This window comes from Sitophilus oryzae, unplaced genomic scaffold, assembly GCF_002938485.1.
Source record: "Sitophilus oryzae breed Bouriz unplaced genomic scaffold, Soryzae_2.0 scaffold_811_pilon_pilon, whole genome shotgun sequence".
NCBI classification, from domain to species: domain Eukaryota; kingdom Metazoa; phylum Arthropoda; class Insecta; order Coleoptera; family Curculionidae; genus Sitophilus; species Sitophilus oryzae.
This window is the reverse complement of record NW_022147430.1, coordinates 13,639-70,504: the sequence shown is the minus strand read 5'-3', so window position 1 is coordinate 70,504 and position 56,866 is coordinate 13,639. Positions and strand designations below refer to the sequence as shown.

The 56,866-nt window shown below is 32.0% G+C and overlaps 1 protein-coding gene across 2 annotated transcripts; it reads left to right on the top strand.

Moving 5' to 3' along the window:
• Positions 1 to 25,617: 25,617 nt before the first annotated feature.
• Positions 25,618 to 55,809, top strand: LOC115889223 (ubiquitin-conjugating enzyme E2Q-like protein 1). Of its 2 annotated transcripts, XM_030909170.1 has the most exons (5): positions 25,618 to 25,866; positions 40,740 to 40,957; positions 51,548 to 51,692; positions 52,809 to 53,044; positions 54,795 to 55,806. In XM_030909170.1, exons 2-5 carry the CDS (start codon positions 40,825 to 40,827, stop codon positions 55,025 to 55,027), a joined length of 747 nt encoding a protein of 248 aa, XP_030765030.1. In that variant the 5' UTR covers positions 25,618 to 25,866; positions 40,740 to 40,824; the 3' UTR covers positions 55,028 to 55,806. The 2 variants fall into 2 exon arrangements, with proteins under 2 accessions (XP_030765030.1, XP_030765031.1); XM_030909171.1 differs by lacking the exons at positions 25,618 to 25,866; positions 40,740 to 40,957 and adding an exon at positions 47,070 to 47,241 and having other exon boundaries at positions 54,795 to 55,809.
• The last annotated feature ends 1,057 nt before the right edge of the window (positions 55,810 to 56,866 follow it).

Sequence of the window (56,866 nt, the reverse complement as noted above, 5' to 3'; positions counted from 1 at the left end):
TTTCTTGATCGGTTAAAAGATACCCAGCACCAGAATTTTGATCCACAATAAGTTGACGGTGGTAGCCTAGCTTAAATATTTCTTTGGCGAACAAAAAATTGGAAATTAAAACATGAAACTTCAACCGACCCTGTATCTTTCGAAACTAAGCATTTTATACATACATTATTTTATACGGATTTTTTACTTATTTGTGTATTACTGCCGAAAACTTTTTCAGCAGATACAAGTTTGGACCCCTGGTTATTAATCTCACTTAAGCTGCCTAGAGATAGGGCATCATTTTAGAAGGGAATACAACATACTTGTTTAACTATCTTTTTTTAATATTGTTTTTTTAAATATTCTATTTTAGTGCAGATATACTTATCAAATCTCGTTTCTTTACCTGAAAAAAAAAAAAAACGGCGTCCAGTTGGCTGGGATATGGACTTATCGATGATTTTCCCATATAAAATTTACCTAGCATATAAAATGGCCTATCCAGTTCTTTCGGATTCATAGCCAGTCGCTGGACGCCCGTTTTTTTTTTATCATACGGTATATTAATGATATCAACTATTAGGAGTTGACTTGATTATTATGTTGTATAAATTACTTTATTTTACAAATTGGCTCAATTTTTTTTGATGGCTTACTTTACTTGATCTTTCCGCGCAGCTGATACAAGTGATATATGAGATTAGCTTCTCTCTCGCGCAAAAGCCTCGCCTCTTCAAGCCGTATCTGTGGTTATGTATGGCCGTGCAGCGCTTCTCGTCCTCGCGGTATCCATCGTATCTCTTTACTGCTTTTTCGATAACTCCCAGAAAAATTGATACTAACATATTAATTTTTTAGTTTTTTGTGTTTTTTTTTTTTTTTTTTTTTTTTTTTTTTTTTTTTATTTTTGTGTTTTGTTAGTTGTTCTTCACATAATTTATACAGGGTGGTCCTAAAGTACATTTATAGTTTTTACTGGTCTACGATTTTCTTGACCGCATAAATTTTTAAATTTACAGAAAACAAATAATTTATAGCATTTGTTTATTAATTATCTCCTTTGCTGTTATTAAACTTATTATTTTTTTTTATTCAAAGCAGTGAAATTAAAAAATATTACATGGGTGGCCCTATCATTAGTGCGAAGGAACGGTCAATAATCGTTTCCTCGTCTGCCAATATAAAAAAAAACTCTTTTCTAAATTTGAACAATTTCGGAAAACCCGATTTTAAGTAATTTAAAAAAATATTCTTTGCTTGAATACAGGTGTCATCACGAACAGTTTATTGATAGAAGTCTTTAATTTTATTAAATGCTCCCCATTTTTCCTGTTACAGGGTGGTCCACTAAGAATAGCTCTCGGCCTTATCTCGAGAAGTATTTAGCCGGTAGCCGTTACGGAAAAATACTAAATGGGTCTATGAGAAATAATACTTTCAAGTGTGTTTAGAAACAGCCGCTAGGTGGCGTAACTGCTATGTGCAAAATAGAATAAATAGAATTTTGTACAGAATTTGGCCTGGATAGTGGGTACTATAAATAATAGCTTCATAATCTTTAATAAATTCTGGATTTTCTTTGTTAGAACCATTTTTCCCTATCTGCTAAAATAAAGTGGTGGGGGAAGGTTAGATCTATCTTTATTTAAATGTTAATAACTCCGGACTGGATGATCAGAATCCAACAAAATTTTATGATCAGAATCCAACATATTTTTCCTTTATTATTTGAAGTAGGTGAAGTTGTTGGCATTTTGAAAAAGCAATCAAAAGATAAAAAACGCTGCTAAGACTATCAAAATGTTGATCTAATAACAATTTGACGTTTATACTATTACGTCAAAAGCAACTTTTTTTCAAAGCCTACCACGACTTCACTGAATCATCGTTTCTTGTTCACTGTTATTAATATCTTAATTATTAGATATCACAACATTTAACATCACAATATCTAAAGTGTGCATAAGGTGTTGCATTTAAAAAAAATGAGATATAGTATATCTCAATTTTTTTAAATGCAACACCGTCTATATTATTTTTCAGGATATAATTGGGATGTAAGTAATGTAATTTAAAACTTCAAAATTGTCTTGACATATTTATTTAAGGACCACCCTGTATTTCAAAAATGGTGACGTTATTAAAACTCGTTTTTCGTTTAGTTTTAAGGCTTGTTATTACATTACTTTAAGAAAAAAATTATACCTTGAAGTATATACAGTATGTTGCAATTAAGTTGACACCACTTTGAATTTTTTGTTATCTTTTAAAGAATAAAGGTTTACATCTTTATATATTTATGCAGGTTGGTATATACATTTTTGTCATGATGTGTGTAATCACTTTTTAAATAAGTTATTTTTATAATTCTTTTATTTTTACTAATTTTTTAAATTAAACTTGTGGGGATATTAAAATCATAGGTGGATGTCTTCATATTAAGTTCAACACACTGTAGATAAATCTGTATAAAAACTAGTTGGAGTTTGGGGATGATTGATTGAATGAGGACATCATTTTTTTTGCAGTCTCATTGAATATACACAAAGATTTTTTTTTTCTTACAAAGAGCGAAAAATTCGATATTTGCTTGATCATCATAGTTTTTAATATTGATTGGTATTCTTGATAGATCTATTCTGGTAGCACTGTGGTTTCTATCATATGATCAGAAGAAATATCTTTGAGTGACATATGTCTAAAGAGAGTTTATGCCATAAGAAAAAAACGTCATTTTAGGACCTCTGACATACATGGTTGACAACTATATCCCAGAGACCACACTAATTAATACATTCTACATTTAACCCATCTAGCGGACAGTAACTGTTCTATGAAGTCTGACCCACTGATATGTTTTAAAATGCTACATATTATTTTGTAAATTTAAATAAAAAAAAGTGGCGGTATTTCGTTTTTTTATATTGTCAGTATTTTCAAATGAGAAGATTCAACGAAACTATTTTTGGTATCCGATCGGTTGTTTTATTTTCTAATTTAGAATTTCTAATTAAAAAAAAGGTAATAAAGAGATGAAATTAGAAGACTTAGAAAGACCTAAGAATCATTAATTATAAAAACATAATGCGACGTGTTCAATGTTTAAGGAACTTAAGAGACTATTTTAGAGGATATATGGATATAATCAAGCTTATTAATAGTCACTCAGGTATAAAAAGGATTCAAAGTAATAACTAAGAAGAATAAGCCTTACAGCGCTTTCAAATGGAGCGGAGCGTCCGCGACGGAGCGTCCGCAACTTCGAGCAAGTACCAAGAGTTTAGGGCCCTGTTCTCAAAAGAATCCCTGACTAGTCAGCGCGTTTCTTATTGGTTGAAATGTGTAGAAACCAGAGTAACAATCTCGGTTTCTATGCATTTTAACCAATGAGAAACGTGCTGACTAGTCAGGGATTCTTCTGAGAACAGACCTTATATGAACAATTTCACATGGGCGCGTATGCTCCGTCCGACGGAGTTCGTCCGACGGCTATCTTGAAAAAACACGACGGACGGTCCGTCGCATGTGAAAGCGCTGTTAAGGCTGCAGTGCTGTGCTATTAAAATCATATTGATTGACTTTTTTTGTTGGAATGTGATCATAGAGGGATATGCATGTGTTTTTTTCTCATTACGTCGTATACCCATCGTTTAACTTTATGTTGTAGATTTCGAAGCGAAAAACTTCTGGAATTGGTCGGATTTTCATTCGTACCTGGATTGTATGCTTGTGTTCACGATACTCGCTTCGCTGCTGATGTACATATTTATAGAGTATAAGATTTTCGTCGAGCTGCTGGTCGGATTCATGGCCGTGTTCACGGAGGCGCTGCTCGGCGTGCCCCAACTTATCAAGAATTACAGGAGCAAGTCCACAGAGGGCATGAGGTATGTTTGTACCGTATAAGTAATACTCTGTTAATAAGTCTCTCCAAAAAATCCTATATGGGTATTTTGCCACTGCAACAAAAAAATCTACAAAATAAAATAGTTATTTTTTGTAAACACTTCTGCGTTAAACCCAAACGGAAACTACTTGTCAGAAGTTAGGTTTGCAGTTATACAAATTTGCCTAACAAAGAAAAAAATGCTTAACGTTTCGGAAAGTTTATCTCTTTCCGTCGTCGGAAGCAAAAAAATACAAAGAACAAAGAAAAAACTATTTAAAATATTTAAATTCAACTATTCGAGAACACTTTACTTTTTTAAAACAGATACGTCTACAAATATAATAAAAATAAATGTATTGCTCATGCATCTGTAGATGTTAGTAATGTATGGCAATCGCTTCTTTGATTTTAAAGAACATAACATACGTAAAATTTAAAAATAATCATACAGAAAGTTTGGGGCTTTTTGGTTTTGCCTTATTAGTGACGATTTCGACTGGGCTGCACCGGTTCTATTCGAATGCTCTCAGGGCGAGCAACTGCTCAAAGAGTTGCACTTGCACAGTGCTGGAGCGAACTAGACAGAACCGACCATGTATTACGGTTCCAAAATTATTGCACTGAGTGCTAGTTTACGAAACTGCTCTGATGCAGCCGAACGAAAAAACAATCCGCACCGGGTCAGTGCGACGCGAGTTGAACACAATTTTACATTGCTCTTGCTTTGCTCTTACCAGTCGAAATTGTAATTCTGTTCGAGTTCGCATTGAGTGCGGCTTAGTGCAGCCAGTCGAAATCGCCATAAGTAATTGCTATCAGATAGTAATTGTTAATTTTGAAGTTTAACTTGATATAATGTCATTTTAACAGAACGTCAACGTTTTTTGTAGAAGTATCTGTTTTAAAAAACTTGTGTGTTGTCGAATAGTTGAATTTAAATATTTTAAATAGTTTTTTTCTTTATTCTGTATCTCTGAAACTAAGCATTTTAGGACATACATTTATACGAACTTTTTTACTTATTTTTATATACAGAACATACTGCTAAAGTGTCCTGAATACAGTTCGGACCATCCTGTATATCTAATCTAATTTTGTAAGAAATTTTTTACCATCTCACACTTTTCCAATTGACTCTTAATTTGACATTTGGACATTGCAGTTGTTAAGATCTTAATTTAGTGTTTCTTCTCATAAAGACAAAATAGCGGATTCAAAAAAGTTGAAAAGACGAATTAGTCATTATTTATTTGATTTGGTTGAAAAACTACATTTCGGAATATTTTGAGGTTCTCAATTTACAAAAAAAACACTTTTTACCCCATTTATATGTGTGAAAGACCTAAGAGGTATAAAGAAATAGCCATAATTTTTTGCTTAAACAAAATCGCTCTCAAATTTGCAACACTTAGTTTAAAAGTGATGGGTATATTTTACTATTTTTTAATTGTTTTCTTTTAGGGGGTCGGGGAAGGTTAGTGCAACATATTATAGTCATGTGTGTAATACTTGTGGTTGATTTTGGCAAATAATCAAAAATGTCTAGTTCATCAATTATAATACGTTAAGTACACTAAAACTAAAAATAATATAGTCCACTAAAACTTTTCTATTACATGAAAAGTCCACTTAATGCACGGAAAACAATATAAAAATATTTGTAATCAAGCTGTAAACGAAAGTACCACCCACAAGTATTACTCGATGACGCGCAATATGGCGGCTAATGTCAAGTTACGAGGCAACCTGTTTAATTTAATAACATTTACTAACTCCCATACAATCCGTGACCACTTCGTCCCACTTTATTGAGTCATAACCAACAGTCCCTTTAAAAGCTTACTTAGTATTTTTCGTTACCTACTACTTTTTTCCCTTTCCAGCTTGACCATGGTCGTGCTGTGGACCTCTGGTGATATCTTCAAGACTTTATACTTCCTGCTCCGATCCGCCCCTCTCCAGTTCTGGGTGTGCGGTTCGATGCAGGTCGCCATCGACCTGCTCATCCTCCTCCAAGTCTACATCTACAAGCGGGCAACCCGACACCGCTCGACTCGGGCCGCACAGGATAGACTGAGTGATTATCATGTGGACTCACGACGAATCCAAGCAGCACAAACCAAGCCAACCGGAAATCACCGTCGTCAACGAGCTGGTCTCCGAGAATAACAGCATCAGCGGCAGCTGTGATAACTTAGAGTTCGCTTTGGGTAACGGTAAGTGCCGAAACGAACAGGAAGACTTCTGAAAAGTACCAGCGGTACCGGTTCGGAGAATAGTAATAACATAGTAGTTAGTGCGGAGGTGCATAACGAGAGTTGTGTTAATTTCGAGACAGGTGACAATACTAACGACTGTGTAGTAAGAGAACACGTATAGAAATGTTAGCGGTGACTGTCATGCGGGTGGTGATAAGAAAGTACGGACTAGCAACGTTACTTATAAGAAGAGCGCAAACGTTAGCATGCTTATACAGGCATACATTATGACGAAAGATTCTAGTTGATTCCTTTTAGTGCTTCCGTTTCTGGACGTTTTCAAGCCGTACAGCTTGCCATGGGTATATGATAGACTAAGGTTCTAGATTAAAGGCAGTAGTGGTCATTGATACGTAGGCCAAAACAACAAAACATATTTTTCTTGGTGAATAAGTGAAAATAGATTTGTTACAACACTAGATCATATATACTTTTGTGGGTAAAGCTAAGTTAATCCCTCTTATTATTTAACGATATTTTTCCTGCCTAGAGAAGCAATGCTATTTAACGTTCGGGTATTTCCCAACTGTTATTTAAAAAAAAGTTTGCAACAGGTGTTACTTCATAAAAATAATAATAATATAAGAAAATAACAGTCCACCTGCAGATACCGCTGGCTAGAGTTATTACTTCTAAAAAATTACAGATTATAAATAAATGTTTATTGTCATCAACGGCTCGCGATGTAAAATTGGATTTGTCAAACCACCAAATTTTAGTAACTTTTTCTCAATATAACAGGTATGAAAATAACAGTACAGACAAGCTATGACTGGCTCGCAACAGTTATTATTTCTAAAAAATAAATTTTGCCAACATCAAAGGCTCGCGATGTTGTAATTCCAAAAAATATCAGGTAAGAAAATAACAGTGGACATACAGATACCGCTCGCTGCAGTTATTACTTCTAAAAAATAACAGTTATATAAATAAAAGTTTACTGACATCAACGGTTCGCGATGTGTAGCCGGTATCTTATTCTCACGTAAAAGTAACAGAAATGAAAGTAACAATGCGAATAGAACGATGGCAGGCTCGCAACAGTTGTTACTTAGAAAAACTAACATATATAATAGCACGCTGAAATCTATAGCTTCGCCAATGTAAAATTGATTTGTCAAACAACCAAATTTTAGCAAAGCTCGCTGCTAACTGTTGTTTTTCCCGATTTAACAGTTATGAAAATAACAGTGCGGACAAGCTATGACTGGCTTCCAAAAAAATAACAATTTGCCGACATCGAAGGCTCGCGATGTTGTAATTCCAAGCCAAGAAATAACAGTGCGGATAGAGTGATTGCAGACTCGGAACAGCTGTTATTTTCAAAAAATAACAGGTATGAGAATAACAGTACGCCGATATTGATGGCCCATGATGGGAAGACGGGATCTCTTCGCTACGAAGTTCTTCCAAGCTCTCACATCGCCACGGGGATTTTTCTCAGGGTCGCAACAATACCGCAATTGCTAGTTCCAAACAATTACATGAAAATAACAGTTCATTGTCATCTGTGGCTCAATGAAGCTGGATCCCTGAGCGACTAAATTTTACCAAGCTTACAGTTTAATTTCGATAGCGGGTAAATAACAATCTCACTTTTTTTGTAGGGTTGTAAGTGTTGTGAGGTTGCAAAGGTACTGGTTTTATCATATATTAGTACTTTTTGCTCCTTATTGCTGTTTGTTAGAAAAAAACATTTTTAAATAAATAGAAAATAACAGACACTGGGATGTTCCTATGGTCATAATAAGAAATGTGTATTAAAATGTACTCATTTATTTTTTATATATTGACTGTTTAACTTATTAATAAAATCGATAAATATAACAGAAACCTGTTGTTTTACGCTGTTATTTCTAAATAAAAATGTAACAGTTAACTGTTAGTTTCAAGTTTCAACTGTTACATAGATATAACAGTTTTTTAGCGCACTTCCATATTGAAACTATAACAATCCTAATAGAAATTATAGTTATTTTACAAACTTTAGGGTGTCACGACATCCACGGTTATATATATGATTTGGTGTTGCAACCAACTGGGCGTCAGTAGTAAGCTCCAAATATTCCATCCGCTGAAAATAGGCTTGAAATTTGGTATAATTTTTTAAATATAATTCCAACTTAAGTATTTATTACTTTATAATATTGTATAATACGAAAATAAACGACGTCAAGGTTGGCATAGAAATAAAACTCTAAAAAAATATCCTTTAATGTAGGAAAAAGTATATTGAGTAAGAATGGCATGGTTGAAACTGGCAGATCTTTTCAAAGGCCACCACGATGCCGATTTTTTTTTGACTGCATGATATAATTGACCACTATTGTAAATTTGTTTAAATATGTTTTAACAAATTTATTTTTATTAGGTATCATGAATTAAGTGTACAAATAGGTATGCTACAGTATATGAACTATTTTGTGATTCTAAAACCAAAGTGGAGTTTTAACCTAAAAATTCGTTCTTTAAAAACAATTTTTTTTATATTTACATTACATGCTGTAGGTATTTAGTGAAAGAAAAACTACAGAATAGTAATCATAAACCATAACATTTTTAGGTGGTTTACATTTCAAAGGGTTAACAAAATATTTTTTTTTTTGTATAAGGCTGTGGTTTTTGTAAGGCTAAAACTTCCTTAAAATATACATCATAATAAAATGTTTTTATGATTACTCTAATTATTACACTTTTTTTCAAGATGCCTATTTTATCTTTAGCATAAATAACAATAAATTATCTGCAAAGCAGCTGAATTACAAAGAGGGTACCACATTAAATGATACATAAGACATAGAAAAGTATACAGAGAAATATAATAGCTAGAGAAACAAAGATTTCTGAAGAAAAAAATATTTATAAATTTATTTTCAATGGTGATTCTTGAAATAACCTGACTATTTTAATAATAACTATATTATTTAGTTAGGAATATTATTCTAGGTTCTGTATACGAACATATATTTAATTTGTTGTAACAATTACTTCCTTATATTTGTCTTTTGCAAAAAATACTTCCAAAGATATTTGTCATGAATTGTGAAATAAGAGGACCCATTCATTTCATTTATTTTATTCACCATAAAATATCTATGACTGTTAAAAACCTGTAATAAAACAGTTAAGTTTTATTAGCCATATATAATTAACTCAAACATGTCTTATTATTTTAATAACTTTATATTGTTTTATTTGTAAAAAACAAACTGGCTAAATTACTGCCAGCGGTATAGACAATTGACAAAAGAAAAACCGCTGTTAGACGGTTTTAAATATTTATTGGCATTGAATGCCGCCAAACAACGAGGTAAGTTGGGCCGTTGTCGTTAAATACGTAAAGAATACCGCCGGTATACTTTTTTCAATACAGATATACCGCCGGTATACTTTTTTGTAAATACAGATATATCGCCGTTGAATACCGCCTAACAACGAGGTAACTTGGGCCGTTGTCGTTAAATACGTAAAGAATACCGCCGGTATACTTTTTAAATACAGATATACCGCCGGTATACTTTGTATACATATATACCGCCGGTATGCTTCTTTAAATACAGATATACCGCCGGTATACTTTTTTGTATACATATATACCGCCGGTATATTTTTTAAATACAGATGTACCGCCGGTATACTTTTTTAAATACAGCTATACCGCCGGTATACATATTTTTTGAACAGAAATACCGCCCTTATTTTACTAAATTCTATGTGGTATTGTTTTTATCAACATAAGATGCGCGATTAGGTACTGTCGTCAAATAAAACTACAATGCATTAGTACAAAAATAGCCGTTTTCATAGAGGACATGTTAGATACAAAATATGATAGCAACAAACACTAAACTTTTTTTGATCATCTGATTGAAATGCAAAAATAAAGATTATGTTGTGACCGCTACCTTTTTTCAATTTTAATACGAATTTGATTGCTTTGAATGTCTTGATTTTAAAATTGAACTTCTCACATCAGATTTTCAGTCAGCTGCTGTATAGATCCTCTTGGATTGTAAATTCTGGATAGTAAGTTAAAGTCAGCGGTTAGAATTTAGCATATTTCGACGGTATAAGATATTTAAAATATGCTATGCCGCCGTTGGATGGCCTTTATCTACCAGGTTGAGTGCATACCGCCGTCAACAACAAATTAATTTCATTTGCCATCGGTATTCACAGATATAGAAATCTATACCGCCGGATGGCGAGTATCTTTCTATTATACCGCCGGTATAACAATACCGCCGGCTGTTATTTAGCCAGTGTGTTAAGTAAAGATGATTAGTTTACTAGTCAAAAATCCTGAATATTTTATTTAAAAAATATGAATAAGTGGGTCCAATTATTTTTTTATTTCTGGTTCTAGCAATGTAGCTATTATCAGATTGCAAACCCACCGATCTATCTGCTAGCGTTTTAGTAACTCACTAATAGAAGCAGATTATTAAAAGCCATATTAACCAAAGCTATAATAAAAGTATTTTTAACCAGATAATAGATACCGAAAATTGGTATCTAATTATTAGATTTTAGTTTATTTATAAGCAATAAAACTTGTAGTGCTCATTTAATTATAATAACTGAATTATTGGTGATAATATTCTTTTTTTGTAAGTCTATGTAGTGTATTAATCATAGTAAAATACATTTAAATGCTATTATTTCAATGAAATCTTAGAAAGACTTGTTTTTTCAAAGATGTGATTCTCTATTACTTATGTAAAAAACACATTTAATAGGTATATTGAACATTGATATTTTAAATTTTTCATTATTATTATGGGACAAAAGTTATATTTTCTGAAAGCCCCTATGTATGAGAATTGGTACATAGACGTAAAATTGAATTCTAAACAACTTTTTAACTGATCTAATCCTACTTATACATCTTTAAATTATTTTTGGGCATACGATCTAAAAAACGGCCTCAGATCTTGCAAATGAAGATCACTGTCGTTTGTACAAAAATTATACAGGGTGTCCCAGAAATAAGTGCAAGTATTTTAACTGGTAGTAGTTCAACTCCAGAAACACACATATATGAGGTTTTTTCGCGAAATTTTTTTGAAAATTCAGATTTTTTGGAATTTTTTAGTTTTTAGTTAAAAAACATAATTTCTAATAATATGGCAACAAGGTATTAGATTAAATTTACAAGAAAGAAAATCCAAAAAGATCAAGTGGTTCTCAGAATTTTAGCAAAAAATCATTTTTTGGAAATTTTCAAAGTAAAATAACTCCGTTATTTTGGACTTATTTGAAAAACGATTAAGAGAAAATGTTTCTTTTTTCGAGATCTACCACCCCTTAAAATACATGCACTTATTTCTGGGACACCCTGTATGGAGGATGTCATTGATCGTCATTTTCAAGCCATTTGGACGCCGTTTTTCGACCATACGGTATATTTTAACCATCTGTTCAAACTTTTTTAAATGTATGAATTATATTTACTATGATTAATAAGTTACTGTATTCGTACATTCCAGAATTTATGTGACAAAATGAATTATGTAATTTTGAAAATGTACTGGGCGATTCACAGTTAATTTTAAATCTTTTATATGGGGTTTATTAAAAAAACGGCATTACAAACTATAGTATTCTTTACTAAAAAGGCCCACTACTTTATTAAGAGTAAATGAACTGTGAATTGCCCTTGTGAGAGCTATATGAGAAATGATTATTTTTACTGTTAATTGTAATTAATAAATTACCTCGATATAGGTCACGCCTCTATACTCTGGCTCGACTATATGTTCCAATTTCTTGGTTCCAGACAAAATAATTTCGATCCAGTGTGTTATTGATATATTTATTATCATATTGATAAATTATGTTTGTTTACCACTTTTAACATGTTGCTTCATTTGGATCAGTTTAAAATAGATTTTCGATTATAAGTAATAATTTTTCCTCCTTATCAAAAAAATCAAAATGAAACATTTCTAAAATAATTCTTAATCAATGCAAAATATACGTAATTCATTAAGGCTAGCCTATACGATACGATAAGTTATACCTTATACCGTGCTGGCAACTCTTACTTTTGGGTCGGTATTCACATGTGTGGAAGTAAATCGTATAGGGATCTTATTAAGTTGGAATGAGAGAAATGCAACGGTGTGCTGTTGCGGCGTTGCCACATTTCTCCGGTACGTCTTTCCATATCAAGTAAGGTAAAATCACGATAGCAAATCGCTTATTTTTAAAAGACTTTTTTTCGATAAGATAACTAGATAAAATTATTAGATATGTTTCTGAGCATCTGAAATGGAATTATAAAAATATCGTTAGGGTGTCAATTTTTTATAACGAGAAAACGTCAGCAATCGCGATAATTTAAGAACTCAACTTTTTAACACATAACACGCGATAACTCAAGAATCCCTTTAGTAATTGATTTTTTTTATTTTGAAGTTCGGATCTTTTACAAGATGTTTAAATGAGAAAAATTGGATAGACTGACTTTTTTTTTTTTCATTGAAAAATTTAAAAAACCGTCCATTTAGTTTTAGTGCATAGCAATTTTCAACAATCATGTAACTTTTTATTTGTAAAGATTTTCATATACTGTCTGCGAAGAGAATATATCAGAAATATTAAGAAAGTATTTGAAAAAACTACAATCAAATGTTTCTAATGGATTTCGAGATATCGATAGCGCGACCACTGTCGAACACCAACTCAATTCCACTTATTTTTACCAAAAGTGCAAGTGTTTCTAACATACAGTTAAAACATTTACAAGCTATAGGGAAAATTACAACGATTCGTTAATAAATAAACAAATAAAGTATCACGGGACGTAATTAAATCGTGAAGGTGAACGCATGGTGTACACACTATCCTAGAATTTTAAGTACGACCGCGACGAATCTGTTATATCCCCTTCCACGTCTCTTAGCAATGTGCACAGTTTCTTGGTTTATTTCGTACGTTTGGCAACGTTTTTACTGTTCTCTCTCTGTTCAGTATAGGGGTCGTCATTTTCTTGACAACTTCTTGATCTTGTCTTGATTTCAAGACAAGACAAGAAATTATTTTTAGTTTTCAAGACAAGACAAGAAATTACTTCTCAAGATCAAGATTTCTTGACAAGAAATCAAGAAAATCTTGAAATTTCTTGAAAATATAAAATAAAAAAGAAATACTCATTTACTTAGGTATTTGTATATTATATGAATATCCATTAACTGATGGATAAAAAATTATTAAGCAAAAAATATTTGTACGAAGCGGCACTTTGTCGGATGTCCAATGTCCAAAGTTGACATAAGTACGTCCAAAGTCGGATGTCCAAAGTTGGTATACTGTGGGCCAAATTAAATTGGAACCTTTTTTAATGCCTAATAATTTTTTAATTTTTAAATGTTTTTTTTTTATAATTTTTTGGATATGTTATGGCCTACGATATTAAAAAAAATCTACATCAGTGGCATACAGACTTTTTGAATGAACGTAAAACTTTTAAAATAAAAAAAAATAATACATTTTAATGTACGCCACTGAAGTAGAGTAGCTTTTATCGTTGTTTTGACTGTTTTTATCTGTAGTAGTATTATCACCGTCACTATACTGTCAAGGTCGCTAATTAAACTTCTACGTCCAGGTGTCTGAGGTGGTAGGTATTCTGAACCAGATTCAATTACGAATGGCTCAGATTTGCTGCTCAACGAACCATCACAATCACTCATTTTAATGTTAGATAATAGTAATAATAATTAACAAAATTATGTAAATCTGATGATTTTGGCTACTGTAGTATGAGCCCAAAGTTTTTTGAATTTTTGAAAAATTAGATGCCTGACCCTCGATTTTACGCATAAAGCATAAACATCACATTAACCAATATCTCCGCGACTTTTAAACAGGGGTTCCCTTTAATAAACGAATTTTAAACAGGGGTTCCCCTTTTGTCAAAAGATATCAAGAAATTTCAAGATTTCTTGAATCAAGACAAGAAATCAACTCTCAAGAAATGGTCAAGACAAGATTTTTTTTAATTCTTGAAAATATTTCAAGATAAGACAAGAAATTGCTTGTCAAGACAAGATTTCGATCCCTAGTTCAGTACATTATAAACGCATTGTACTCTTCTTACATACAGAAATCTAGACCCAAAACTGACCTTTGCAGCCCGTAGTATAACCTTTATTTCTTTTTAGCATCTAATTTTCACAATACAGGTCTCCACGACACTCGAGTAATTCATTTAGCATCTTGAACTACATCTTCCCCTACTATAAGTTATAACTTGCTAATTTTATGGAATATACAATACATCACGACGTAACGTATAAGCTTTCCTTTAGATTTTAAAGTATTTTATTCTCTTGATTTAATACATGTAAGGACAGGTAAGGACGTTATAATGATAAGGAAGAAACAAGTACGACGTTTATAGAATACAAATAGATAAGAAGAAAGTTATCTGTAGATTTTAATATTTTATTTTACACTTTTAGGTAAATATATTTTTTTTAATTTTTCGGGAGAGAATTTATTATCAATACCGTAAAAGTATTAAATAGTGAAGATTGAAAGTTTTCCCCCTTTGACATTGTTAATTTTATTATTTATGTTGGTTTGACAGCTGGGTTTTGTCAGATTTTTAAGGTAATTTTATGTAAAAATTATTTTTTCCTTTTTTAAATGCTTTTTGTAACTTAATGTAAGAAAATTTAAGCTAAAATTAGTATAAATAGAGTTAAAATAAATTACTATAATTATATTTAGGGTGCAATGATTTAAATCAACTTGATTTAAATCGATGGATTTTTTAATTCTTAATTTATAAATTTGTCTTTTAGTTCATTCCAAATTTCTACCGACATTTTGTTCTGCAATAAGTACTTTGCACTTTGAACATTAGATTGTACTAATTTTATTCTCGACTTAAGACGGTCGTGACTAAATATTTTCAAAAAAATCTCTTTGCTCTGAGTGGGCGATTTTTTTGCGGAAATAGGGGCATCGGCAAAGTTTACAGAATAAAATATATCGGTGACCGATGTGGAAAAACGACACGCGCCGTAGAAATATTAATATTATCGATTTCGGGCAGAGTTACGAAAATTTAGCCATTTAAGAAAGAGGACTTTAAAAAGAAAATTGATTAAAATAAAAAAATAGTGGTTTAAAATAGAGGATTAAAGTAAAAAATAAAAATAAACTCAAAACAGCAATCGATTAAAATAAAAAAGCTGAAATCGATTTTTTTATTATTTTTTTAAATCTTGATTTTTTTGCACTCTAATTATATTATAATAGCCTGTGTCTAGGGTCATTGTGGTGGGTAGTATATCAAGCTATTTTTATATGATACAGAAATAATATATGGTGGGATTTTATCGATTAATATATGTTCATTCATTAAGCGAGTTAAAAAAAAACTTTGATAAACAAAATTAGGTACTTTTGCGCCACATCCCTTAAAAAATAGACTCTTCAACATTTTTTTAAATTGTAACCTGCCGTGTTTTCTTTAAAATTGTTAAATTGACAAATAAAAAAAAAAAGAAAAATATATAAACACAAAGATGGAAAACTTTCAGTCAAGAAATAAATATAATGCAATTTGCAAAATTGTTGTTGATACGTAATAACTATTTTTGACCGATGATTTTTAAAACTATATACCTATGTTGTATTCCTGTGATTTGTACTAATTTTGTCGTTAACTAGTCATCATTAAGTGTCAATTATTCGAAAAGATATGTTGTGCATTTTATATTTTTTTGGATAACAATAAAATTCGTTATATACACACCTTGTTTATTCTTTTCACCGAAATATTTTGGTAGAAAATGTGTCAAAATATTGACGTTATGTGGTAGAAGGTTTCTGAATTTTCGGGAGTATATTGAAAAACTTTTGAGTGCCGCTTGTTTAATTTCCGGGAATTGTTTATAGTGCTTCGAGCGAATGCAATGTTGCCACCTCCTATATTATCCACATTCTGTATGTTTTTAAGTTATAAGTTTACCAGTTCACATTTTTAAATTTCTACAAAAAAAATACTTAAATTAATTTTATTCGCTGTAGATTTTTTAATCATTGTAGATTATTATTAAGTGTAGTGCAACGTCTATTATATTTTAAATATATTTTTAAAAGTTTAGTAAACTGAAATAATGAAACTAAATAATGAACAATTATAGCAATTATTCAACAGTTCACAATCAGGGATAGATATGTAAATAGTCAACGTTTGACTTACATTTAAACAGATCAGCTGAATGAATTTTTAGGTTATCCAATTCATTTGAGATTTTACTCGGGACAGTAAACCTCTGACAAAACGAAAAGAAGGCAAGTGTAAGATAAGCCTGTAAAAATATGTTTTTTATTCGAATAGATATATCAAGTATTTTGGTGTTTATTCACAAAAACAAGAGTGTAAGATAATCCAATAAAATTGTCATTTAAAAAAAATTACGGGCAAGCTGATTTTTTCTGAGTTTGTCAGCGACTGTCTTCTGAGTGTAAAATGAACAAAATCGGAAATTTTCTCCTTGCGGTTTTTGAGCAATAGGGGTGGTTTTTTTAAAACTGTACTACAACAAAATAATTAGAGGCAAATTGTACATAAGAACAATCTTTATAAGTTCGCCTAATGATTTTTTTTATAAGTTTATTATTTCCGGACTTAGCGGCCGTTTCATGAGCCCTTTGGGGTGGTTTTCAAAAAGTTTGTTTTACAGCAAATTGACACGTATGAGTTGTTCATAATAAATGGACAAGCAACTTTTCCTCGTGATTTTTTTTGTAGTTTCATTATTTTTGGAGATAGCGTCCTGTTCATGAACAAATTGGGGTAGTTTCATTTTTGTTTAGTTCTACAAATTTACCAACTTAAAGGTGTTCATATTAAAATTACATGCAAACTTCCCTATGATATGTATTTATTTCCCCAAAACGAAACATGGAATTCATCAAGTGAACGAATATTATAATTTTTTTTTGATTTGTATCGTCTTCTTTTGTGTGATGGACCTGACGTTGACTCCTTAGATTTATTGTTGGTTTCTTTTTTTTTGCAAAGGTATATGTGCTCTTATTTTGAACGAGTTTCCTAGGGTTAATTTGCTGAAAAAAGAGTAACATTGAAAACTACCCTAATTTGTTCATGAACTGGACGCTATCTCCAAAAATAATCAAGCTACAAAATATTCATGAGGAAAAGTTGCTTGTCCATTTATTATGAACAACTTTCATACGGGTCAATTTGCTGTAAAACAAACTTTTTGAAAAATCACCCCAAAGGGCTCATGAAACGGCCGCAAAGTCCGGATATAATAAACTTATAAAAAAAATCATTAGGCGAACTTATAGAGAATGTTCTTATGTACAATAATATTGCGTCTAATTATTTTGTTATAGTACAGTTTTAAAAAACTACCCCTATTGCTCAAAAACTGCAAGGGGAAAATTTCCGATTTTGTTAATTTTAAACTCGGAAGACAGTCGTTGACAAACTCTGAAAAAATCAGCTTGCCCGTAATTTTTTTTTCACTCTCTATACGGCGATACAATTTTACTGGATTAATAGAAAAACAGAGGAGTATAAATTCTCAAAAAATAATCCTAAATAATTCAGATGGCATATGAATGTATTTTGTGTCAAATACACGTGTAAGTGCAGTGCTGTCAAGTATCGCAGTGAAATGTAGTGTTGTTAAGTGTACAGTGCGGTTTTTGGTAAAGCGATAAAACGACGCTCTGGCCTAATTACATCGATCTGCTATCTATCGCAGTTCCGTTTTCTAATATTTGGTAAGTTTTTTACTTGTAATTTGAATTTTCCAAGTCGTTTCTAGTCTTTCTATTCGATGTGTCAACACTGGGCGACGAACAAGCGGAGATCTGGGTAATTGCTTGGTATTCGCGTCTGATTATCGATTGCTGCCGACGCGGCGCGGCGGCTCTCAAAATGTTGCCATAATATTTTTAAATTTTCAAAGTTAAATAATTCGGTTATTATCAATTTATTTTAAAAATGGTAAAGAGAAAATATGTTTCTTTTGGCCAGATCTACCGTCCCTTAAAATACTTGCGCTTATTTCTGGGACACCCTGTATAAACAAGAGTAGAATTTTTTTGTTTTAATAAATCATTTGGAAAATTAATTCAAAATTTATGTTATAGAATTTTAAACTGGAATTTATTCATTTTATGTGCTTAAAACCTATGCAGACTTTTAAAATTTAAATCAAATGTACACATGTACTAAATTAAATTTTCTATTGAAATTGGGTTTGCGTCTAATATTTCGGTAAAACTAAAATACACTCAACCTAATTTAAATAATATTGCATAACCCAGATCACCAGAACAATGTAATAGTCATTTTTAATCTATTTTGAAGGTCGTTTTCTAATTCCATACTATAGCAAATCTAAAAGTTTGGCAAAATAAATAGAACTAATCTTATAAGTATTTTATCAATGTAGTTTAGTAGGTAACTGAAAACTAATGTTTTGATAATCATTCTATAATGTCTATAAATATATGTCCATCTAGAAAACTATAATCTCAGAATAAAGACACAAATTGCGTAGCTATATATTCTGTGTTATAATGAAAACCCATTATTTTCTGATTTACAGTACCTACTACCTTACTGACACAAAATCATAAAAATGAAAATATCTAGCGAAATATTTGCCTAAGGGGTAGGCTAACATAGTGTTTTGAAGAGACCAAATACGTTTAAATTACCTATACGGAGGGTACCGCTTAAATTCCTGTCCCGATGTTAAAGGATGACTATAGAATTTCAATGCATTTCCTATATAAGTCTATCCTTGTGTGGTAGGAGGTTTGACTAAACAAGGATGAACCTATGTCTTGAAACCATTCGACTCGATTTTCTGTCCTCCTTCAATACTGGGACATAAATTCTCTCATTGCTCTTATGGGGAGGCCGCGGTATAAGTAATTTAAACGTATTTGGAAGAGACATACGAATTCTCCATTAAATATCGGAATATTATACTGGGTGTTCCATTTAAAATAAAAGGGTAACTTGCTTTTAAAAGTGACCAATGTTCAATATTAATTTTGCCTTACCCTGTATAACTTTTCGGGTTAAGTTTTTATTTGATTTAAATTACAATGTTTATTTTAACTACTGATTAAGCTACCTTGTAAATTCCATTTTAGGTAGCTTTTTTTAAATTTAAAATTTATTCTTCGTTTTTAGAAAATGTTAAATATATCAAAAATCTTACATTTTAGTCACACGCTTTTCTAATGAAAGTTTCCTTAATTTATTTCTTAGAATCCGAAAATTAATTAACATATAAGGTGTTTCATTACAAAAAAGACTACTTTGATGTGTAACTTTTTTTGGAGACTGTATATCTCTATATCATTTTGAAAATGCTTTAAATAAATCTACATATACTCACTAAATTTCATTTCAATACAAACTATTGTTCTTCTTGAAGTCTCCGCGTTATATGAGAGGCTCCACCTTGTATTTATAAAAAAAAATATTATAAAAATTTAAATAAAGAAGATTTTTATTTTTTTCTATTCTAAAAGACTTTTTTCTTCTCTCTAAATAAAGTCCGCATGAATTTATTCTAAAAATATGAACTCTAGAAATCTCATTTCATTAAAATATCTACAATTATTAGTATGATGAAAATAATCCTCAAAATAAAGTATTTTTATCAAATATAAATTTTTCAGTGTAAATATTGATTAAATAATTCAGGTCGTGCATCATTTATCATACAGTTAAAAGCTTTGCTACTTAAAATTTAAAATCAAAGTCTACATGAACTAAATTATGTCATATTTATTTTTCTTATTGTTTGATTTGTGTTACGGATTTTACATTTCCTGGTCTTATAATATATTTTACATTTATTGTATCTTGGAAACAAAGAGAAATAAACATAGTAATTTAAATGGAAACTAGTTATATATTTTTTTTATAATGCTTACTTAAGCTTCCATAATTTAAACTATTTTAAATATATTTTTATAATATTTCAGAAAAAATTGTTACAGAAATGTTAAGTAAAATAGCTTAAAACTGTCTTTAAGGTGCTATATTATTTCCACAATTGGTTAAAAAATAATAAACAGAGATAAATTGAATTAATGAAGAATGCAAAAAATGGATAAGCCAAACAAGATTTAAGAAAGAATTAAATAAATATGTCAATAAAGATTATTAAATAATGCAATAATTTTCTCAGTTTATTACCAGAAAAATAAAAACCCTGTATTGTTACAAGGAAAAAATATGATTGAAAGAAATTTCATCCTGATGGAAAGACATATCAAAAAGTATTTAACTCCTTAAATCAATGCGACAGAAATGTGTGTTTAAGCTAAAAGTCAATTATTAATTTGCACGATCGTAGAAAAAAGTACTTTTTTTAAATATGGAATTCACTAGTCAATTTAATTTTATTTCTGACTGTCTCATTGTCCAGGACTGAGAGCCATACATTAATATTGAAAATATTAGGCAGGCTTCCTATTTTTTAACTACTATTTTTAATGTTTTCTATTTTCTATATGTTTATGTCTCGTTATATCTTCATTTTATTGATTTTATGGAAAGCGCTGTTCATTAAAATGTTGTATCCTATGTTATAGGGCTTGTTTCTCTCTACATTTTCCTGTCTCACAATGTACCGTTTGTGTCCAGAAAGGGTTCATAGTTTCATAGATGTCGATTTTCGAAAGAAATCAGAACATTTATATTATTTCGTATATTTTTCATTTTATTGATTTTATGGAAAGCACTGTTCATTAAAATGTTGTATCCTATGTTATAGGGCTTGTTTCTCTCTACAATTTTCTGTCTCACAATGTACCGTTTGTGTCCAGGAAGGGTTCATATTTTTTCATTGTTGTCGATTTTCGAAAGAAATCAGTACATTTATTTTATTTAGTATATTTTTCAAATTATTGATTTTATGGAAAGCACTGTTCATTAAAATGTTGTATCCTATGTTATAGGGCTTGTTTCTCTCTACAATTTCCTGTCTCACAATGTACCGTTTGTGTCCAGGAAGGGTTCATATTTTCATTGTTGTCGATTTTCGAAAGAAATCAGTACATTTATTTTATTTAGTATATTTTTCAAATGATTGATTTTATGGAAAGCACTGTTCATTAAAATGTTGTATCCTATGTTATAGGGCTTGTTTCTCTCTACCAATTTCCTGTCTCACAATGTACCGTTTGTGTCCAGGAAAGGTTCATATTTTCATAGTTGTCGATTTTCGAAAGAAATTAGTACATTTATTTTATTTCGTATATTTTTCATTTTATTAAGCCAAACAAGATTTAAGACAGAATTAAATAAATATGTGTATAAAGATTATTAAATAATGCAATAATTTTTACAGTTTATTACCAGAAAAATAAAAACTCTGTGCTGTTACACGGAAAAAAATTGATTGAAATTTCATCCTGATGGAAAGACAGATCAGAAAGTATTTAACTCCTTAAATCAATGCGGCAGAAATTTGTGTTTAAGCTAAAAGTAATTAGTTAATTATTTCATATTTAAAATACATGCATGTAGATATTTGTGTAACTAGCAAAAAGGACATATTTGTTGCAGGACGCCTGAGTTTTGCATCAATGGCTGCAATCATGCCGAGTGTAACAAAATATGCCTTTTGCACATGTTGCACACAACATTTTTTCTACGATCGAATTTAAATTCTTATTTAAATGTTTGTTAAAAAGTTTTTACAGTAATTCACAGAATAATATTACTATTTATTTTTAATAACTTTTTTTGAGTTCATTTTAATTTTAATGTCGCAGTTTGAACAATTCACTAAGGTAAATCGATGGACAAACTTCATTTCCAGTAGTCTTTTGAATTTTATTGTCATTTCTGCTGATGGAGGGCTCGGGTTCTAGTTCTTAAAACGGGTTCTAAACTTAAAAATATTTTCCGGAATGTTGCTGCGAGGTGTCCAGTACTGATTTCCAGGGTTTGACAAATTTTTACAAAAAATTAAAAAAATTTTCTCTTTAGTTAAACACGTCATTTATAATGTCAAGGTGTTTTTGTGCAAAAAATCAGTTATTTTTTGCACTAGTGTAAAAAATTGACTTTTAATAAGGTAGAAATATAGCTACTGTTTGCACGATCGTAGAATAAATAGTACTTTTTTAAATATGGAATTCACTAGTATTTTTTTTTTCATTTCTGACTGTCTCATTGTCCAGGACGGAGAGCCATACATTAATATTGAAAATTTTGGGCAGGTTTCCTATTTTTTAAATACTATTTTTAGTGTTTTTATATGTTGATGTCTCGCCATATCTTTGAGAGTTTTGTCTAACATTAAATGAGAATCTGAACAAATTAGACAAAGATAATAAAGTCCTCTTACTCTGAGTGCCAGCCCACCAAGGGATAGAAGGCAGTTAATGAAAAAGCAAACGATCTAGCTAGAAAAGGAGCGAACGCTCCACTAACTGGACCAGAACCGTTCTGTTTCCCAAGTGGAAACCAACTTAAAACGGAACTCAAAAACCTGGAAGACTCCATCCGTAACATGGAATGGGAATCCTCCATCGGCCTAAGACACCCTCAGACAGTCTAAGAAATTGCTCAGAACTTATGACCGAGAAAAAATAAAGATTTTCCTTTATATAAGTAAGAACAATCTTCGGATTGTCACGGGGTTTAAGAGGACAGTCTACTCAACGAACACCTCAGTAGATTGAAGCTAAGAAACACCGGCGAATGCAGATTCTGTGTGAAAAATGGGGAAACACCAGAACACCTCATCAATGAGTACGCCGAGACGACAATCATTCGTGCATGAAGTTTGGTTCGGCTGATGTCGTAGATGGAGGACTAACCTCTGTAAATTGTCAAAGCCCTGAGACTGGTTTGATGAGTTATAACTCGTTATAACTCAAGGAAGGGGGCCACAATAGATCTGTAAATTCGTGGTTTCTGTTCAATTTCAATTGCGGATTCTAGCAATAAATAATTTCAAAAACCCTAAAAGAAACTCGGAAGTGTATATTACTGAACAACCAGTAAAATTAAGCTCCCAATTGGCTCTCGATTAAGACACTGCCTCCGTTATCAAGAATCTCCACAGAAAATAGGTCAAAAAGTATTGAACTCCTTAAATCAAGGCAACTTGCTGTTTAAGCTAAAAGTCATTGCATAGTTTGTTATAAAAATTAATTATTACATATTTATAAAGTACTTTTTTAAGTATGGAATTCACTACTTATTTTTTTTTTATTTCTGACTGTCTCGTTGTCCAGAACTTGGAGCCATACATTAATATTGAAAAAGTAGGCAGGCTTCCTATTTTTTAAGTGTTTTCATGTGTTTATATCTCGCCATATCTTTGAAAGTTTTCGTCAAAATATTTAGCAATAAATGAGAATCTAAGATAATTAGGCAATGATAACAATAAATTTCCTACTCTAAGTGCCAGCCCATCAAGAGATAGAAGGCAATGAAAAAGCAAACGATCTAGCTGCTATTAGTTAGATCGTTTTTTCTAGCTAGTAGCTAGAAAAGGAGTTCTCGTCCACTAACTGGACCAGAACCGATCTGTTTCCCAAGTGGAAACCAACTTAAAATAAAGCAGCAGTCAAGAACGTATCTGTAACCTGGAATGGGAATTCTCCAACGCTCTAAGACAGTCTAAGAAATTTCTCAGAACTTATGACCGAGAAAAAAACAAAGATTTTCCTTGACTTAAATAACAATAATCTTCGGATTGTCACGGGGATTTTGACAGGACACTGTCTCCTCAACGAACACCTCAGTAGATTGAAACTAAGAAACAACGGCGAATGCTGAAGGAACAACGGTGAATGATTCTGTAGGGAAAATTGGGAAACACCAGACACATCATCACTAAGTGTGCCGAGACGACAACCATTCGAGCCATGAAGTTTGGTCCGACTGATACCGTAGATGGAGGACTAACCTCCGTAAAACCGTCTCAGATACTGACTTTTGTTAAAGCTCTAAGACTGGTGTTGCCCTGGGATTGCTGTCTATTGTCTATGCGGTATGGCGCCGCATTCTATTTTCTTTGGTTTGTATTATTTCTCGTATGCATCTATATTATGTAATTTTCCCTGATGTTTCACCGCTTAACAGCCCTTGCATCATAGTTTTGGCATTAGCATTGGCAAAGACTTGTCCGCCACTGTCCCGTTGGAATGACCCTCTAAACTGCTTCCGTTCATTGCAGAGGAATAGGGTGTATTCGACACTATCAACTTCCTTGCAATACATGCACAAGTTTGAGGTGGATCTCTCCCTTTCATACAAATAGCTGTTAAAGCATCCGTGCCCAGTAAATGCCTGAGTTAGAAAATAGTCTGTCTCTCCAAAACTTCTGTCTAACCAGGTATTAATGTCTGGTATGAGATCATGTGTCCATCTGCCATATCTATCTAGATCCCACTCCTTTTGCTACTCATTCATCAGTATGCTTTTTGCCTCCAATTTTGCTGTCCCTTAGTCTAGCATAGTGCATAGACTAACACAGCGATTAAAATAGCCAGACAAATCTGTCGCGAATTATCAACAACCTCACAGTAAATGTTGAACAGTATCTTCATCCGTGCATAGGTAGTTATTTAAAATTGTCAGGGTCATCTTTTTGCAGCTGCTTTATAAGGTGTAATTCTTTTCTCAATAACCATGTTTTAGCCCATTTTGTCTGTTTTTTATTCCCTCGGCGTTATTTTATAATCACTTAACCAATCATTCCAATTAATACAACGTTTTATAAATAAATCGTTTTTTCATTCATCGTAGAGTGATTGAAAATGTAGTACATCTACGAGTAACAATTAAAACGCTCAGATTTTATGGAATTTCGAAAAATCAACAATTACAAATAAATCGTACCAAATTTAAGGATAAATCTTTGTGAACGACATAGACGCAACTCATATAAACTTTATACGATAATTCTCTTCAATAAAGCTTTGCATTAGTGTCATCACTAAAATTTGTCTGATTGATTTGTCTTAACGATTTATCTAACAACTAATTAGTACAATTTATTGCTTCCAATAAGTCTTTACGTGTGTATTCAGCTAATGAGTGTGCCGAGACGACAACCATTCGTGTCATGAAGTTTGGTCCGAGTGATATCGTAGATGGAGGACTAACCTCTGTAAAACCGCCTCACTACTGGCATTTTTCAAAGCCCTGAGACTGGTGTGATGATATATAACTCGTTATAACCTAAGGAAGGGGGACACAATCACAATAGATCTGTAAGGTCTCGGTTTCTATTCAATTTCAATTGCGGATTCTAGCAATAAATCATTTCAAAAAACCCCAAAAAAACTCGAAAGTGCATATTACTAATCAACCAGTAAAATTAAACCCTCAATTGGCTTTCGATTAAGACACTGCCACTGTTATCAGGAATCTCGCACGAATCGTAGTCAAAGATAAGACCGATGTACTTCGCAGTGGCAGTTAGCGGGCGCGATGACGCTCGTAACGCTCTCACACGGCATCGGTCCATCGATCGGCGCTCTTGTTCCTCTCCGGTCTTCCTGTGCGCCGCGCGAAATCGGGATCTTCCGACATTTCGTCGGGATTTTAGTTGGTGATCGTCGACGGGGTCGATGCGACTAGCCACCCGGCTGACGCTTCAACAATAACAGCAGGAAAAAACGGGAATAAGTGAATGATTGTCGGGGTGGAGTGATCCATGGCGATGTGTAGGATGGTCTACGGTAAGTTATTCTGGCTGGTATTTGTCGTTTTCTTCTTTCCAGTTATCATTTCAAACTAAACAACAAGTTTTATTACGCTGCACAGAGGAATTCAATATTGTATAGTAAATTAAGTGCGTGTTACCCCTTCAATATCTTGTTTATAATAATTGCAATGACTAGACACCTTCTGGTATATTTTGTAAGCTCAATGGGAATGGATCGTCCAGTAATGCCTAAGATCTTTTAAAAGTAGCACGAGTGCTTATATAAAAATATATAATCAAAGATTCTTTGAGTAAGTGCTCTAAGATTTCCGTAACTTTTTTTGACATGATACTAATCTTTCCATGAAGTGGTGGATTTTTCCTTTTAAGTAAGTATACTTAAGGCTGTCCTCATTAAAGTTTCTGGTTTAATAGACTCTTGGAAGAAAAAATAAATCAAAAATAATTTAACGGATATACCTACTTCTTGAAAGATTTTTTGATGATTTGTGTTTGTTGTTTTCTGGAGATACCTAATTCCAATATATAGTTCGTATCAAATAAACTTTTAGTCACGTGATTAAGCTTGCTGCTAAAATTATGCAAACTTATCCTACATCAGAGAGAATTGATATTATTCTATTAGTTCGTGAATGCAGTTGGAGACTGCATTCACCAATTAATAGAATACTTAAATACTCCTGATTTTATCTAGTCTGCGCTTTTTTATGGGGATATGCTAAAGACAGTGTTTACAAAACTTGACCAACTATTGTCGACAACATGAGAGAAATGATTCTAGCTGCTTTTCGATGTAGAACTCCACATACCATTTAAAATGAAAAGATCTTTTGAAAAGACAATCATTTTATGCAGTTAACAGGAAAGAAAGCATTTTGAGCATTTGATTTCATCTAGCTAATTTTTGTCACGTAATTATAGGTTTATATCTATTTCTAATTCTGTAATAATTAAAATATGTTTTAAATGTATCTTTTTATTACCGTTGAGTATTTTACCCTACACTCTGTAATCTTTGTTAAATTAACAAAAGGTAAATCACAGCCACCTAGATTTTTTCAAATTATAAAGATCTATTGACACAAAATCATAAAAATTAAAATATCTAGGAAAAATATCATAATAATATATTGAATATATATGAATTCCCGATTGAACACCGGAATAACATATCGGGGTTCCATTTAAAATAAAGGAGTGTGAAAAGTGATCCATATTAATTTTATCCCACCCTGTATAACTTTTCGGGTCAAATTTTAATTTGGTTTAACATACAATAGTTACTGTAATTAAATATCAGGCTATACAAGGTCAATTAAAATTTAGCTAGCTATTACGAAGTAGTTAATCCGAAAATCAGTTAATATATAGGGTTACAAAAAACACAACTTTGATTTGTAACTTGTTTGGGGACGCCTTGTATAACTCTATATATTTTTAAAAAAAGCTCTCGATTAACCTACATATGCTGCCAAAATTCTATTTCGATATAAACTATACTGTTCTCCTTGCAGCCTCCGCGTCGTATGAGAGGGGCCACCCTGTATAAGGATAAAAGAAGTACCACCAGTAAAGTGTACTCTGTACCCTAATGGAAAATACCTTTTCAGGGCTGTTATTCACAGTCGCCATTTGCTTTGGCATTAAAATATGTGTAAGAGTAGCAAATTTCAAGAAAAACGGTTTACCAATGTTAAAAAATATATTCATTATTATTCATAGGAACTTTTTGTTTTATTTTTATCTGTAGAATCACCCACCAAGGTTAGATACAGTATTTTTGACACCCTGTATATATGAACTCGTATTGGGTTTGTTTATATTTCTATTAACCTCGACAAAATATTATTTCCAATCTTATCAATAATTATAAATAAATAATATAAACAAAACACTATTTCATACGCAATTACATAATTTTAAGAAGTCTACAGCAGTATCAGTGAATCCCAGTCAATTAACAAGAATAAATTATAAATTATTTCACAATGAATTTTTAATGTGACATTATTTCTATTTTATCTGTTATATTTTCTAGGTATTTTATGCATAAAGAATTTTACTGATATTATAAATTTTAGTTATCTTGAAACTTATTTATTATATTATCTGTCATATTTTTCAAAGAATAATATATGAGTTTTAAATATTCTCTTTGTTTAGATAAAATACCAACATAATAATAATTTGCGTTATATCTGTTACAATGTAACAAATGTATATTTTTAATAAATTTGTAATATGTAGGAAACACAGTTTAACATAAATATATCCTCAGGCTATAACTTTTTCTACTAATTATAATTCAAAAACTAGACGTTCTCTAACCCAGTGTGAGTACATATTATCAAAGCAAAACCTTTGAAGGCGGGTAAAAGGACAATAACTCACAATCTTTAAGTTGTTTAATTTATGTTTTTTTGCTTAAAAAAACAAGGGGGGCGACATGTTTCGGGAATTTAAACTATTCCCATGATTCTGATGGGAATAGTTTAAATTCCCGAAACATGTCGCCCCCCTTGCTTTTTTAAGCATTAAAACTTCTTTTTCATCATTCAAAATTTCATCAGCCGACTATTTTTATTAAAAAAAATAGTTTGGGTACCTAGGTCGACTCAGCCTTAAATGAGTACTTGGGATTCACAATCCTGAGGTAATAATAGGCGGTTGAAGCGTAGTGCTAGCCACATTACCTTTCTTGTATACCGAACGGCCCTAGCATGGCAAGCTGTACCTTGCTAAACACTTAAGTATAAAATATAATTGAATTCACTCAATTTCTAGGTTCTTAATAAACAATAAATCGTTTTTCGAAAATAAAACGTGTATCATAAAATTACATATTATGACAAACTTTTCCATCCAGGACCATTATACAACCCAAGATAAATTACAGAATCTGAACTCTCCACTGCTACGACAATACTCTGCTATTTTATGTCACGTAATGATATATTGAAGGCGACTTACTATAGTAATGCTGTAGTTTGGTATTGTAGTAACAATATAACGAGACCTAGTTTCGTAACAACTTTTCAACAAGAGGAAACTAGAAAATAACTCGGTGTACAGATAAACGAACCAAGAAACTTTAGAAGTTCGTTAAGAAACTTGGCAACGTTTATTCGATTTGATTTAAAATTTCATCGAATTTATACAGAGGGATAAACAAAAATCCCTAAAAATTCTTATTATAATATTATTGCTACGAAAAAAAAAGCGAGAGCTTGGCTTAATTTCGAATTAACATGTCACTGTAACTATGGAAACAAATTGGAAACAATAATAATAATTACTCCTTCCAAAATTATACGTTTGTGCTCGTTAGTTTGAAGCGCGACGGAGGATGAAAATCTTCGACAGTGGCCGAGGGATACGTCGAGGATTCTATCAACAATAAAATTCAAATATCAAATAAAATTTTAGAGTGTCAAATACCGGGATCAAGTATCTGGATGACTACATCAAAATTTGATAGTGTCTCAAGTCCCAAAACCCCCATATCTCAAGCAAAATCAGAACTATTATATCTAGTTTGGAATTAAATATTGGTTCGTGTAGTGGTTGTACTATTAATGTTAATATTGTAAATAATAACTAGAATATGCATTAGTGTTAAGTTTGATATTTGTTATTTGTTTATTCTTGAATATTTTGAAATAATTAGGTGTTATGATTTAGTTTTTTATTTTCCAAAAATAAAAATTCCAAAATCTCATATAATTTACATGCAGTGTGCGAAATAAGCATTTCGCGCATTACTTCGCGCACCGGGTCATGGTAATGTAGGAAAATGAAAAAAAGTGTCACTTCGCACATTGCTATCAATTCGGCAACCTTGTCATTTTTTGACGTTTGTAGAAAAAAATATATTATTAAACTGACATTAAGTGTCAAATTCAACGAGTGTACCCACTGTTATTGCTCGATATACAGTTATAATATTAGTTTTTAGTTAATACAACATAATTACCTACAGGGTCTCAACACATCTTTCTCCATAGTTATTAGTAAAAAAAAACATAAAAATACCGTAAAAGCTGAAATAAAATTTACACCCTTGCAATTAAAAATTCATCAAGCATCGGCTTTAAAACTATTTCGTGCTCTAGCTTTCGGTTAATTAGAAATTTATCTACGACCCCATTTAACTAGTTTTAAAACAGCTCGCGTAGTTTTTCAATCTTGCAGCGGGGCGCTAAATTTCGAAGAAATTAATTTATGGACCAAGGAAATTCTAAGTTTCTTAAACAAGTTTGGACTACAACGTTGAATAAACAAATTTAAATCAAAAACTAATTTTAGTTTGATAGTTTTGTTATAGTTTAACAAGAAAATTGTTGTCTTGTATATGTATCTATCTAAAACCGTGATTCAATTTTAGATTAAATCGATATATGCAAGGCCTATTTTTCAACTGGTCGGGCCCTAAGGCCCAAGCAAAATTTCGGGCCCTCTTTTCCAATAAAATTCAAAAATTCTCTTGTTAGTTTGGGTTAAAAAAATAAAACAATTATTTCTATTTTTTTAATAATTTAAAAAAATAAATAAACATTATTATATTCAACAAAATAAATAATGAAAAAAACAATTATATGAATCTAAAGCTTATTTTATTTAATTTTATTTTCCCTATCAGAGGTAACTGTTTTTTTTTCTCTGCTATGTAAATTTACATTTGAAATTATGAACATTTTACAACCTTTAACGGGCCCCCCCAGACCACCGGGCCCAAGGCCCGGGCCTTATGGTAAAATAGGCCCTGGATATATGTACATACAAAAAACTAAAACGCCTGAAAAGGAAACAAGAGTTTCAGTATATACATAAATGTATTGCTGACTAATTTATCAGATCATTGCAACAGAAACCAAATCGGCAAGTTATTATTGTTGAGACAACTGACTTCAAAAATAACTAAAGATATCAGTTAATTTTGACATTTGATATACAGGGTCGTCCGAACTATATTCCGGAAACTTCGGCAGCGCATTCTGCAGATAAAAATATGTAAAAAACTTTGTATAAATGTGTGTTCTAAAACATTTCGTTAAGCTGATACGCCGTTTTCAGGATAGTGTGGATGCACCCTGAGAGTTTTTTGACATGAGAAATTTGAGGGTGCATCCACACTATCCTAAAAACGGCGTATCGGCGTAACGGCGTAACGACCTTGAATCGATTGCCAGTAATTCTATTGGCTGAAATTTTTGACAGATGAATTTGAGAGATCAAATTTCTGACAGATGAATTTTTCAGCCAATAGAATTACTGGAAATCTATTCAAGGTCGTTACGCCGTTACGCCGATACGCCGTTTTTAGGATAGTGTGGATGCACCCTGATTTTAATGTCAATATGACTCCTATTTATAGGGGGCGCCACCTACATGTATTTTAACTGTTTTGAAGAGTAATAACTTTTCGTCCGTACCTTTATAAAACTACTGAGTGAAAAAATATACAATTCCATGATTTTTTACTTAAAAAATGTCTCTTAGTAAAAATCTTAGGTAAAAATCGCTGCGAGCAACTATTCTCAAAATATTATTGACAATACTTATTGACATGTCATTATTGATACATGTCATTATTGACAAAAAAAATAAACATGTTGAGTAGAGTTATTTGAATAAAATGATAAATTTGGGAACTTTTTATTTTTTTAAATTAATTATACATTTTTTTTCGAAAAAAATGATGACAAAACAGTTTCTGTTGAACTCTTGGTACAAAAACATTTCAAATTTATGATTTCAATCTAATAACTATTTAGTCAACATGTTCAATTTATGTCAATGATGACAGGTATTGATAATTTCGATTCCAAATATCTCGAAAATCATTACTTGTAGTGATTTTTACAAAGACTTTTTACGTAAAAACGTCGTAAATGTATACTTTTTACTGAGTAGTTTTATACAGGTACGAACGAAAAGTTATTACTCTTCAAACCAATTAAAAAATATGTAGGTGGCGCCCTCTACAGTAGTAGTCATATTGACATCAAAATAAAATTTCTCATGTCAAAAACTCCCAGACACCAACTTTCATCCAAATATTAACATTACTTCAGAAATTATTTGGAAAAAATCAAAATAAAAATTTAACTTCTACACCCTGTATCTCCGTCACTTTTTTCCGGCATTTTAGGACATTTATACGAAATTTTGCTTATTTTATCTGCAGAATATACTGTTGAAGTTTCCGGAATACAGTTCGGAGCACCCTATATCTAAACTTCCTATTCTTACCTTCCATTACGAATCCGTAGAATTTGACGTTACGAAATTATTTGGAAAAAATCGAAATAAAAATGAAACTTCAACACCCTCTATCTCTGAAACTAACACACAATAGATCTTTAAGGTCGCGGTGACTAACTCCCTCCTAAACATTCTACATCTCTGAAACTAAGCATTTAGAAGATACATTTATACGAGCTTTTTCACTTATTTTTATCTGCAGAATATGCTGCCGAAGTTTCCGGAATACAGTTCGGACCACCCTGTATACTGACATGGGCCTACTATGTTTCTATATGCAAAATATAAAAAACAACCCTCATAATACAGAAAAATGCTAAAACATAAAATAACTAAACAAACGTTTCCTAGACTTTATTATTTAAGTAAAAACACTTGCTAAATGTAAAAGAAAAGGTCATATAGACGCCAGATGACCTCTAATAAAAGTATTTTCTCTAATCGTGGTCGAATGTAAGATAAAAACAAACAAATCAATGCCTGCGTCATTAGAGGCTGGAACAGCATACGCCTTTTTACGTCACGTGTAGACTCCTTATCAATCAATCTTGAAGAGATACTTGCCTCGCCCTGTTACATCCAATTTCAAGTGATGGCATATTCATGACCGTGTTCTTTGTCAAGTTTTCGTTCTTGTTTTGAAGACGCTGTGTCATTTAATGAAATAAACATTGAATTTGAAACTAAAAGAATTTCGGATTTCCGTTGTCTTTATTTATTTTTCTTCCACAACGTTTCGGTCAGAAATATCACTGACCGTTATCAAGTGTGAACTAAATTAAATCCTAAAACTACTTTTGTAAATTGTAAGTAAAAGAGCAGCAGTCTAAACTTTATGTTGCATTCATCGATCTAACGAAAGCCTTCGACTCTGTGAACAGAGATGCGCTTTGGGCAATTATGAAAAAGTTCGGAGTACCAAAAAATTTCTTACAGTGTGTAAAAGCCTCCATAACAACAAGTCGAGAGTGTCACATCACTGAGAGATCCCTTCCTAACAAATACAGGAGAGGAGTTAGGCAGGGATGTGTCTTAGCGCCTCGCCTATTCAACATATTCATGGCAGCGCTCTCCATTATAGTGGACAGCAAACTGCAGGAGAGAGGATTGGGCATTAGATACAGATACGACGGCGGTCTGTTCAACATAAAAAGACTCAAGACAAAAACACGTACAAACTTCATCACAGAACTTCAATACGTTGATGACTGCACTCTAGTTGCAAACACGTTACAACAATTACAAGAAATGTTGAACACATATACCTGGGCATACGAGGCTTTGGGTCTTAAGCTCAACATCGACAAAACCAAAATCATGTGCACTCCCCCGAAAGATCACAACAATGCTATAAAAATCGGAGAAGAACTATTGGAATATGTGGCGGAATTCAATTACCTCGGCAGTTTGATTTCGGAAAAAGCCAATATTGACTCTGAAATTCAGCACAGGATTAGCAGCGCCTCAAGAACATTCTGGAAATTAAAAAACAGGATTTTCTACGATCATGACTTGAGTACAAAAACGAAACTTGCTGTGTACCGAGCAATTAAAATCCCTACCATGGGAGCGAAACCTGGGTGCCGCGCCGTACCGCCGACATTTGAACACATTAAACAAGCTGCAACAGAGACACCTTAGACCACTCTTAAGAATCCGGTGGTTCCATCATGTTTCAAACGTATCGGTCCTTGAAAAAGCTAATTGCTAGAGTATTGAAGTCATGGTTACAAAATCCCGCTTAAGATGGGCTGGTCACGTATGCAGAATGCAAGAAAACTGCATACCAAAATCTCTGCTTTACGGTGAGCTTGTAGACGGTAAGAGGAGGTCAGTTGGACAAGTGAAAAGGCACAAAGACATTTTCCACGAAAACTTAAAGGGGATTAACATGCAGAATGAGTGGGAAGAAGCAGCTCACAATAGAACTCAATGGAGAAGAATTGTAAACTCAGTTAACAGCGACAACCAAAAAGTAAAGAGGCAACAAAGTAATGAGATTTTTGAATGTCCGGAGTGCGGTAGGCAGATAACATCACGTATCGGGATTTTTTTTTGTCCCTGACTATATATATGTTTTATATATACTTGTAATATTTTTAAGTCCTTATATTTCTCATGCATGTTTTCTTTTTTCTTTTACAACTATTTGTTTGTTTATATATGCTTATCTCTGTGTATGTTTATAGAATGTATTCACATATCCTGTATTTGTGCTTCTCATACGAAATAAATAAAATCGGGATTTTCAGTCACAGAAAAGCTCATGAAAGAAAACGCCTTGCGTGACCATCTTCTGATGCGTGTCGAATACTCGTCAGCGAGTAATGGCAGTATATGTAGTATAAATTTCCATACTTGGGTTGCTAAAGATTTTATAATTGCTAGATATAAATACGGCCTTTTTAAATTTGTGCGGGTCCTTTGTGGGCAACCCGCGGGCTTCCGACCATTCTATGTTGTAGTGCTTGGATCACACATGGTCTGCAATGCCCGACTTCATTGTTTCACCTCTTTGCGTATGTTTTTTATATTCGTTAAGTCGTACATGTAGAGGACGTTTTGTCTCTCCAATATACGACTCACCGCACTCGCAATGTACCTGCTAGATGCACTCTTTCTCTTGTTTTGATGATTCTCTTCTACTATCAAAACAAATCAAGTGCTGTACAAAATACAAATATTTGGGCATGGAAATTACAAATGATGGAACGTTGAAAATGTTAAAAGCTACAGAGATGGATTTTTGGAGAAGCAGAGAAATCAAAAAACTTGAAAGAATAACTAATGAATGCATAAGAGATTATGGAAGTTAAACATACAATAGTGGACGAGATAAAGAACAGACAACTTGTATGATAAGGACATTACGAAAGAATGACAGAAATGAATCCCAAAGCAAATTATCAACTAGAAATTTGCAGTAATAAGAAAACCGGGTAGACCGCGAAATTAGCAAGAAGAGATTGAAATATTTATGGAGGAAAATACTCTCGGAGATGGAGAGACAGACAAGCATGGAGAGATGTTCAAGTAATATGGGGACATCCTGTATTAACATAATTTATGGTTGAATCGCTTTTTGAGCGTAGGTGTATTTCTGATACCCACATAGAGGAAAAATACATATACACAAAGCAAATGAAAAGAGGCAGAGAATATAACTAACTCAAACTAACCCTTTTTGAAAATAAACTTACTGGAGTGAGTATAAATTATGGGAAAGACAAAGGGACTCGGGTTTTGTTTGTTCTGCCTTCATCAGGCCTCAATATTCCTGGCTGCGAAGGATCTCGACAACGACAACCGACCAATAATTATGCTCCATTCTTTTTCATTTAATTACGGCTAGAAGCAGTATGGGCGAAATAAACAAATCGATGGAATAAATAGGCAATTTCGAAGGAAAATAGGGTAAATATTTGTAGTAGCTTAAATTATAATTTAAAACAAAGTTTCAAGCTTGATATTCATCATTAAATAGAGAGGAAGAACTTGGAAAGTCCTTTAATTAAAGTACCTACTCCATTAAAAAACACTATGCTTATGTAGTATTATATTTGTATTTAATTTAGAATAAATATAAGAAAACAAGGTATTGACAAGCTTAAATTACAATTTAAAACAAAGTTTCAAGCTTGATATTAATCATTAAATAGACAGGAAGAACATGGGAAGTCCTTTAATTAAAGTACTATATTAAAAAACTCTATATGCTTTATGTAGTATTATATGTATATTTAATTTAGAATAAATATAGAAAACAAGGTATTGGCAGGTCTTATATAGAAACCCTCACCAGTATATACAAAAATGCCAAAACAAGAGTATATAATGATATATAAAACAACCCCAGAGTTCCCAACTGGCAAAAGATGACAGAGAGGCGCGACATCCCCAAAGTTGTTTACAGCAACACTAGAAGAAATTAAAAAAGTCCTGAATAACTATATACAAGCACAAATTAACGAACGAAATACAGCCAGCAATAAAGTAGGTCTCAAAATTAATTTAGAAAAAACTAAAGTAGTGTAAAGGGTGAGTCAACGATAGAGTAAAGTCCATTATCTTATTTGTTTCGAGGTTTACAAAAAAATATTAAATATAAAAGCTATAGGGATGGTTAAGATACACATTTTAAAATTATTATTGAGTATACAAGGTGCTCCAAAAAAGTGTGGCGAATATAACATGTTTTTTTTTTAAATGCAACACACTATTTTTTATTTGATTTTTAGATTCCGCGTAAAATTCCATAACTTTTTTATATATAATGTTATATACCTAAAATTAATAGTTTTTGTTATATTTAAATTTGTTTAAACAAATGTTAGATTGCAGTGGGTTAAAAAATTGTCAATGATGGCATTGATTCTGAAGTTGGGCAACTAAAATTTGGTAGGAGAATTTTATAGAGATATAGAAAAAGACCTATGTAAAGATATTTTAGTTAGATGTTACAGGGTGTTCAAAATATATTTAGGAATTTCAACTACTCAAAATTAAGGAATTTCAATTTTTTTTAAATGGTACACCCTATATATTATCATTTTTTCTGATAGATTTTACCAAACTCTTCAACTTTTATTATGAATGTCATATACCTATTTTTATTAGTTTGCGATTTATTCTAATTTTTTCTATTTTTACCCATATGTTTAATACAATTGCGCTATAACATCATAGTTACCATGACAAAAAGTAATAATTATCACAATTTCATGTCTGTTAAGCAAGTTAAGAACAAAATTTGAATTTTAGTTTAATTTGTTGTAATAAGTATAAATGGTAGAGATAATAGTTACAGATTTTCTTGAAATGAATTGGTCAGTGTGATTGATATACACGGACAAGCTTAGAAAACTACATTTTTTGGTTCAGTACTATATATTATATAGTACTTTGCTAACTACTATAAGGATAGATGTATATTATCTAGAAAACATCTTCAAGTGTGTAATGGGACGGTTTCGCGGCAGTAGTAATAATGGTTTTACCAAATGAATTATAAACCAGAATTACTACGAGAAAAAACTTTACTGTATGTCGAAGAAAATTCATATATCAGTAGTTTTCAGCAATTAGATAATTTAGTATTACCCTAATCTGTGGCTATTCGCCCCGACGAAAAATCCCAAGTGTCATCTTCGAAATTCACTACTGCGATTTAGTTTATTTGAGTAAAAATAATTAATTTTAACTAATACCAGCAATTGTAACTAATTATGAAGCTACTTGTTAAAGGTAAGTAATAAATTGTTTTGTTTTGTCATGGCAACTTTGGTTGTCCCATTTAAAAAATTTGAGATTTTTTAATTTTAATTAGTTCAAATTCATAAATATATTTTGAACACCCTGTATCATTTAACTAAAATATCTTTACATATATCTTTTTTTTCATCTCTATAAAAGTCTGCTACCATATTTTGGTACTCCAACTTCAGAAACAATGGCACCACTGACAATTTTTTACCACACTGCAATTTAACATTTGTTTAAATAAATTGAAATATTACAAAAACTATTAATTTTAGATATATAGCATTATATATAAAAAAGTTATGGATTTTTACGCAGAATCTATAAATAAAATAAAAAATAGGGTGTTGCATAAAAAAACATATTGTATAGCCGCGACACTTTTTTGAAGCACCCTGTATACTCTATAATAATTTTTCAAATATGTATCTTAACCATCCCTATAACTTTTATATTAAACTTTTTTTGTAAACCTTGAAACAAATGAGATAATGAACTTTACTCTATCGTTGACTCACCCTGTACAGGGTGGGTGTCCTATTTTGGTTGAAATCATACGGTATCTCTGTTATTCCTGAAGATAGAAGGATGCGGTTTGCACAAACCCGTACAACTTTTTTGTCAAACGAAAGATGCGGTAAACAAAATTTTCATAGCTCTCTTCGTTTCTGAGCTACAGGGTCTTTTTGAAAATTTTGCAATTTGGGACACCCCCGGTATCTCTGTTATTGTTAAAGGTATCGAGAAAGTGAAAACTGTTTATTGTAGAACTTTTTACGTAGAATACAGTAGCGTAGTTTGTTATTCTACGAAAAGAATATTTTTAAAGATATGAACTATAGTTATGTTTTCTTAAATGGAACACCCTGTATATTTATAAATTATATGATCTGGCTTGCCAAAAGCTTCTCAAAAATATATATCACTCTATATTTATTTTTGCTATTATCTGCAATATTTAAAAAAATATATTAAAAGATCATATTTTATTGGTAGACCATGATTGATAATAAAGAAACTAATGAATTATTAAAAATATATACTAAAAGTTATTTTGAGAGCCACTAATAAATTCTTTATATATTAGGGAAACTTAACTTTCTACCGTTATTTGTAAATCTTGGAAGCTATCGTATCGGAACTTTTGAATATTCCTTTAGCTAATTTACGTGAAATAAATTTTCAGCAAGATGGCGCTCCCCCTCACAACTTATAACGACAATAACAATATTCGAATTTTGTTAAATTTTTTTAACAAAATTCGTTATTATATATTATTATTTCTCCAATCAATGAATTGGAACCAAAGGACCCATACGACACCCTCCCTGAGTCCTGGATTTGTCCTTTTTCGATTTCTGATTTTGGAAATTTTTGAAATGTGAAATATATCGTGGCAACTAACACAATGTGGAACACCTGAAAAATGCAAGCTAATAACGCAAGCTTTTATATATTTGCAAACCCATCCTGTTATAATAAATTCCGTTATGAAAAAAAATATATTCAAAAATTGAGTGGTAATAACAGTTCAAAAGTAAAATATATCAATTCCAAACAAAATTTTAATAAGTGTATGACTATTTTAGTAAATACCATTTTGATTTTTTGTTATTTATCACGGCCTACTAATAAGAAAATGATAAAAATAAATAAAAAATGATAAAATTAAATATTGCCGTAAATAGTGAAAATAAATATAGAGCAATATATATTTTTGAAAAACTCATAGCGAGGCGGATCATATCATTTATAAATATACAGGGTGTTTTTTGAAAATTGAAAATTTTTGAAAGAACGTAACTTTAGTTCATATTTAAAAATATTTTTTTGTAGAAAAACAGAGTACGCCACTGTATTCTAAATAAAAAGTTCTACAAGAGTCAGTTTTCACCTTCTCGATATCATCCATAATAACGGAGATACAGGGACTGCCCCAAATTGTAAAATTTTGGAAAAGACCCTGTAGCTCAGAAACAAAGAGAGCTATGAAAATGTTGTTGACAGCATCTTCCGTTTGACGAAAAAGTGGCAGAGGTTTGTGCAAACCGCATCCTCCTATCTTTACTAATAAGGAGATACCGTATGATTTCAACTAAAATGGGACACCCTGTACAGCGAACTAGTAGACAGAAAAGACATTCTAATAAATAACACAACACTGAAAATAGTAGAACAGTAAAATATATATTTGGGACAACTAATACACAGCTAGGGATCTCTACTACCAGAAATCAACAGTAGAGTAAGTTAGCATGGAGTACTTGTGGAAGAAACTCAATCATATTCAAATATAGAATGCCACTTTATCTAAAGAAGAGAACATTCGACCAATGTGTACTACGAGTCATGACCTATGCATGATGCATGCGAAACCTGGACACTTAAAACGGACATTATAAGGAAACTGCAGGTCGCACAACGCTCAGTGGAACGAAATATGCTGGGAATAACCAAGAGAGACAGTAAAAGAATAGAGTGGATACGACAAAAGACCGAGGTAATAATAGTCCTCCACAGAATCAAATCTCTAAAGTGACAATGGGCAGGACACCTGACAAGAAGGACAGACAAGAGATGGACAACAAAAATTACAGCATGGTACCCACGAGGAATTAAGACACCTAGAAGAAGACCAAACATGAGATGGGACAATGATATTAGGAAATTAGCAGGAATAACATGGGCCCGCATAGCCAATAATAGACAACAATGAGCTCAACTACAAAGAGAGTGTCTTAATAGTGAGGAAGGCTACAGGCTGCCTCATAATCGAAAATGGTTGAATAAGCTGAAAATGATGATGATACAACATACTTAGTGGTTAAACCTGGTTAACACAGGTAGAAGTACAAGTTAATTTTTCAAAAATTGAACATGATGAATTTTATGGTGAACTTACATGATGAACCAGCCCGAAAAATTTCGTATTTCTTTAATTTTTGTACATAGTCGTACGGTTTAGGCTACTTTCCACTATATTTTTGATTATAACGAATTAAACTTTTTTCCTCTCATAAAAATAATAAACAAAACAAAACGCCGTACTATGTAGGTTAATAAGCCCAACTAATCTGTGCATTGTTCAAAGTTATTTTTCACTAGACGAAAATATAAATATTTTCCAAAGAATATGACAAGCGTCTAATAACGACGATATTAATAATTTATTAATGTCACGACCTTAGCATATATCCGTGATAAAACCGAGACAATGTAAAAGCCAACCAGATCGGCACAAATCTAACATTTATCGGAGATAAGATGGCAGATGAATTATGCACAAAGGTGAACAACCGACTTTAATTCTAAAAACGCATTTTCTAGAGTTTATTTAACTTACCTATTTCATCTTTTTTTCAGATAAAACCAAAACAAAAGCTTGATACTTAATGGTTCATCCAAGCGATTTAGGAAAAGTACAAGAAGCGCCACTACTAGGTACAACATGAACATCCGCCCCAAAGACAAGGTGACTGCGGTATTTAGAAGACTGTTCAAATCCTCGAATAACAAAGATGAGGGGCACAACAAGCCCAGCGGATCTGCTCAAGGCTCACCGGCCAGGAGACTGTTAAGAGGTAACTTTTTGACACGTATGATATGTTATTTTACAACTGCTATTTATAAATGACAGTTCGCTACAGTTGTCACTTCCTAAAAATAACAGTTATGAAGATATCAGTGTTCTAAGAGTTCTATCTAGCTCGTCAAGATTTGTTCCAAAAATGACAGATACTGTTAAGAGGTAACTTTTAGAGATGAATGGTTATTTAATGGTCTGTTATTTTAGAAAACTTATTTATTATACAGGATGTCCCAGGCTGAGCGTGCATTAGAAGTTTCTAAGGAACTACAACATCTAACTCGGAGATTTTTTGCACATCATAGTTTCACAACGAGATCTATCGATTAAAAATATTTTCAATATGGCGGCACTTCCGGAAACACCGGAAGTTGACAGCAACTTTCTTATTTTAAATAAGTGCCCCCATTTTTTATTTCATGCTTAAATTCTCTGTAAAATTTTATGAATTTTGATATTAAACACTCTATATCTAACATTGATCGTTTTTGAGAAAAAAAAAATATTTAAACTTGGACGAAAAAAACTGCCTGTCAAAAATATGTGTATAGCCTAAACGTCAAATTTATTGATTATCACAGCCATAAAGAGAAAACATGTGGCTATCTAATTCAAAAATTAAATTGTTCAGATGTCATATAATTATGGCGGTAACTGTCATGGAATCGAGCGATTAAAAAATTATCATAAATCATTTTTTTCAATTGGAAACCCATTTTTTTTTATTTCACTAGTGAAATGGCTTTTCAACTCGTTACTTTTTGACTATACCTACATGTTCCTATACCTAAAATAAATAGTTTGTAAGTTATTTAAGATTTAGTTTTAAAGCGTATGTTTTTCTTGATTTTAACGATTCTAACCAGTAGCCTATGACACTAAACGTCAAGTGATCTAAAACAATAGATCTGGCCATATCATATTATGACGCTTTGTTCAAAAAGCAGCATTATTACCGAGCCAATTTTGCGCTGTTTATTTATCATACGCAATATTATTAATAATATCAACTATTAGATATCACTAAAGAGCGAAAATACGAGATATATTTTTATAAATACACATTTTAAACTCTAAACCAGGCAGTATTTATAATATAGGAAATACAAATAATTCGTTTTCTGACAGAGGGAAATAAATTGTCTAACCGTTTGATACTTAATGTCAAAGGAAGCTAGATAAAATGAAGAAAAATTATACGTTTTCAAATTAAATTTAAAATAACTTAAAAAAAAAATATTTTAGGTATAGGAACATGTATAGTTTAAAAGTAACTAATTGAAAAACCTTTTCACTAGTGAAATAAAAAAAGTGGGTTTCCATTTGTAAAAAATGATTTATGATAATTTTTTAATCGCTCAATTTCATGACAGCTACCGCCATTATTATATTTATATAACATTTGAACAATGTAATTTTTGAAATAGATAGCCACATGTCTTCTCTTTATGTCACAGTGGCTGTGGTAATCACTAAATTTGATTTTTAGGCTATACCATATTGAGTGCCGCCATATTGGAAATATTTTTAATCGATAGATTTCGTTGCAAAACAATGATGTGCAAAATAAATAATAGTTAGGTACTTCCTAAATATAACTGTTATGAAAATAAAAAAGTGTGCTTACAACGAATGGTCGTGATGTAAAACGTAATTCTACCAAGTTCGCAAGTGATATTCCAAAAAATAACAGGTACCTACTGTTAAGAGGTAATTTTTTGGAGACGTATTACTTTAAAACTGTTATCTCTAAATAACAGTTCACAACAGTCGTTACTTTCTAAAAGAAAAATTATAAAAGGAACACTGACCGCTATTGATCGTGATCTGAACTCTCTGCCGAGCTCACAAAACTTTTGGTTCAAAAAATAACAGGTATTGTTAAGAGGTAATTTTAGAGACTTATTTTTATTTAACGATCTGTAATTTAAGAACTACTATTTAAAAAATTTAGCACACAACAGTTGGCAACAATTGTCACTTTACAACAGTGCGCTGACACGGACCGATTTAGATTATATTTGCTTATCTTACTCTGAGTTGTTTCTATTATCTTACTGATCTTACTCTGAGTTGTCAACTGGCCATATATCGAAATTGTACCAACAGGTACTGTTAAGAGGCATTTGTTAAGGTATTGTTATTTAACGATATGTGTTACTTTAAAATTTGTTATTTATAAATGACAGAGTTCGTACACTTGTTACTGTCTAAAAATAACAGTTATGAAACCAACAGTGCTCTGTTGCGACCACTCGTTATGTCATATTCGGATCACCTGGCTACAAAATTTCTTATATCTGTGCTAGTAACAGTTGTTCATTATAACAGTCCAACGCGCAACAGCAACGGCTAGACGATGGGAGGTTTGGCTAGCTGCAGCCCGAATTTTATCAGTTTCGCGCAAGAGTAGCAAAGAAATAACAGGTATTAAAATAACAGCACGCTGATACCGATGGCTTGCGATGTGATGTCGTGATCACCGCACTAAGAAAATTTACCCAACATTTGAGTAAGCTAGTGTGGGTTACGAACATACCTATTTTATATTTTTACTTCTTTTTTACTGCTTTCTTATTGTAATATCATTGTAGGGAGAATTAAGTTGTAAAAATGATAGATCATACATGACTGTTTAAAAATAAATAATTGGAATATTACAGCTAGTGCGTACGTCTTTTGTTATTAGGGTTTCCGATAATTCAATATCATACTTTTTTCTCTATTTAGCCTAGCTTTTTGGCCTCCACTGTGTAGTAAATAACAAAATGAAGGCATTTATTTTTGATTTCCCAAGTGAAATATAAACAATATCCTTAGATACTTTGGCATTGTTTTCGCCATTCAACAAATACTTTAAAGTGTTCCATATTTTTCGACTCAAAACATCTTGTCAAAAAGTTTGTTCTGGATATTTATCAGACACGACTTCTCCATTTATATTTTACAAAAATTCTACCAAAAATTTCACCCCGAGGGTAAAACTACCCGAACTTTGGATGTTAAAAAATGAATTTCAGCATCGTCTGGGATTTGTTCTTTTTCATAATAAAAAATGGATATTTTTAGCGGAGAAGATTCTTTCAGGGTTTAGTCGCCTACGAATCTCATTCAAGATAAAAACAAGAAGTTTTGATTGTTTTGTCTTGTAAAATAAAATTTAGCTTATAAGTTTAGGACTATTGATTTTACATACAGATTTTATTTTATTTAAGGATTTAAGTCAAATTTAACTTTGGCTTTAGCTTTAGTTTAAATTTACGTTGTTGCTCTCGTGTATCTATCAAATTTGACATTTAAAAATAAAAAAAAAAAAAAAACGATTTTATTGGCCAAATTTCGAGAAAAATTGGAAAAATTGAAAATTGTTTCTTTTAATTTTACATATGTACAGGGTCGGTGAAATTCGACGCTTTTAAATGGAAACACCCTTTTCAGTAGGAGATAGACGAAAACTAATATCGATGTCTGGAGCTCAGTTTTCATCAAAAACATGATGGTGAAAACCGCACATCAATATCTGTTACCATTACAGATTACAGGGTGTTTTTCAAAAATGTGCATTTTAACAAATCGCTGTAACTTTTTGCTAAGGAAAATTTTGTATTTCTAGCGAAACATTTCGAAAACACCTTTTTACGTAAATTTAATGGTTTAAGTGTAATTTTCTAAAAATTAATAATTTAGAGTTATCAACAGAAAAATTGATTCTTCTTTATTTGGGACACCCTTTATATTTTTAATTAATTGAAAAGAATTTAAAATTACCTTTCAAAATATAGCACACTTGATATTTTGTTATAATCCCCTTCGAAATACAGAATTTTAAAAAAGTTCGCCACTTTTAACTAGTAGGCTTTGGACCTCTCATAGATGATCTGCTCATAATGGAACTCGAAAACATATTTTTCCAGCAAGACGACGCACCTCTGAACGCTAAGTTATCAGCAAAATTTTGCAGCCAATTTCAGGAATAGTTGAATAATAACCAAGATGCCAGCCGTTGGCCCGTCGAGGCCGCCTGACTTAGTGCCCATGGATCTAATCCTATGGATATATTTGCTGAAGAATAAAGGTTCCTTATTCTTCGTATAATCTAGACAAAGAATTAGAAATACTTAGCATGAGAGGGTATCTTTCACCCCCTACTGAGTTAATGAATTTCGCGAGAAATGTCCAAAAACTATCCCGTCTGTCCATAACAGAAGACGGTCGTTATATCGAACACCTGTAGCAAAATCTCATATGTTGGTTTGCTATTTATTTTTATTGTTAATGAATAGTTTAAATAATGTGTTGATGTTGGTTAATATATTTTTAAATTGTTATAAAATTCTGCATCTCTCATGAAATAATATTTTCGTTTTAATTGACGCTCACAGCTAGAATTTTTTTGCAACACAGCCGGTGCCGTTCAAACCCTACTTATTTAAAGCGGGCGAATTTTTATATACTCTATATCTCGAAGGGGAATCGAGCAAAATATCAAGTGTGTTATGTTTTTGGAAAGGTATACAGGGTGTCCCATATAAAAAAATCAAATTTCTGTTGACAATTCTTAAATTATTAATTTTAAAAAAATTATACTTAAACCATTAAATTCCGTAAAGGTGCTTGGGAAATGTTCTCATAAAAAATACAAAATTTTTCATAACAAAAGAGTTACAACCTTTAAATCTATATTCTGAAAAACGCCCATGTAACGGTAACAGATAATCGATATGCGGTTTACGGTAAGTGAACTCCAGACGCCGATGTGGTTTTCGTCTATCTCTAAGGGTGTTTCCGACCAAAAACATCGGTGTTCCCACCTAACAGGTCGGACCAATTTGGACGCGAAGCGAAACACCCTTTCTGGGAATGGCGAAAATTAACATCGGTATTTGGAGTTGCACATGATGTACATGATGGAAAAAACAGCACATCGATATCTGTTACCCTTTCAGGTTACTTCAAAAAATGTGTACAACAATCCTTCTTAACTTATATTTTTGTATTTTTAGAAAACATTTCAAAGAACTTTTTACATAGAATTTAACGGTTTAAATATATTTTTTAATTAATAATTTAAGAGTTATCAACAGAAAATTTGATTTTTTATGCAATTTTTTTTTTTTTATTTTAAATTCTTCTTATATTATAGTATTGTAACAAAAACTGAAACTTTTTACTTGAAAGAATAAAATATAATATAATATTAATAAAAATATAAAAATATTTTTATTCTGTAAACTTTGGCAGTACCAAAGCAGTACGGTTGTAGTATCAAGTCCAAATTTTAGGTCTAAATAGTACCACGTGTAGGTATTACAGCCTGGAAAAATATTCATCGCCTACCTCACCCGATCCCTTCCCGATCGTGCTTTTGTTGCAGAGATGCCACTTCTACCGATTTTCCCGGTAGATCTACTGATTGGCAGTCCATCTTCGATCTAGCAGAAATGGTATTTATTTTAAAATTTCTAATGAGTTATATTTTTTTGAATCACAAATACGACTAAAGACATCAAACTTTTAATTTTTAACTCTATGATCTAAACACTTCATTTAGCCAGCCATCGTTGACGCCGTTTTCCGATTAAACGGTACCTGGGTGATGAAATTAAATTACCAACAGTGAAAAATATTGAATAATTTTAAAGGCTTGCTTTAGCTTGGGAGAACTTTGCAAAGCGTGTCTAATACTGATCCCAAAATTCTAATTTTGGACTCACTGAAGTTGTGTATTCATATTTAATATATAATTTTGTGTTGTTTGTATTTTTCTATACCTAAAAGTACCGTATGATCGAAAAAACGGCGTCAATTGGCTTTAAATGACGATCGATGACATTTTCCATATAATTTTACATATAAAATGACGATCTTGTTTCATAGCCATCGCTGACGCCGTTTTTATTCGATCATACGGTGCCTTTTATACCCCAAAAACGAATTACTTTTGGAACGTCTGAAAAATACGTGTTAAAGTAAAAAGTTATCTACGGAAAATACAATTTTGGTAGTGGCAACACTGGGTTTGCTGATCGTTAACTCGCCATTTTAAACTTCTTACTTAAGTACTTTCTGCTTCTTGCCATCTTATTTCTTTCATACTTAAGCCAGACTGTGGTGAGAAGCAGTTGAGTAATAAGTGAGTGAAACATTTGTGTAACGGTTGTGTATTAATAATTAAAATGGAAGAAGTGAAAACATTGAAGAGGGAAGGGGAAGAAGTAGTGTCAGAAATTCGAGAGAAAATTATGAAAGAGGAAGAAAAATTAAACCAGATAGAACCAGGCAAGTACGAAACGTAGCAATATTTTTTATTTTAATATGGATTACGCTTTAAAATTTGATATTCTTAACCAAATAATGTAAGTAAGCTACATAATGTTTAATAGGACTTAATATTTTTCTGTAAAAATAATAAGTAAATATCATATTAATTCAAGTGGCACAATCCTTTTTCCTGCTGACAGCGACGGCGGCGCCCGTGCTTTCGCCGCTTATTTAAATGAACATTGCTGACCACCCATGTTTTTTGTTATCGTTTTCGGAGAAGCGATAAGAGCCTGTAAACTGCTGTATAGCTCTAGTCGGCTGTGTTGCCCTACCAAAATTTTATGTTCGGTAGAAAACTTGGTCAAAATTCGGTAGAAATCGCGGTAGATTAGATTCACTTATCATTAGATTTTAACACGTAGGTATTTTTATTAAGATGTGCTAAAATAATGCCGGGAAACCCATTAGCCAACACGCCACCCCACGTCATAAAGATCTGGGCTAATGTTTTGCTATTTAATTGCATGTATTGTGTACCCACTAGGCAACACGCCACTCCACGCTATCACACGTGTGTCGTCTGTCCCAGATCTCATGTGTACACTTTTTCCCACGTCGCATCAGGTGGACACACGTGGGCTCACGTGGGATAACGTAGCGTCGCATGGCGTGTGGCCTAATGGGTCCCGGCTTTAGTCGTTCTTGGGGTATAAAAAGATACTTGAAAATACAAACAACACAAAATTGTATACTAAACATGAATACACAAGACAAAGTTCTTAAATAAAATTAATAAATATCGTGTTGTGGTCCTGTTCAGTAGCGCCAACTTGTTGAGGGTCTTTTCGGGTGTGGAATTAATAACCAGGTATAGTCTGCCAGAAATGGGCGCTTTGAATTTTGACCGTTATTTTTACCAACATAGCAAATATAAATCCCTCTAATAAAAAAAGTTGCTGAATCTTCTTTAAATTGAGTGCCTGAACGAATCATATAGGTAACTCTTTTTTACTTTCGTGAAATAAAGGAAAATAATAAAACAGTGACAGTTCTTCCTCTTCTTGCAAATCAACACGAAATGTCATAATTGACAAAAGTAAAAAATCATCATCAACTTTTGACATTTCTAAATATTAAACCAATGCCGTCTCTAATAGAACAGCCACGGGCAAGATTTATGACGTCACGCTGGTTAGATACTACAGTTAATAAATTTGTTGTAGAGATACATGGAAAACATAATTATCCTCGTATTTTTGGTTCGTATTTTAAAAATGATGTTTATATACAGAGTATACATAGTACATAGTTTACATAAGAATATACTAATATAGAGTTAATAAATCCAATATAATATATACCTATTTATAGTAATAAATATTTTGTAAATAAAACTATGAACTATACAAATGCAGCAAATGTTTTAAATATACAATAATGAATAGGCAGTACATAAGATAATGGGTAAAATGTAAAATATATTTTAAATTTTGGGGGTTTGAAAATCGATCTAATTTAACAAAAACATTCAATATCTACATAAATAGTGATTACAGTAGTGAATAGTAAGTTATATAATACTGATGTATTATTGTTGCATTAACAAAATTTATTTTTATATATTATAATGTTTACTGCAATTAATAAACTAATATAAACTTTTTTTTTTTTTACATATATTTTAAATTATTATTCTTAACACAAAACATCTACATTGACTATGGAATTACGATTTCAACCATATTGGCAAGCATTTGCTGCTTTTGTATGGTTCATAGTTTATCTACCAAAGTATTTATTACTATAAATAGGTATATATATATTGTATTTATTAACTGTATATTATGTATATTTCATGTAAACTATATCATTTTAAAATACAAATTAAAAATACGAGATAATTATGTTTTCGTACACATATATTAAGTATTCTACAACATATTTATAAATCTGTGGTATCTAATAGCGTGACGTCATAAATCTCACTCCGAGGCTGTTCTATTAGCGACGGCATTGCGTCAGCATGGCCGCAAGTTGCTAACCTAATAAAATTAACACTAGAAAAGCCCGCGGGAACTGTCAAATTCAAAGTTATTCGTTTTACAGACTATACACTGTTGTTTTTTAATATAACTTAACTTTAATTATGATGAACTAATTACAATAGTTACCCTGAGGGAAACTGTGAAAAATAATAACGTGTTGAAGAGTAAAAAGAGAGTTGAAGAACAAAAGCAAAATAGTGTTGAGAGCAAAAGAAGGTTTCAGCAAAAAAAAGTATGAGGGCCTGTCTTGCAGTTCCTTAAATAGTATTTAAGCTACAGAAATGCTAGAGGCGTACAGTACAATTTATATATCCTTAAATCTAATATTCAGAGCAGTGGACGACACTGCCCTAAATTTACATTGTTTAGATAGACAGACGTCTGCGAAAGCTATATAAATTTATGATCAAAATTCCCAAAAGTAATAGTTATCGAATAGAAATTATATTGTAGGGTCGTTTATGACCTCAAAGGTATGAAGGTTTTTATTAGAGATGGTATATTCCTAAACTAATATTACAATGAGGACGGGATTATAACAATCGTTTTAGTCCCAAAAAATGAGAATTTTTCCTATGGACGCTCTTGTAAAACCCCTCGAGGTATATACGGCCTAAAATTTTCAAAAATACTTCTGGAAATTTTAATTTTCACCCAGGTACTTAATACTCGTTTAGCAGCAGTTCACTGTCTTACACGTTAAAATCAATTAAAATTCCTTCAGAAAATTTATATAGCCTCGGCTTCACAGAATACAGATCAGATTATACAGGGTGGCCCATCGAAAAAAAAAAGTCAATTTTGTTTGTGAAGGGGACCAAACCAAACCAAACCAAACCAAACCCTCTGAGCGGGGGTGTCATCCCCCAACTTTTTTCAAATGAAAAGGGGGGTCAAGTCGTATCGCAATGAAAAGGGCTTTCTATTCTCTATACTTTCCGGCTTCGTTTTTAAAAATCGGTCGAGTTATTGAAAATATGAAGGATTGAAATTTGAAGCATTTATTTAAACATTTATCAAGTATTGTGGGGTAAATTCCTTCGACCAACTTGCTGTTTTTCTTATTATTTCTAGATGTTTACGCATTTTTCACTTACCACAAGGTTGAACGATCAGGTGCAGTAGTTGCTAGATAGCTGTTCTGTGACTTATGCGTTAAAGTTCTTCTCAACATCATTCGGCTTTTAATAATTATGAACAATTATTATTATCGAACTTTATTTTAAAAATAATGAATGCGGCAATCGGGTTTGCGCAGATATTCAATGAACGCCATTCTGACAAACACCTTTATGGCAAAATTGTTCGCGAGTTAGTAGCAAAATTTCCTGAAACTGGTTCCGTTATAAACAAAAAGAGGCAGAGGGAAATCCTGTTGTAAATGAAGCTATTGAGGTATTCGTATTGGGCCAAGTTGCCATGGATAGTACGCTGAGTACAAGAAAATTAGCCAATGAAACCGGCGAGAAACGTACAAGTTTCCAAAGGATATTAAAAAAACGCAAGTTCCACCCGTACAAAATTCAGTTCGTACAAGAACCCAACGAAGACAATTTTGATCGTCGCTTGCAATTTTAGCAAGTATGTGAACGAGTGGCGAATAATAATTTCCTATTTAATGTCGTTTTTTTCGGACAGTGTACTTTCTTTTGAACGATGTAGTTAATCAGCACAACTGTCGGTACTGGGCTGAGGACAGCCTAGTGTTTTTTCACGAGGTGCACACAAAAAACCCTCAGAAATTGAACGTCTGGACTGGTATTTTGGAGATTCTATTGTAGGTCAGTTTAACGATATTGAGAAGAACTTCAACGCACAGTTGTCACGGTTTAAAGTCACAGAACATCTGGCAACTACCGCCTGATCATTCAACACTGTGGCAAAATGCGTAAATAGAAATAACAGAAAACTCAAATTGGTCGAAGAATTTATCCTTATCATTAACTCTGATAAATGTTTAAATAAGCTTTCCAAATTTCAATCCTCATATTTTCTCAACAATGATCGATCGATTTTCAAAAGCGAGGCGGGGAAATATAAGAATAGAAAGCTTCGTGCGGTGCCTGACCCCTTCCCGACGAAAAACTTGGGGATGACACCCGCTCAAGGTGAAAAAATTGCAATCGTTTTTGGGGCAAAAGTTGTCCCCCTCACAAACAAAATTGACGTGTTTTTGTATTTTTTGAAAAAAAGAATACCCTAGCCGTTATGCCTTGCAGAACGTTTTCGATGGGCCACCCTGTATCGTAATACATTAGAGATATGTTCTTTTTCAGGGTACAAAGACACCGTTTCTCCTGCCACTTCTAGTCAGACCCCCTCGCCAGGGTTCAGCGCCAAAAGTAACAAAGATGAGACTGCCCCCCAACACAAAACGGTACGCGCAAGAAGACTGATGAAAGAACTTCGCGATCTACAAAGGTACAGTAGACAATAACAGCAAAAATAACTTATTTATTTCTTATATAATATATTAATCGGTTTAAAACGTTCTATGTCTTCCGATGCCATCTCTCCATGCCTGTCTGTGTCTCCATGCACGGTCTCCTAGAGATCCTGCCAACTTCTTCTCGGTCTACCCGGTTTTCTTCTTCCTGCAGGTTTCCAGTTTATAATTTGCTTTGGGATTCTTATTTCTGCTATTCTTTGGACATGCCCGTACCATATGAGTTGACTGTCCTTTATCTCGTCTCTTATGCGTTCATTAGTTATTCGTTCGAGTCTTGATTTGCCTGCTGATCTTCTCCAAAAATCCATCCCTGTAGTTTCCAGCATTCGTTTTGTTGTTTCCTTAATTGGCCACACTTCACAGCTTTACGTGGTTATACTCTTGATGATGGTATTATATATTAGTGTTTTGTTCCTGTTGTTTATGCTTTTGTCCCACGGTATCCCATTTAATACCGTGATAGCATTCCTTCCAAGTTGGTTTCGTTCTTTAATTGCTGTATCCAACAGTCCATCATTTGTGATTTGCATACACAAATATTCGTATTTTGTGCAGCACTTAATTTTCTTCCCTTCTTCTAGTATTAGATCTTGTTGTTCTCCTCCGATACACATATATTCTGTTTTGTTAGTATTGATCTCGAGTCCCCATTTCTGATATTCTTCTATAAGCTTACGTGTCATATAATTTATGTCATCGTAATCTTGTGCTATGAGCACCTGATCGTTCGCGAAGCAAAATGTGTAGAGCATGTTATCCCCTATTGGTACTTGTTCGAGATATATCTTGAACAGTGTTGGTGAAATACAGCACCCTTGTTTCAGACCTTTGGTTCCATTATTATTTATTTTTGAGACCTTTGGTTCCACTTATTTATTTCTTACTGAATTAATATAACCGGCGTTTTAAGAGATGAAAAACCATTAAATACAATAGAGATTTTGAGTAATAATATAAAATAAAAATGGATACCCATCTATCTACTCTAATAATTGATTTACATCATTAATATTACATATAATAAATATACCACAGAACAGTTTCATCAACATCTCCTGCTATATTTTCAATGCCTGGCTTTTTTTTAGATTGCAGAATTCCAAACAAGACCCAATATTCAGCGTCGAACTAGTCGACGACAATTTATTCGAATGGTACGTTAAGTTGTACACAGTGGACGGAGACAGCGACCTCATGCAGGACATGGTGGAACTGGGTATCCGCTACATTCTGTTGCATCTGGTTTTTCCAGAAAACTTTCCCTTTGCGCCGCCATTTATGAGGCTCATATCGCCGCGAATTGAAAAAGGATTCGTAATGGAAGGTAAGAATAGGAAGTTTAGATATAGGGTGCTCCGAACTGTATTCCGGAAACTTCAACAGTATATTCTGCAGATAAAATAAGCAAAATTTCGTATAAATGTCCTAAAATGCCGGAAAAAAGTGACGGAGATACAGGGTGTAGAAGTTAAATTTTTATTTTGATTTTCAAATAATTTCTGAAGTAATGTTAATATTTGGATGAAAGTTGGTGTTTGGGAGTTTTTGACATGAACATTTTGATTTTGATGTCAATGTGATTCTTACTTGTAGAGGCGCCACCTACGTGTGTTTTGACTGTTTTCAAGAGTAATAACTTTCGTCGTACCTGTATAAAACTACTGAGTGAAAAATATACATTGCGTGATTTTTACGTAAAATGAGCTCTTGATAAAAATACTAGCAACCGTTCTCAAGATATTTAGAATAAAAATGGTCAATACATGTCATTATTAACAAAAATAAACGTGTAAAATAGAGTTATTTTACTGAAATTACAAATTTGCGAACTTTTTTAATTATTCATAAATTTTCTTCGAAAAAATGATGATAAAACAGTTTCTGTTGAACTTTTGGCACAAAACATTTAAAATTTATGATTTCAGTATAACTAACTATTTAGTCAGCATGTTTAATTTATGTCAATGACGACAAGTATTGAAAATTGATATTCATCTCGAAATCTACTCATGTGATTTTTAACGAGTTACCATTTTTATGTAAAAACTCGTAAATGTATATTTTAACTCAATAGTTTCCCAGAATACGAACGAAAAGTTATACCTCTTCAAACCAGTTAAAATATGGTGGCGCCCTCAAAAAGCATATTGACATTAAAATTTCATAGTCAAAAAACTCACAGACACGAATTTTCCTCTATTGATTACTTCAGAAATTGACAAAGAATCGAAAAAAAATGAAATTTTACACCCTGTACCTCAAAACTAAGCATTTTGCTAGTTTCATTAAGCTGCCGAAGTTTCGAGTTACGGTTCCGGACCACCAATATAATATAGTGCAACCTCTTCAATTGGAACAGCTAATTGTAATGACCTATACCGATGGCGAAGATTTAAGTCGATTTTAAAATTCCGACCGCAGCGCTGTATACGGCTGAAATCAGAAGTTTTCGCTTTGTATTTCACGCCGTCCCGTAGGGGGCGCTGTATTACAATTTAACGAACTTCGCGCGTTTTTTCAAAGAAAAAAAATAAATGCGACAGTATTTTGTAATATCAGCTGATAGTAAAAAGAAAAAATAAAGCTTAAAATTCAGCGAAAACTGCATCTTGATATCAAAAAATACTTTCCAGTAATTTCTTATGGCCTCTCTAGTCATAAACGTTTTTTCAAGCGACAAAAGTATTAATTTTTGCGGCGTAATTGACAGTATAAAAGTCATTTTAAAGTAAAAGCACTTTTGCACATAAGCATAAAAGTACGAAAATATATTGTTAAACTGACAAAAGTATCAAATTCAACGAGCATAACCGTAGTTTCTCGATATACAGGCATATAATTACATACGAGGTATGACTTTCAAATCTTTTATATTATTTGGAACGTTTGAAATTGTTTAAAAATTATTTGTGGCGCTTGAAAAAAGTAGCATGTTCTATTCAGGTACAAAAATGACTGTGCATCTGTATGTCCTCAAACGTACAGTCTCGCCACAAAAATATCATTTCAATTTCCGAGATACAATCGAGAGCTATTCTTAGTAGAACACCCTATATATCTTTATTTATTTTCAGGTGGAGCTATCTGTATGGAGCTACTAACCCCAAGAGGATGGGCTTCGGCTTACACCGTTGAAGCTGTCATCATGCAGTTCGCAGCCAGTGTGGTTAAAGGCCAAGGTAGGATACAACGAAAGAGCAAAGGTCAAAAAGTTTTCAACCGACGAACGGCAGAAGAGAGTTTCAGGTCGCTGGTACGAACTCACGATAAGTACGGCTGGGTAACACCCAGTTTAGCTGACGGTTAGAGTGGATACTTTTGTTGGAATCCACACATTTTATTTACTTACTTTAAGCATATGTTACAGATTGAATAATGTATCTAAATCATAACTAAATTATCCTGTTGGATCCAGGCTAGTTAATATAATTTAGTGCTGTATACCTGTCCCAAATTATAAACTATTTGATGTTTTAGTCAGATATAATATAGTTTATTTATAAATATATTGGGCCTATGTACAAAATGAATAAGATGCTCAGTTTTAAGTAGCTATTGATAGTTCTGAACAGACAGGATTTTTAAAACAACATCTTAAGCAAATTCATTATTAATATCATCTGATATAATTCGGTTTACATAAAAGTAAACATTACAAAATTCAAGTTATAGAATTTCATAAAAATTCGCCCTCATCCATACTATACCATCTGGAATCTTAGCTAACAGTGTTGATAAACATGGTTAGCTAAGTCTGTGGTTAAAGGTCATCATAACCAACAAAAGAATATGTGACAGTGACAGTTGTCTGCCATCTTAAAAATAATGTTTTATCTGTTTTGTCTTCTTTGGCTCTGGTCCCTTTTCAGCGGTCCTATTTGCCTGTTTTATCTGTCGTTTCTGGAATGTCGTCTGTCACAATCATATATTCTCTCATTGGACAGACTAGGTCAAAGTTTACAGATTAAATTCTGTAAGTTTACATAATTAAATCCTGTAAGTTTAGATAATTAAATTCTGTAAGTTTACATAATTATTCTGTAAGTTTACCTAATTAAATTCTGTAAGTTTACATAATTAAATTCTGTAAAGTTTACCTAATTAAATTATTTAAGTTTACCTAATTAAATTCTGTAAGTTTACATAATTATTCTGTAGGTTTACTAATTAAATTCTGTAAAGTTTACGTAATTAAATTCTGTAAGTTTAGATAATTAAATTATGTAAGTTTACATAATTATTCTGTAAGTTTACCTAATTAAATTCTGTAAGTTTACATAATTAAATTCTGTAAGTTTACATAATTAAATTCTATAAGTTTGCAAATTAAATTCTGTAAGTTTACTAATTAATTATGTAAGTACATAGCGGGTAAATTATGTAAGTTTACCTAATTAAAATTATTTAAGTTTACTAATTAAATTCTGTAAGTTTACGTAATTAAATTCTGTAAGTTTACCTAATTAAAATTCTGTTAAGTTTACCCAGTAAATTCTGTAAGTTTACATAATTAAATTCTGTAGGTTTACCTAATTAAATTCTGTAAGTTACATAATTAATTTTGTAAATTTACATAATTAATTCTGTAAATTTTTACTATTAATTCTGTAAGTTTAATAATTTAATTTCTGTAAGTTTACATAATATAAATTATCTATGTTTACCTAATTAAATTCTGTTAACGGGCACCTAAGTTACAGATTAATCTGTAATTAACTAGATACTTATTACAGGTACTGTAACACTTCATTTCGTTTGTGTGTGCAAAAATGATTGTGGTGAGGAACCCAATGTCACTAAATAGAATATTAGATGAAAATACAAACTATGACGATATATAATGGATAATATTATGTTAACACAAGATTCTCTCTGAATTGATCTACAGTCGAGTACGTAAAGGTCTCATCTTGTATTAGTGTTTATGTAGCTTGTTTAAATTATTCATGTCATATTATTTATAAGAATTTTAAGTATTTAGCTTGTTAAATTTACAATTGTAAGAAAGAATGTTCACTTGCAGTATTATAAATATGTATTTATTTGCTTCTTACGACGGAAAGAGAAAAAAAAAAAAAAAAAAATGTGTTTATTTTATGAATGATTTTGTCTCCTATGGGTTTGTTAAATCTATCCTCTCTTTTGG

What these genes read in the sequence shown, in the direction of transcription:
- LOC115889223 (XM_030909170.1), top strand. Translation starts at nt 40,825, where the DNA reads ATGAACATCCGCCCCAAAGACAAGGTGACTGCGGTATTTAGAAGACTG. An exon ending in GGCCAGGAGACTGTTAAGAG is followed by an intron (nt 40,958 to 51,547) that starts GTAACTTTTTGA and finishes GTTCTTTTTCAG; the next exon opens with GGTACAAAGACACCGTTTCT. An exon ending in AAAAGGATTCGTAATGGAAG is followed by an intron (nt 53,045 to 54,794) that starts GTAAGAATAGGA and finishes ATTTATTTTCAG; the next exon opens with GTGGAGCTATCTGTATGGAG.